The sequence below is a fragment of the Osmia bicornis genome, chromosome 15, assembly GCF_907164935.1.
Source record: "Osmia bicornis bicornis chromosome 15, iOsmBic2.1, whole genome shotgun sequence".
Classification (NCBI taxonomy): Eukaryota; Metazoa; Arthropoda; class Insecta; order Hymenoptera; family Megachilidae; genus Osmia; species Osmia bicornis.
In genome coordinates this window covers 2,940,317-3,001,264 of record NC_060230.1, presented here as the reverse complement: position 1 = coordinate 3,001,264, position 60,948 = coordinate 2,940,317, and the positions used below count along the sequence as shown (strand labels likewise).

At 35.2% G+C, this 60,948-nt stretch overlaps 6 protein-coding genes, 1 long non-coding RNA gene and 1 other non-coding gene across 13 annotated transcripts; 4 read left to right on the top strand and 4 right to left on the bottom strand.

Annotated features, from left to right (window-relative positions):
* Positions 1–6,583: 6,583 nt before the first annotated feature.
* Positions 6,584–9,613, top strand: LOC114882820 (zinc finger protein 512B). The gene is made up of 2 exons (XM_029199883.2): positions 6,584–6,651; positions 7,272–9,613. Exons 1-2 carry the CDS (start codon positions 6,640–6,642, stop codon positions 8,391–8,393), a joined length of 1,134 nt encoding a protein of 377 aa, XP_029055716.2. The 5' UTR covers positions 6,584–6,639; the 3' UTR covers positions 8,394–9,613.
* A 5,109-nt stretch (positions 9,614–14,722) lies between these two features.
* Positions 14,723–16,144, bottom strand: LOC114882868 (proteasome subunit alpha type-5). Its single transcript, XM_029199998.2, has 3 exons — positions 16,038–16,144; positions 15,107–15,667; positions 14,723–15,029 (listed from the first exon to the last, which is right to left on the bottom strand). The coding sequence occupies exons 2-3, from the start codon at positions 15,665–15,667 to the stop codon at positions 14,862–14,864; spliced, it is 729 nt and encodes a 242-aa protein (XP_029055831.1). The 5' UTR covers positions 16,038–16,144; the 3' UTR covers positions 14,723–14,861.
* A 19-nt stretch (positions 16,145–16,163) lies between these two features.
* On the top strand, positions 16,164–16,737 carry LOC114882869. Its single transcript, XR_003790490.2, has 2 exons — positions 16,164–16,274; positions 16,393–16,737. It is a non-coding gene; the product is annotated as an uncharacterized LOC114882869 (long non-coding RNA).
* An 85-nt stretch (positions 16,738–16,822) lies between these two features.
* On the bottom strand, positions 16,823–24,527 carry LOC114882866 (cyclin-dependent kinase-like 4). Of its 3 annotated transcripts, none has more exons than XM_029199993.2 (6): positions 24,289–24,527; positions 20,579–20,768; positions 18,117–18,464; positions 17,555–17,821; positions 17,320–17,478; positions 16,823–17,247 (listed from the first exon to the last, which is right to left on the bottom strand). In XM_029199993.2, the coding sequence occupies exons 1-6, from the start codon at positions 24,354–24,356 to the stop codon at positions 17,101–17,103; spliced, it is 1,179 nt and encodes a 392-aa protein (XP_029055826.2). In that variant the 5' UTR covers positions 24,357–24,527; the 3' UTR covers positions 16,823–17,100. The 3 variants fall into 3 exon arrangements, with proteins under 3 accessions (XP_029055826.2, XP_029055828.2, XP_029055827.2); XM_029199995.2 differs by lacking the exon at positions 24,289–24,527 and adding an exon at positions 23,420–23,518; XM_029199994.2 differs by lacking the exon at positions 24,289–24,527 and adding an exon at positions 21,355–21,432.
* Positions 24,528–24,874: 347 nt separating this feature from the next.
* LOC114882864 (ankycorbin) lies at positions 24,875–37,529 on the bottom strand. 3 transcript variants are annotated; one of them, XM_029199987.2, is made up of 15 exons: positions 37,394–37,529; positions 32,967–33,302; positions 32,347–32,681; positions 31,134–31,410; positions 30,669–30,917; positions 30,099–30,523; positions 29,631–29,889; positions 28,592–29,559; positions 27,445–28,272; positions 26,946–27,334; positions 26,518–26,856; positions 26,360–26,436; positions 26,017–26,171; positions 25,741–25,811; positions 24,875–25,654 (listed from the first exon to the last, which is right to left on the bottom strand). In XM_029199987.2, the coding sequence occupies exons 2-15, from the start codon at positions 33,170–33,172 to the stop codon at positions 25,493–25,495; spliced, it is 4,740 nt and encodes a 1,579-aa protein (XP_029055820.2). In that variant the 5' UTR covers positions 33,173–33,302; positions 37,394–37,529; the 3' UTR covers positions 24,875–25,492. The 3 variants fall into 3 exon arrangements, with proteins under 3 accessions (XP_029055820.2, XP_029055823.2, XP_029055822.2); XM_029199989.2 differs by having other exon boundaries at positions 25,526–25,654; positions 25,741–25,824; XM_029199990.2 differs by lacking the exon at positions 37,394–37,529 and having other exon boundaries at positions 32,347–32,698; positions 32,967–33,055.
* A 514-nt stretch (positions 37,530–38,043) lies between these two features.
* On the top strand, positions 38,044–38,115 carry Trnac-gca. Its single transcript has one exon. It is a non-coding gene; the product is annotated as a tRNA-Cys (tRNA).
* Positions 38,116–38,540: 425 nt separating this feature from the next.
* LOC114882867 (probable methyltransferase-like protein 15 homolog) lies at positions 38,541–40,588 on the top strand. The gene is made up of 2 exons (XM_029199996.2): positions 38,541–38,753; positions 39,047–40,588. The coding sequence occupies exon 2, from the start codon at positions 39,331–39,333 to the stop codon at positions 40,471–40,473; it is 1,143 nt and encodes a 380-aa protein (XP_029055829.1). The 5' UTR covers positions 38,541–38,753; positions 39,047–39,330; the 3' UTR covers positions 40,474–40,588.
* On the bottom strand, positions 40,512–46,826 carry LOC114882865 (C-1-tetrahydrofolate synthase, cytoplasmic). 2 transcript variants are annotated; one of them, XM_029199991.2, is made up of 13 exons: positions 46,793–46,826; positions 45,748–45,813; positions 44,961–45,296; positions 44,527–44,619; positions 43,636–43,777; positions 43,449–43,560; positions 42,655–43,220; positions 42,219–42,522; positions 41,940–42,157; positions 41,406–41,869; positions 41,095–41,347; positions 40,836–41,021; positions 40,512–40,757 (listed from the first exon to the last, which is right to left on the bottom strand). In XM_029199991.2, exons 1-13 carry the CDS (start codon positions 46,807–46,809, stop codon positions 40,668–40,670), a joined length of 2,847 nt encoding a protein of 948 aa, XP_029055824.2. In that variant the 5' UTR covers positions 46,810–46,826; the 3' UTR covers positions 40,512–40,667. The 2 variants fall into 2 exon arrangements, with proteins under 2 accessions (XP_029055824.2, XP_029055825.2); XM_029199992.2 differs by lacking the exon at positions 46,793–46,826 and adding an exon at positions 45,886–46,021.
* Between the last annotated feature and the right edge of the window lie 14,122 nt (positions 46,827–60,948).

Genomic DNA, 60,948 nt, shown 5'->3' with positions numbered 1-60,948 from the left:
TTTTCGTCCCTTTTTACCGCCTCTAAAATCTGGCCAGCTCTTCAAACTGGTTAATAAAATGTCCGCTTTGGCCCGAGCTTGTAATCAATTAACACATCGACACCTTTCGCGGCTCGATCAATCGATTCACGGGAGGTTAATTAATCATCGTTCAATGGATCTTGTCCTGTCACGTGTTTGTCTTTCTTGGACAGTTTTGATTACCATTTTGACAGTCAGGATGATGTGTTCGTAATTTTAATATTTAATTTTTTACACAATTATTATTCAAACCTGAAAATCGTCTGATACGATTTCATGACATAAAAGTATTGCAACAGATTTTGTATCTCCTGAATTTCTTGTTTCATATTCTTGTAACACAAGCTTAGCGTATAACTTGTACATCTGTGTAAGTCATAAATGCATAGACATCCGCAGTCTATTAATTAGTAACTTTGAAACGAACGGTTAATGAAAGTCTGAAACATAATCCTGTCAATGATTTCCCGTTAGATATAAAAAGGAATGTAAAATTGCAAGAGTCATAGATTCCAGGAAATGTGTGACCGTCAAAATGGCAAAAATTACTCGAGCTGTAGGTGGTATAACAGTTCCTGTTAATTATTTCTTGTATAGTCTCACGGATCGTTTCATTATGTTTTACTCCTCTTTTTGTGTTTATTACTTTATCGTATGTAATCAATAAACCAAGGATATTTATGCAAATATAGATTTCTGAAAAGCAATTATTTAAACTTCTTAACTTTCTTAATTAATAAGAGTTGCATATTTTACAAATATGTCATGTACAGGTAATGTCAAACTTAGATGTGATTTTTTTTATGTTCGATACACATACCGTTCCGAGCCGTACGTTTGATTTTTTTCGAATTAAGATCGAATGCGTATGTATCTCATTTTCATGAGTTCCCCTAATGATGCTGACCCAAACCGGATTACTTGATGGCGTTGTTTGCTACCGTTGCAAGCATCAGGGGCTTACGGGTTAATTACAAAATTACTCCCTTAGGATTTTAACTGGCCACGAGAAACGGGGCACGGAAATGATCCGATACAAGACTGGTTCGTTAACGTTAAATCACGTTGAATAATGCGAACTGCGGTGAAACAGACTGATAAAAATGACCATGTAATAAAAGTGTTTCATTAGGCTACGAATTTATAACCTGATACAAACGATCAATTATACACTGTGTCTGATTTAAACATTAATTACAGGCATTTGTAAGAAAGCATAACGCGACGAGGGAGCTGCCACGAAATATCTTGTTATTAGTTTTTTCGAAATTTCTGTTCAAAGATTATCTGGATAATGACGAATTCTGTCGCCAACGACAGTGAACGTGTTAAAGTCATGACGCGTTTCCACGAGCGGGCCACTAGCAAGATTGACGACCTGTTATTTGTTGAAGACACAATTATCGGATCCGCCGGCACATGTAATTTGACCGGTATTATGCACACGTCGACAACGTGTCGCGATTATGTTCGTACCTATACCTGGTATCCAGCTGCACCTACCAAACCTATCAAGAGGAGCACGTATGTATCGCATCGAACGATTCCTGCCAATGCAACAACGATCGCCACGTTCGATCCGATAACCAATTACGAAGAACACGAGGTTCAACGATGTTGTTGATACCTGCATAGTGGATACGGGACACGTGATCGGTTACCATGATCGTTGAAACGCCTACAAAATTATTGTCAAATCTTGTAAAATTATCTTTGCATTTAAACTTTAAACTTAAAATCGAAAAATTACGGCCCATAAGTTAAATTTTAAATCTTTCAATTTTTAAAATGACAAAGAGACATATTCGAAACGCTTCAAAAATGCAGCTGCTTTTGCAATCGTTTGAACTCGATCACGAACCTAATGCACTACTGATGGTCGATGATGCAACTTTAATCGCGTTCTAACTACCGTGCAATGCGCAGAGTTCGAAAAAAGCAGCAATTTCGGTGCTGCCTCATTAAGACATTTGCTTGGCCCGTGATGGCCGAGACGCGATCCTCCTTGACGACTTAAGGACGCAGATACATTTAAGATTTATGGAGTGCAAAATTAATTTTGCACTCAAAGATTATTGATCGTTTACGTGCTGTCGCGTCAGGTATATCGTATATCGCAACAGGTGTGATGTGATCAAAAATACCTACTTTAACTCAGAAAAATATTAGTTGAAAAAATAAAAATGATTGCATAAGCTTATATTAGATATTTGTAAAATAAGTAGAAAATTGTGTTACGCTATTTGATATTAATAAATATTTACTCGGTAAGTAAATACGTAATGAGAGTCACGGAGATTTCACTCGAATAAGTATATATGTATTCTACAATCACCTTTTGCTTCGATGATTATTTCTTCTTTTCCCCTTTCGATGAGTAAATGAAAGTAAAACTTGCTTCGATTCACGAAGATCATGTTAAACGTGTCGTGTATTTACTTCGCACAACTTTCATCGTAAGAAATGATGTAATTTTAAGTATTTATAAGTTCCAGATCCTTCATAATTTGTTGAATTATTTATTGAAAGAAAGAAAGGAGAATCTAAACCCTTTCAATGAAAAACAAAAAGCTTTTTTTATACAATGTATTTGTGCGTTACTTTCATTTATAATCGAAAGCGGAAAAGGAGTTGTTGCGCGTGAAAAAATTTCTACATAACAATCAGGCGAGAAACAGAACGTTGCTTCAAAAATGTTCGAATCGAACGATGAATTTGCGTAATACAGGAAATAAAATGTTCACTGGAAATTACCTTCAACGAAGGATAATGCAATAATAACGGTACAATCTAAACGTTTCATTTATTTTGAAATTATCACTAGGATTTTAACTTTTTGTAGCATGATTCGGTAAATTGAAAGGATATTGAAAGGAAATTAAAAGGAATAATGCATTAAATGCTTTAATAGTATTATGTCTTCTAGTATTAAATTTACAAATTAATTCAGTGCCTCTGGTATTACGCTTTCATAATTACTATTTTACATTTGAATATTTTTCCGCGCTTCTATGTATATAAAAAGTGACGGTAGAATACATCAACAATAAAGATTGAGTTTTGAAAATGAATCTTCAACTAAAAAAAAAAAATAGAAAAGACACAATTAAGTTGCACATCTAATAAGTATGTATAACATGTAGTACTAAAGAAAGAAGACACACGTTATTACTAATAAATTGAATTAATTTCTATTTCATAAAGTTCGTGTCGAACTATATTAAATTTCGGGGAAAGTATCTAGTTGAAATCCTTTCACTTTCGTCGAGAATACTCTCGAAGTAATGCGGTAATTCTCCACAGCTGGTGAACATGTTTTCCATTACTACTTCCATTTACATACTTTTACCAAAACTCTAATTCAATTCCCAACTACACTACTTAATTAATCCAATATATTTCAATCAAAAATATCTTTCCACAATTATTTTACGAAAAATTCAGAAATTAAATTGTAATTTTAACCCCCTTACGTAACTCTGTGAAAGTAGCGGAAAATTTCAAAGTATGATTAAAGGTGAATAAACGGAAGAAAAAAAGGACGTTTCAGACAATTACCCGACCATCGTGTAATTAATAAATTTTTTCGAAGGACACTGGAAAAATGACTGTTACTATCGTGACGAGTAGAAAACATGCGTTCCATGGATTCATGCTTCGCAACGCGACTTCACTTCGCAACCAATCTTCACTTCCACACGCGTGTAGTCGATTTTTAATTACGATGTACACATTTTAACGTTTCGTTTTGTTTTGTCTTCAATTAAGAACTACGAAAGTAGCCATACCCGTCAAATAATTTTCAGGCCAATGAAACGGTTTCCATGAAAGAAATGCGGGAGGGAGAATCAGTTTGAGCACATTCGTTGCACATGATGCATTAATGCATGATATCTTAAGCGTTCAGAGGATCTTTAAATTTAATTTAATCTAAATTTAATTTCTGATAATCGTTCAATTCTATACACTTTTTTCTCGTTCAATGTATTCATGCCCATTCATTGAACACTAGGGGTTATGAAAACACCACGTTGCAATAAATGCCAGATCATGTTCTTTCACCTGCAATTATCTTATAGTGACATTCACCTTTCTCACAATCAGTGTTAAATGTAATGTCATTAAAGTACCCAAGGTCGAGATACTATGTACTTGTGAACACTATTCAAAGCAATTGCATCAACCATAAATATTTTTAAATGACGAAATGATTGTTCATTGAACTGAGTAATTAATCAAGGGAAAGAAAATACAAATTTTGAATAGCAAGTGTAGAAATTATTAATCGTTCTGAATACTATACTTGCTATACACGCTAACAATGTAGGCATGTCTCTCAATTAGTGATTTATGAGGTGTGAAACGTACATTAATTATTTTCACTTGTAAGCTATATTTATTTAATTGTATTATTATAATAATACTTTTCCTAACTTAATAATTATGTAAAAATAAAGAAGAATTTAAAAAAAGGTACTCATTTTCATTAAAATAATCAGATCGTCATTGAATTCTAAAGTACCTTTTAAATAATTGAATAATTATCTACTTAATAATGAAATATAGAGCTTTTCTATTTCAATTTCGTTTACCTTGAAAATTTTACCAGTAGCTTAAAAAAATGTCGAACCTCAAAAAACGTAATACGGATTAAAATGAAACAAATCGGTTTCAACCAACAAGAAAGGAAGGAAAACTTTCTCGTTATATTGCACCAAGTAATTAACACGCGAACTACAAATGCGTATTTACAAGCTGCACCATAATCGCCGTGAATTATAAATCGTAGATAATCATCTTGGTAGGAATAACAGTTTGGAATTCAACAGATATACCGTGAAGAATTTCGAGGAATTTCATCAGGAAGCGTGTAAAGTGTTAACCAATACACATAATAGAAAAGAAATAATAATAAATTGGATAAATAATTGAAAGTATTACCTGTTTTGAAAAATATCTATAATTACAGCTATAAAATTCAATTTTAATGCTTTCCCTTTAAATCGAAGCTTAAAGAAAAATTATTTTCCCATAACTTTCTCCCTATTTTATTTCATCAAACACCTCATGATTCAATAAACAGGGTGTTAAAGTACCATACTTTGAACATTATTGAAAACACATAAACCTAACGTTAATCAACATGAGATTCGAAGTATCCTAAAGCAGATAAAAGAAACTTGGCCTGCCAGTATTTTTGTCATCACAAAAGACAAAATACACTTAACAGAATTCGTGATATTTATTGAAAATCAAAGAAATAAGAGTGTTGCATACAACAAGCATTCACGATGATACACGACTTTGACTGGATGGTCGCGTAGTATATTAATCGTTAAAAATTACCAGTCTATATCTCTTAGCAAAATCAAAATGGTGCTGGTGCATGCAACCCTATTAACATACAGCATTAAGTATTCTGCATGCGAAGCAGCCACCGAGCTTTACTCGGATTTCTGCGGCAATTACACGCGCCCCTAATGGCCGCCCTTTCGCGACTATTGATACGGTTTGCGCAAAACCTGCTTTCGAATTAACTCTATCAACAGATAAGCTGTCACGATGCTAATGTGGATTAACGAATGATCGCGTAACACATGAATAAAAGCAAGAGTTCTACATACTTAAAGTTGTCATTCTAATTTTTGGAGCAAAAGAACAGAGTAATTTGTAACTATAGAATTTGTAATAAAACTAAATTTAAATGCAAAATTTGAATGTGTTTTAGTTGGTGAAGTATTAATGAAAAATTGCCAAATTAAGAGAAATTGCAAAAATCTGAGAATTGAAAAAATAATTTTTAACAAAACCTCATTAGAATATGATAATGAGTACGTAAATTAGTAGACGTATGGCCACGCTCTCACTGTTGATTATGCATGCAAAGGTACCAGGATATACGACTTCTCGACGATGTTACACATTTCAATTCGATCAGTGATTTTCACGGTAAACAAAGACACGCAGAGGAAATCGCAATCATTTTGCCATCGTGCAAATTACGCTTGCGTGAACCATAATTTCATACGATTTGTCTGTGATGCGACAATAATGACACACTGCTCGATTTAATCGAAAACACATTAGACGCGCGTTTCTCAGGTATTCCTGGAAAAATGAGTCACGATACAATAGTTACTAAAAACAAAAATTACTACTCGTAATAATTGTTAAGAATTGTTATTATACATGTAAATTTTAATTACGACCCGAAATGCGTTGATTTGCTCACACTTGGAGAGTTTAAATATACTTCCATCATTTGCATCGTGTACCTATATCAGTTAATTGCTCGTCAATCGCGAAACAATCCCCAATCGTTATCATAAAAGCTATCTAATAGAACAATTTCCATGAATCGCGATCAAACTTGGTGTAGATGAACGCGATTAGAAGCGACTCGGTTCGTGCCAGTACAATTTCCCGTACGTTATCCCAGGATACCCGCGCGAGCACGTTTTTGCAAATGCAAAACGAGACGCACAAGTATAATACGGACGATGAGGTGCAGCGAAAGTACCGAGCTATTATGCCGTCGAGTATATAAGGCTCTGTGTAGAAAACGAAGCGGTTCAGTTAGTGGTTATACGCCACCTAAAAACATACGCGAACTCGACGATGAATATCAAGGTAAGCGATCTCTATTCCCGTCAAAATTCTATTCCGATTTGATCGATCGCGAGCAGTATCCTACAATTTTATTCTTGAAAATATTTGACAATATATTTTAATTTATACGATCTTTTCTATTGAATTTACTTCACGTTTTTGCCAGTATTAAAGAATATTCATCGTAGGATGATTGGAAAATAATGGTTTTATAGTGGTGTGAACGTAAAATTAAATGATTTAATTTATTAAATCTATGTATTAATTCATCCTAAAAAAGCTAAAATGCAAATTAGAAAACACATAGCACTGTCTGTTAGAACGTTCTCGATTCATCGGACTTTAAAAAATTCAAGATTGTCAAAAGAAAGTAATATACAATCAATGACCAATAGTTAATTGCACAATACTAAATTGTTTAAAAAAACCATACAAGTGACCATATCATAGCAAACAAATAAATTGAACACACTCTATCGCCATGATACTTAAATTTCCCTGAACATGTACCATGTTAACCATAAATCCTAATCTACAAATAACATCAACACTACCGTGCTCACTAATTCCGGAGAAAAGCAAACCGCACGTGTACCAATCGACTTGCAAATTCGTTCATCAGTCTCAACTTTCACTCGCAGCTAGCCGTCGTCCTGGTGGCACTGGCCACGCAAGCTAGCTTCGCGGAGGAGGCGAGCAAATCGACAGAAGAGGACACGTCGAAAGACTCGACAGCCGAGTCAACCGAGAAGAAAACCGAGAAACGAGGACTTCATGGAAGCTATGGTGACTTGGGTGGCGGAGGCGACATCGGTGGTGGTGGTGGTGGCGGCGGAGGCGGCGGTAGCTACGACCATCAGGAACACGTAAAAACGGTCACAGTGGTGAAAAAGGTACCAGTCCCTTACGAAGTAACGAAACACGTACCGTACTTGGTAGAGAAACACGTACCGTACGAGGTTAAGGTTGGCGTACCTCAACCGTACACCGTGGAGAAGCACGTACCGTATCCTGTGAAGGTGTTCGTCAAGGTGCCGGTACACGTGCCTCAACCCTACACAGTGGAAAAGCACGTGCCTTATGAAGTCAAGGTACCGGTAGATAAACCATACGAAGTAAAGGTACTGGTGCCACAGCCGTACACCGTCGAGAAACATGTACCAGTGCCGGTAAAGGTAGCGGTACCTCAACCGTACACCGTCGAGAAACACGTGCCGTTCCCAGTGAAGATTAAAGTTCCTTTGCCACAACCATATCCGGTGAAGAAACCGGTACCGTACGAAGTTAAGATACCGGTCGACAAACCATACCAGGTCACTGTGCCGAAACCGTACCCAGTTACCGTCGAAAAACCGTACCCAGTACCGATAGATAAGCCGGTACCTTACGAGGTCAAGGTACCCGTGGACAAACCATATCCCATACCTGTCGAAAAACCCTATCCAGTACCGGTGAAGGTACCGATACCGCAACCGTACCCGGTCCACAAGCCGGTACCAGTTACCGTCCACAAGCCTGTACCTTATCCAGTCAAGGTACCTGTTGATAAACCGTACCTGGTTGAGCACCAAGTACCTGTACCCGTGGAAAAGGAAGTACCGGTACCGGTAAAGGTACCTGTGCCTGTGCCGATACACGAAGAGTACGGTAGCAGCGGAGGTGGTTACGAAGGAAGCTCTGGAGGTGGTTATGAAGGAAGCTCAGGAGGTGGTTATGAAGGAAGCTCTGGATATGGAGGCGGTGGATACATCCATCATCGTTGATTCGTTTTTTTTTTTTAAATGATACGACGGTTTCTTCGAATTAGATTTGCGAAAAATTTTCGTTAGAGGATGAAGAATAGAAGTACCGTCGATGAAAGTATACGTTGAGGAATTATCTTTCTTTTTTCTTAAGAACCGATATAACCAATAGAACAGAACAAAGTACAGGGGCAAAATTCTTTTCTTCTCTTATTTGTGACTTCTAATAGTGGACAAAAATTGTTTATGCAATGTTATTTGAATTGTCAAATTCTAAAATTCATCAGTAAACTTTTTGGAATACCGAAAGATACTTCAAAAATTATTGTGATAATTTTAGACATACGGGATTTGAGAGTGGATTAATAAAAGTTATGATTTCACAAGATCTTTTTACCGAATGATGAAGCTTCAGTTTTGAGTTCTACTATGCTCAAAGGAGCTTGTTGCAGAGTTAATCTGAAAGACCAAAGTCAAGTTTTCTTCACTATTAGAAAACAGTCACACAATTTTGATGTTTTCGTCCCAGTCTAATAACCACGCGTATCTTCAGGGGAGAACCAGGTAAAAGATTCTTGATCGTAGGTAAATGCTTCTTTCTCAAGCGTAACATGTTTTTCAATTTATGCAATTCAATGAAGCTGCTCGAGTAATCTGAACAACATTAGCTATTTTTTGGTGACAGCGTACCATTTTTTTCACTAATGTAGTATAATTTAGATGTACCGTTGTCTTTCGATCGAACGACTTGGAATGGAAATTCTCTTTTTTTTGAAGTTTCCATTTTTTTTTAATTTTTAACACATTTGCTGCCAGCATTTTGTTTTATATTCTTTGAAACAGATGCAAATCAAATATAAAATTAATATAGAATACAAACGATTTGGTCTCTGCTAGACCAATTTTAAATTGAATGCTGACAGCAAATGTATTAATAACACTTTCGTTCGATTGTTCAAGCTCATTCCGTCGATTTTAATATTTAAAATCAATCATTTACGTTCTAATATTCTATTGAAATTTTTTCAAAATTTTTAAAAGATAAATGAAATGTTCTATGATAATAATAGAGGTAGAAGCTATGAGTTTATCTTGCTGTTCCAAAGAAAACACTAACACCGGCGTATAAACGAGCTTTATGAGCATAAGTTAGCCAATGTGAAGTAAACTTTGCTGCAAAATTATGTTTTTGCAACGAAGAGGCACTCTTGTACCTAATTTAAGTTAAGACACCCGAGCGATGTAGATGTCCTTTTTGTATTAAAGATTTTTAATAAATACTCGTCTGTCATTGTAACGTTGACTTTTATTTAATTCATCCTTTTAGTTGCAAAAAATTTTTCTCTATCATCTGCAGGTAATTATTCGAAAATTCCATAAAAACTACAAATTCTTGAAGCGAACACTTGAATAATTGCTAGAAGACGATGAAAAAGTAAAAACTTTATTTTTTAATCTTAATCTCATAAATCTAAGAATTCATTAGTTTTGTAAACTTTATTTCCTCATTGCACTTTAATATTTCCACCTTTTAATTTTCTTTTGATAATCTTGTACTGCCAGTAAAATACGTTAATAATTCATCAAAATGAAGATCAAAGATAACAACCCATCATCAAAGTATCGTTTTTCTCGCTCGAAGAATGTTTCAAGCTTTTTACAAGACTAACCGAAGGAAAAACGATCAAGATTCCACGGGAACGCGTTAACGAGCCTACACTTTCTCGATGAATCTACCGGAAATCTGGTCTTCGAGTTTCACTTTTGCAAAATTTCCCTTTTCGCGTCGACTGCTCAACCACGTAGATGAAAACATTTTGTCATTACGTCGACGCCTCTTTCACTCGAAACATCGCGAAAAGTATCGTACGATGAAAAGATATCAATATTTTCTGATTCAATAATTTCAACCCGAACACGAGAGGAACGTTTAAGGTGTTCAGGCTCGACTAAAAACGGAAAGAGCCTGGGAAGAGAAACACGAAGGTATCGAATGTACAGCAGACCGTTTCCGGGCCGCACTTTCGATCTCGAACGAATCTTAAATCAAGATTAGCAATTAAAGAGATCCTTGTATGCGTGTTCAAGAAAGCATTACTTTCTCCAAGACTGCTGTTACGCACACACTTTATAACCACCACTACCACCACCGCTAAATTCTTCTGTACTGATTTATAATCGACGTAACGTTTGATTTCAATTTGAAAGCAGGTTTCCACGGTATAAGAAAATTTTTTTACAAACATTAGACGTTACTAGAGCTCAATTGGAAATAATAATCCGCGTCCCTTTCATCAACGAGTAACAGTAAGACCAAGCATTGTTTCCTTTTCGGTTATGTAAAATGTTATGTTATACGGGAACTGGGAATTACAAGGATGCATAACCGCAGCCAAATATGAAAGTGTGTACACATGTGGTCTTATTAGACGACGTACGAGCGGCAAGTTTTGTGAAAGTGAAAAAAATCGCGACGATTCCACCATGCGTGAATTATAGCCGACCTCCTATCTTGCTATCCACTTCTTCCTGCATCGCGATCCCGTCTACTTCCGGTTTTCTATTGGCGCTTCGGTAATAAGAGGAAAGTTTCATCGTTCCTTTTTTTTTTCTTTCTTATTACTTTCGTTCATCGAACTTTACGTTTTCATGGCAATTAACGAAACCATATTTTCTATACTCATGATAATTACACACTAACAGCAAAATTGTCTACCATTAAAATGATTACTGTTTGCATTTTCCAAATCGTACACTATTCTTTTAAATATTATTGTCTACTGTATGAAGTCCTTTCGTTTCAAAATTGATACACCTAATTTTAGCCATAATTACTAAATATTCAATATTTTTCCCACCTCCCACCTTTTCTATTGAAGAGTTAAAAATATTAATTGATTAAAATGAAATGAAATGTATGTTGTGTTACGAGTGTGATTCGACACTATACGGGTTCATAATTACTAACTACCCTTAATTTTCGAATTCTTATTTTTGTCTAACAACCTGTGTTAGAGTTACGTTAATTTCTGTAGACTATTATGAAATTTCTTAACGCTTTCATTAGAGCAAGTAATAGAAGCAATTTAGAAAATGAGATCTTGAACAATGTAGAAGTTAAATGCTGCTGATGTAAGCGTTACAAAGTCAATAAAAGGATTATTATATTACAGTCCTGTTATTATCTTATTCTTATTTTCATTTTCAGTTTCATACTATTAAATTTATTGATCCCGTCATTTCAATCGATATCAAATATAATGTGCGCATAATTCCTACGAAACTTTAAAATAAATTTAAAATAAAAACACTGTTCTATTTCCTCATCGATCGCAAGCAAAGCGGTTCGCGTGTCATCGCGAATCCGTGCACGCGTTTCTGAACAGTTATTTACGATTCTCTATTTATTTCAGTAGAACGGAATACCATAGTAGCAGTTTTTCGACGAAACCACAGTGAAAGTACACTACTGACTTTCAGAAGAACGATTGTCGAAACCACCACGGTTGGATCATGTTTGTTTCGCCTTCGCAAGGACAACTAAAATCTCTGTCGTCTGTTTCAAAATTATCGATCAACATTTGTTTCGCGTGAATTTCGTTCCAGTGATTAAACTTTGCCGAAGAAAGTAAAGTAATGTAACAACGTTTCACGTTCACCGGAAGAATGTAATCGGGTAACGTAATGAGTCCTTGTTACCGGAAGGGATCATTTCAAAACCAGTTTACTCTCACTTCGACGAGATATAATTAAAATCTGTTTACACATTTCTTTAGTCTTTTCTTGGGAAAACGTGCACTGTTACGGTTCAATGCAAATTAATGGATCTTTAATGGAAACTTGGCTAAACTGGGATTAAAATTGATTCTATCGTCTGGATAGTAGAAAATTCGATAAACTTTGGAAGGATTTTTGAAACATTAATCACATTGATAATTGTGAAACATTCTTTGATATGGAAATTGTAAATTTTTGTTAAAAAATTGAATGAAATTTTTCTCAAAATAAACAAGAATAAACCATTTCAGCCTAGTTTTATCCTCCTAAAACATCCTCCATTGTCGTGGAAATTGAAACAGGATAGTGTTCTCTAAAACGTATAAGCGATAGTAGGTAGGAGAGAACCGATGAAAGGCGAGTATCCAGGAGTTTCCGTGACGAGGAGATTTGAATCGCGTTGAAATTCAGAGGCTGAAAGCCATTATCGAGTTTCCATCCCTTCATCCCCGTCCATAGATTCGCTCGTAGAACGGGTCTGCTGGTGGAGGTGGTTGGAGGTGGAGGCTTTTATCCAATGCCGCGGGTGTCGGGGCGCGACTGTGAAGCGAAGGCAATTATCGTACCGAAACTTGAACGTACTGGCTTCGAAGCTGGCCGAGGACGAAGACGATGACGACGACGACAACGAGGAGACTCAACGGTGTGAGAGTGGAGTGTTTGGCGTCTGATACGACGGGTCAGGTCCCGGGGGATTCTCAGCGACTCAAACGGGACTATCCCATCGCAGTTAATTACAGAGTCCTCCTCTCGTTCTCCTTCTAACTCCATTTTCCCCTTAGCTGATATGGCTCCTCCTTGAAACCGTATCACCATCGAGCTTTCCTTCGATTCCTTTCATGATCGTCTCTTTCTGACTTTATTGATATATATAATGAAAATCGATGTGTAGTAGTAGAGTTTATTACAGTAATAATTTATTAAACTCCTGGTGTTGGTTTAAAGTTGATGTATGGAGATTCATTGATGATTCGTGAAATTCGGTTGATATAGTGAAAATAGGGAACGACAAAATTGTCTCTTTCGTTTAATCAAATTTCCACTTTTTCAAAAGTATATTTCTCATTCTTCTTCGAATGATTTGTAAAAAATTTGTAATTTTAAAGAAATTTAAGAGTTATAGAACATATTAATGACCTTTGGATAATAAACTATTATATTCAACAAGGTACATTAACAAACTTTGAACAAAGTAACAATTCTACAAAAACAAAACAAAAATGAGTGATCGACTAGTGAAACAGAATGTTTCGAATGACGTTCAACTACAGGTGAACGGAAGTGCGTGTAAGTGAGGCCTTCGACAATCAGTGGACGACAGAGAATCCCCCGTGGGAATCCGAGCGAGCGAATCGTAGCGGGATTGAACGCTTGAAATGGAATAATATCCAATAATCTGGCAGCTGAGAGAACGGGATAAAAAGGGACGTTTTATCGGAACATCACAGTAACCGAGCGAGTATCCAACCATTTCCGCCCAGGCTCTCGCTTTCCTACCACGCACCACTTCTGGCAACCGGGCAAAATTAATTATTGATTTCGGATACGGGCATTCACAGGTCGAGAGCTTTTAATCAAAAACGAACCATCCGTCCCGTTCGTTTCCATTCGACGCGAATCGAACGAGATGCTCTAGAAGAGCCCGAATTATACATACCACCACTAGGTTTTTATTTTTTTTTTAAGTAAAGAATACTTATTTTCTTTTTTTGTTAGAAAAGCTATCAATGTTTAAAATTACTATAATTTTGGTAATTATGGAAGCAAAAATTAGGTGTAACAGCTAATAAACGATCGCTCATTTTATATTCTTTGCAAGTTGTAATAAATTAAAAAATAATGCGTGAAAATAAGCATTTCTATTTTGTTATGGCGTGAAAAATATAGCTCAAGAGATCCATATGCATGTACTTTATAATAATGATTACAGAAAACGGTAAAATGTTGTTGAACACTTAAATAAGTTTATGCGTTCCGTATAGGCTATTATATATTTAATTAAATAAAGCATACTTTTGTATGTATGTAATCCAAGTTTTTAACGCATAATGCAGTGTAAAATGTTCATATTATAAAAAGAAATATTTAAAGTTTGTTAAATAATGAATACTGATAAACTAAACACGAATATAAAGTACACACATAAATATTTTCACAGCAACAAACTGTATACAACTGGCTTTTATAAAAATGTTTTATGATGTGTTACCTTGAGAAGAATAATGAAACAATTGTAGGATAGGAAGTACAAACACTATTGCAGGTACCCACTGCTTCTCAGTTTTTCACCCATCATTGGATGAAATAGACGGGAGTAATGGATATGGACCAGAGGTATTGGATCTTGATTTTAAGGAATCTTCTTTTGACGATGGCAGAACATCAATCAACTAAATCAAGGAATGAGAAAGATCCTGATTATAAACGTGGTAAAAAAAAAATGGTTATACATAGATAATTTGAGTATGAATTGGGAAGTAGAATAAAGGATTTTTTGGAATGGATGTGACAACATAATCAGTAGTTTACTATCATTACTGCTTTTTTAAAACAATGAAAATGTAAAAAGATCATTATGTAAAAATCATGTTCTTTGAATGAAAAAGGTATATATAATTTGCACTTATACAATGCTCATGTAGCATAATTATGCTACTTATTATTTTATATATTTAGATTTATTAAACCAGTATATTTTAAATGATCTAAAAATTAAGCAATATCTTTAATCACCTCTTGTAATTCAGCTTTTGTAAACATATGAAACAGTTTCTCAGGTGTCATTGTCATTACTTCTATGTTATTATCACTCAATTTTTCTTCCATGACTTGCTTCAGTATAACCAAAGCAGATTTTATTGCTTCTTTAAGCGTCATTGACTGAAATAAAATAAAAAATAATTAATTTAACATTTACATATGTACAAAGATTATAAAATACATATTTTAGTACTCACCTTGTGATATACCTCTTGAAGGTTTTGTTGTGCACCTTCACTCCCAGAACCAATGGCTTTTGCATTAAACTGAACAAAAGTGCCTGAAGGATCCATATGATACAGCTGAGGCCCTTTTTCATCAATACCAGCAAATAACACTGCTACACCAAATGGTCGTGACATAGCACTACCATCATCATCACTATCTCCAAATTGTATAGCTAAATTGGAAACAGCTTGAGCCGTTGATTCCACAGACATTTTTTCATTGTAGACAAACCAATGATTTTGACATTCTACTCTAGCACGATCAATTATTGTTCTAGAATCAGCTATCAGACCTGATGCTGCACATCCAATGTGCTTATCAATTTCTACAATTTTTTCTAAGGTTGTAGGTTCCATTAAACCAGATGTGATACGCTTCTCAACAACTAACACTACACCTTCTGATGTTGCAATTCCAATGGCAGTGGAACCAAGTTTTATAGCTTCTATAGCATATTCAACTTGGAATAACCTTCCTTCAGGTGAAAAAGTATTAACACCATGATCGTATTCAGAACGTGTTAGAAACATCTGAAATCCAAAAAAATATACGTACATATCATCAAAACACTTTTCAAGTCTAATTAATTGTTACCTAACTTTCCTATTTGTATTCGCAATGAAATTTTTAGGTTATGATTCAATACACTACATATGCATTTATACTTTACTACTTCGATTTAAATGTAAAATAGCAAATAGTGTCAAATATATTTACTATAAATTCATTACATTCAAGTTAAATCATTAACAATAAAAACAATCGAAATAATCTTATACGGAATAATGTTACTTAAGAATGACATAGCAAAACTGTTATAAAACAAATATAAACATACAAACACACAAAATTAAGCAAATTTTTTAAATTAAGTATTCATTAGCAATTAAAGATACTTACTTTCAAACTAGATTTATTCTTCTAATAAAAATTGTTTAAAAATCAGTTCAAGCCGACTGTCACAAACGCCAGTCACGAAGATGCTTGAATCAATGGCGGCAACTGGCGGCAACGCGGTAACTTACAGAGTACAACGCGCTACAGTAGTCACTGCTATATTTACATGCATATAATTTAACCTATTGATTACCTTCCTATTCTATAACTTCTGAAGAAACAACTTTGGTGGTCTTATATGTAATTATGTATTGGTAGATAATTTTGTAAATAGTGTTAAGGCGTAATAAAATTGAGTTATACACTTAAATATATATTTGGGTGCACATTACTTAAAAGTTTTGTTTGTATATTTCAGAGATGACTGTTCTGCCAGTTTGAACCTGCTAGAGTTAGGATAACAATCAAGAAATAGTTTAAAAATGAGTGCTTTTTTGTGGGTATTTGGTGTAGGATTTGTTAGTATGCATGTTGGTTGGTATGTTATGCAAAAGCATTATGTACCAGATAATGAAAGACAGTACCATCCTTTTGTAAAATTGTATCATCGTTACATGAAATCTAAATCTATTGAGGATTAAAGCTTTACAGTTATTTACAATATACATTGTTCCCAATGAATTTATATTGAAAAGAATATGATTTGTAATGAAAGTAGTGTTATTTGTATTTCTATTTGTGGAATAAAATGTTGAGTGTTGTATGTGATGATTATTAATCATAGAATTTAGAAAAATTATATTATGATAATAGCGGATATAGTGTTGTAATTGATTCAGATGATAGTTGTCAGGTTTCATTACTTATATTTCATTAATACAACTGATCATTTTATACAAAACTTTATTTTAAGATGTACATACAATGTACGTATAATAAATATGTATATATGATATGGAAATCATGCTAATAGAACAAAATCTGTTCAGCTTCAAAGATAAATGTGCAAGGTAAAAATAAAAGATATCAACAATCATTGATTTATAATGAAGATTTACAAAGTTTAAATAAATAAATAAATATATATATATATATATATATAAATATATTACAATCACAGAGGAGCTTAATTGCAACCTTTAATAGTAGGCAGGTGATCAAAGTCCTGCTGATGATGCATGGAGGAGCTTTTCGGCCGATTTTCATTTTGACTATTTACTGAAGCACCAGCTTTAGGAAGTTGTGGTAATACCATTTGACTGTAATTACTATTCTAAAATATACCGAAAATATTAAAATTACCTGCATTTATAAACTTATTGCTACAATTTTCTTTTATATTTACCCGTGATCGATCTCGGTATTTTTTAAGTTTTTCAAATTCTTCCATTTCGGCTTCAGGCATTTTATAGTGAAAATTCTCAAAATATGGGTGTTGCAAAAGTTGTTCACAAGACCATCTTTTATCTGGATCTTTGTCAAAACATTTTTTGAGAAAGTCAAGCTGTTGAATTAAACGGTATAATTTAGATTTTTATGCGATTATTACAAAAAAGGCAACGAATCAAACAAGTATTTACTTGTAGAACGATATTCCCTCTGTTAGGCAGAGCGTCTTCAAGAGGAGTGAGAGTTTGAGGTGTTGGTAATGTGATACCAGTAAAAAATTCGTTCTGTTGGAAAACGGCTATATGCCTTGGTAACAAGTCTCCAATAGTCCTTCTAATTAAATACAATTGATCCACATCTGACTTTCCTGGCCACAGAGCTTCTCCTCGTATTAACTCTGCAAAAACGCAACCAATTGCCCATACGTCGACTGGTGTACCATATTGAGTATCTCCAACCTGTTAGAAAACCATTGATATAACTAGGATTTTTTTCTGGGGGGTGGGCCAGGTCACTTAAAAATTTTGGAAATCTGAAATTTTTTATTTTCAAAATTTTGAAGTTTTAAAATTTTTGAATTTTAGAATGATGGGATGGTGGCTAATCGACGTTTGAGGGGCGAGGCATTCTGGCTCCTATTTAATTACGCCAATGATTATAATATGAAAAATATGAAGCCTTTAAAATCTATAAAAATTAAATATTATAAATTTGTAATCAATTAATAAATATCATGAAAAATGAAAAAATTACCAGAAGTTCAGGAGCTCTATACCACCTCGTCGCGACATATTCTGTGTAGTTTTCACCGGGGCTAAGCATTCGTGCGAAACCAAAATCGCACAATTTCACTACACCATCGCCTGTGATCAGAATATTTTCAGGTTTCACGTCTCTATGAACGCAACCCAATCGATGACAATACGCGATACCCTGAAGAATTTGCCACGTGAGTTGTTTTATGGTAATTTCCGGGCATCCGTTCGGATATCTCTCCATCTCGTTCAACAGCGTGTATTCGCAATATTCGAAGACTAGATGCAATTTCCGTTTCCGTCTGAATACCTCTAGAAGATTGACCAGATTCGGATGCTTAAGATTCTGTAGAATATAAACCATCAAAATTAAATTAACGCTCGTAAAACTACATTTTAATTATACTCTCGAAATATAAGCAGGATAATAATATTGTTATTTAAAAGTAAATTCTTAAACATGTAATATTTTTTAAACTGGCAAAGGTAGTCTAACACTTTAAGGAAGTTTAAAAATTCTGTGACCTGAAAAAGTGGTGCAAAATCTGAGATCAAGAAGTCGTGACGAAAGGAAATCATTAACATCACGGATCAGATTTATTGTTATGCACGAAAGAAAATATCCTTGAGGCGAAATGTCAGAGCAGAATGGAGGCTCGTTTGAATGCGCATATGTTTCGGAGGGAACCCTCCGATTATTTCGATAAGGCTAGGTCGCCGGTAGCAGAACACGCTAAGATATTGACCGTCGCGGTATTGACCGTTGGCCACTTCTTGTAGTCAACGGTAGATTTATATGCCTACCTTGTCGTATAAGATTATGAGTTTTTATTCGACGGTCAGCTGATTTCCCTTAAAAAATCTGTAAACTGAATCTGAACTTTGAGAATTCAAAAATACCTATCATTGGACTTAAAAGATACTTTTGGAGAGATTTTCTTAATTCGACAACGGATAGTAAGAGGTTTAGTGTTTTCAGGGTACAAGAGGTCGTTCACCTCAGAGTATACACATAGATATAAGACTAGAACCATATTGGACAGCGAAGAAAGTAAAAATAGAAAACTTCCCCTGTGGCTGGGGGGTTTAGAATACAGCCACGGTATCCCCTGCCTGTCGTAAGAGGCGACTAAAAGGGGGTGCAAGCGAAAAAGACAGGAAAGAAGAAAAAGAATGGCAAAAATAGAGAGAAAATGTAAATGACAAAAATGTCAAAAGTAAGGCAAAAAGAGAGATGTAACGTAGTTTGAAAAAAGGCGCGCATGCGCGCGCGGACGATAGTTTTTGGTGCGTAGAAAGGGGCCGCTTGTCCCTGCTTGTCCCTAGATCACGCCGTTCTTTTTGAAAGGGAAGCCATCGATCAATCAATCAATAGAAAGCTTCTTTTTTACATAGATTATTTTATAAGCATTTTGTAACATGTGATTAACAAGTAGTGTAAACTGGAATAAGATCACGCAGTGGATAAGAGTACGCACTGAAGCTAAAAGTGAAATAGTCTGCATATTGACGCTAAGTTCAGTCATATATTAACCGGCGTACAGTGTAGGTGTTTGTGTCAAAAAAGAATTAAAAAGTGTTTAAAAATGGTAGAGTCAGGTGAGTTTGAAGTTTATCTTGCATTTTGTTGTTTATTTTTGACATTTGCAAAATATATGTACGTTATAATGCGATGTAATACTTTGAAAATAAGTATCGATTTTTATTGGTTATGAATCTTATTCCGTAACGTTCATTATGCTTCGAAACAATACTCTTGATATTCTTTCAAATAAAACAAGTTTTGATTAATGAAACGCATTACTTTGTTTTTTACAATATTTTAAAGCTTAAGTGCGTACTCCTATACTGTATATCATCTTATTTCGTTTGTTCAATTTCAGGACCACTGAATAGTGACCACTTCGATGAACATTGCCAACGCTGAAGACTACGACGATAAATTAAAAGGTTTGAAACTTAAAAGCTCATTTTATTACTTTGTATCTATAAACTTCTATGATGATCTAATGATAAAACTAGACAATAGCAATTGCGATAAAAATGCACTTATGACAATGCAATTATGACTTTGCAATTATGGTGCACAGTATCGGATTAATGGCGGTTTAAGGGGGGCTACAGCACCGAGCCCCAGTATTCTGGGGGACATAGAAATATTATTTCGGTGCATCATAAAAATATTTAACAGTATTTAAATTTTTATTTAAAAAACAAGTAGTAGAATTCTTATTATGTGAAATTTTAATTATAATTTTATTTTAGTAATAGTACCTTAATATGAATATCAATAACTAGTGTTAAGAATTTAATTTTGTCAAATTATAAAAAGAAAATGAAAAATGAGAGTATTAAGTAGTATTATTGAACCCAGTGCTGGTTTAATTGCAGTAAGTAATTAGCGTCTAATACACGCACGTCAGTTGGGAGGGTTAAAGGGTTAAGGACTAATATACTGACCTTAAGCAACCGTATTTCACGTAGCGCAATTTTTCGTATGAGGGGATCATCTTCGGTTTGTTGGAATTTTTTCACAGCTACTAATCTTCCAGTTTGCCGATCTCTGCACTGGAAGACAACACCGTAACTACCCTCTCCAAGCCGCGCTAATCGCTCGTACCGTTCCATCGCCTTGCTCGGCGCGCGTGACCTAAGAATAAAACAATTGTTTTTTATTAAAATTAAATTAATATTGCATCCAATTTAAGCAATACCGGGGAATAGTTCGAGAATAATATAAAATACAGAATTAAATTAAAATTGGGGCTCTCCACACGGTCCGCCATCTGAAGATTAATTTATAGAATATTGCAGTTACTTTATTTGTAATAAAAAAGAAAATGGTAATAAACTTATCACTACAGTCTAGTAAGAATTGTTATAGAGGACAAAATAAAAACACCTGGAACATTAATGTTTTTGCAAAAGAAAATTGACAGTTGTCTGTGACACAGTTATAAGTTCCATGCGGATTTTATCTTCGTACATAGTCACACGCGAAAGCACGCGTGTTCCCATTGAAGCATAATGACGATTGCGTTTCACAGAACGCATCGGTGGTTCAGTAAATAAAATAAACATAATTTTCACAAACACTTCATAGCTTTTGATAAAACATAAATAATAAATATTGCAAAGGTACTTAATGAGGGAAGAACGAATCCCAGTCACTGTTCACCAAATGAAAGGACGATTGAAAATGAAAATATGAAAGAATATATTGGCTTTGTACCCACTTTTTATACTTGGAGAGGCATGGTAAAGAGGTAAATTGCTGCGTAAAGAGCATGCTACTGTATCACTGTAAACGTTGCAAACCAGACTGTATCCTAGCCGGTGACCAAGGGTCAAGCTCCCCTGCGGCTTTTACTTTATTTGAATCGGAACTTGGCGCACGCGCCCTTACAACGAATAACACCGGTCGGCTTGTATAAAAATTTCATGTTTTCCAACCCTTGTGTCAAGTATAGAGGGTGGGTAAAATAATACAAATATTATTGAGCGACATCGGTCTATTTTGATAAGACATGATACTTGAAAAAATATTTGGTATAGTTTAGTTTATTCTTCTTGTTAAGGGTTAGATGTAAGCTAGCCAGAAATGGCGCTCTGGAAACGCAATCTCCCATTTTGCCTAATAAGAAATCTTGGAGTTCATTGAATATTTAGTATACATTTTTTAACAAGTGCCCTTAGTTATTCCCTTTATCAATATTTGAATAATAAATATTTAATGTTTGGTGATACATCATCAACTTACCATAGGGGCACGTGCTGCCGGTAATTCGCGAATCTTAAATCGTTCACCATACCGGATCAAATACGAGCAATTCAACATATTCGACTATTTTGAAATTCCTAAATTAAGATTATCCAGGGCCTTAACAATTTTCAATCGATTCCCAATAAATTACACTATCGCATTTAAAAAATTGGTTGTGTTCCACTTAGAATCGGCGGAAAATGCATCGCTACCATAAATAAAGGTTAAAGATGCTGAAGACACCTCTGTGGTCGTATTATTCACTGCCAGCTAATTTCAAGGGTCAAATTGAATATCAAAGTTCGAGTTCGATCGATGACCAATTCATTTCATCCCTTCAATCCCTGACAATTATTTTCTTTTTTAATACAAATTATCTATATAGTTTAATTTTATTCATTATTTAAATTTATTATAAGAAATTATATTAATGGGTTAGGTTATGCATGGTACTTAATTATCGCGTTTATTTATTATTTTTTTGCGCTTATCTCGTAGCAATTTTAACCTTCGAACAGCGGACCATGGAGAGAACCCCAATTTTAATTTAACTGTGTATTTTATATTATCCAGGATTAATAACAGTTTCTTGCATTTATTTATTTATTTTTTTTGCATATACTTTTAGGAAGGTTCCTTATATGTGTAGGATGAGTGGGTTGATTTGGATCAGCTTTGACTTAATCTCTACATCTAGTCTAAATAAAAACGGAACGCATTTAAAATTCAAACAGTTATAATTAATGAGAAAAATTTGTAGAATGTTTTTTTCTTGGTAACGTAACGAGAACACTTTTTCTGAACAGATTGTTCCTTCACGATAAGAGAATGACGTCATTTTATAGGTGAATCGTGAGGTCGGTGGAAAAATCATAAGGCTTATGCCGTCATTGTTAGCCTCCTTAAAGAATTCGCGTGTTACCCTCGAGCGAAAAGTAATGGAATTGATTTAAGGTGCTCAGAATACCTCGAAATTAGCTTCCGGCTAAAACTGTACGATTTTACTGACCTTTTTCATGTCCTTCTGAATTCATTAAATAATTCTATTATTTTTTCATTATCAATTTCATAGACGAGTGAATTTCGCCTTATTGTCATAAGGATGATATCTAATTCCATTGCCACAACCATATTGTTGTAAGCAAAATTAAATGACGTTAAATGGAGCTGGTAAGTTCCGGAAGTGGTGCTAATATCGGAACTAATCAATTTCCGACTTCAAGTATTTTCTTGTTGACATATAGAAAAGTATATAGTTCCATTAAATAAAAATTGACCTTGAAATCTCTGGAAATCTTCCGCAATCGACATATGCATCACGTGATGCTCCATTCGACGTCATTTAATTATTCCTAATAACATTTTTTTTTATCTTATATCATTTCAAAGTAATACTCTGTTCTGGTAATACTCTGTTACAATAAAATGGTAGTGATTTACAAGGGGAAAAAGATTTGCTTGTTTAAAGTGCTTTAATTTATGATAGACTTTTAGGAGTTTGATGGATTTCAAAATCCTTTCCAAAAAAATATACATACAAAAATCCTAGAATGGCGTTCATGGAATCCTGTTGTTGAAACACCTTGCACGTTGAACATACCGAGCGTTACTAAATTGTACTGAAACGTCAGCTTAAGTTGTTGTTGAAATCTTGATTATTGACAATCGATATCAAGCTACCGTACTGTCTATGCTTAAATAACGACCGTGAATAGGGTTATATTATTTTCAACTGGAAATAGACGGAACAGAAGCCGTGTAACATTTGTCTAACTTTTGATTGGTTATTTCGTCTATCGTTACCCCTTCAACGTGGAGGATGATCGATAAAAAACAACTTGTTAAAATTTCGTCAAAATCGACGTATGTCAAATATGTCAATTAATGTTCATTATAAATTTATCAAATTCGAACAACTCTTAAGATTGATTTATAGAAAATTAATATATAATGATAGTTAATTTTTCTTAGAGAAAACTTATTGTGCTATTCAAGAGTTAGTTTCAATTAGGTATAAGGTAGATTGAAGGGGGTAGATACGCCACGTGACTTTCCGATTTCGCAGGTTGGTATTGTAACAGGTTTTTCGTTAGATCAAGTGAAGCTACTTGAATGTTCTATTAGGGATGCGAAAGTACTATTCTCAGCTATCACGTTATATGCAATTTATTTTCCAAGCATTAGAATGGTGCTAGTCTGAGTTGTAGGAAATTCATAGTTTTCAAGATATTAAAATTGAATTTGTACACAAAAATGAAAAACTACTTTACCGAGCTGTGTATAGAACAGATATTTAAATAATTCTATGGAAAGGAAGGTCAGGAATTTAATTGCCAATACCGGGTCAAAATAATTCTGACTTCGTGGTGCTAAGGTTAATTAACTGGGAAAAAGCGTTAGTGTTTACCTCCTTGGTAGCAAGGGAAGTGTGCTACCGAAAAGCCAAAGCTTCCTATCTTGGAGCCATTTGTCCATGCGAAGGCTTCTTCACAGGAATCTCGTCTCGTTGATGGAATACTCAAAATGCATGATTAAAAACTTCACTCTGTTCCTTCTGATTTGTGTCTTAAGTGTCGGCATCATTGACAGACCACCCTGTGGTAGTCTTATTACTGACAGTAGCGACTTTCACCAGTGAATCCAGACGATCAGACGTTCAACCATTTGTTTAGCTACGTCACAACTAATCGATCGATAATTCCGTACAAGTCGGGAATAAATACACTTTTCGAATCATAATAAAACGTTCTGTTGTCAGCACTCTTGTGCAACATTTGTTATTCATCGAGCACCCCCTTGGGCGTATAATTATCTTATAACGTTTCCTCACATATGATACATAATAATTTGTTCGAATTCTAACTTTTATTCATTGTTTAGAATGTAACATGTAAACTGCCACTTGTATTAATGTTAATATATGGGAACTGAAAAATTTGGATCATGGTTAAATGAATTATAATTTTTATTTATTTTTATTTATTTTACACAGAGTTACACGTTACTTGCAGTGGTCTCATTTACACAAATATACAGAACATGTATACGTTAATTACCACATGGTCCCTGCTTCTGCAAGAACAAAATATTTACTATTGTACACGTATAATGAACTTGTCCATTTTTCTGGTTTACAAACATAACTTACACAGCATTAAAAAAACATTAAATAACTAAAGTAATTAAAATACATAAAACTGATCGATTGAAATTTAAACGATTATACAAAAAGATTTGTCTTCCTCCTACAATTTTTTATTGTTCTAAAAGCGAAACCTTAAAATGTTTTGGCGTAAGATTATTAACATTTTTACAACAAAGTCGATCAAATGTACATAGAATATATTATCTATTCGTATGAATTTTTTTCTTGTGGCAGTTATTAAATTCTTTGGTGGTCTTTTTATGATATAAAAAGTAACGATATTTCGTTAGGAAATCGGTGCCGAAATTCGTAGAAAAACCGATATAAAAGAATTGCAATTATGATGATGAGCTCTGAGTTTAATTATCGCGACTGTAACAAAGGATTAAAAAATTTGTGTAGAAAAGTATAGAAATACGCAGCTGATATCGTTGAAATGGGAAGTTGTAGTATGATTGAAGACAGTTTAAACACTTTTGGCATTTCTTTGGATACCATGCGACGATTTTGACTTTTCCTCAGAGGCTTCTCCTCTGACAGTGAATGTTACGTAGTATTTTTTCGTACGATCTAGTTTCTCAGTTGGAAGAGCTATTATTTGCTTTTCTTCCCCGTGCGTTACTTCCACCTGTAATGAAAATAGCATAATTAGAAATTTTTCACGTATATTTATTTTATATTTGCCCATTATCAATAAAAACGATTATTTCTTACCGTCATTTGTCCCTTTCCACGGCTCTCTATCTTCGGAAGAAGATCCGCTTGTTCTTGGCCTCCTCCACCTACTGCAATTATAATCTACAATCACAATAGGGAAACTGACTCTTTTTGAAAATCTTTTGAATTGAATTCTCGCGATCAGTATTCCATTTCAGAGTTGTTCAATATAAAAATGATAGCAATAATTTAAACAATTTAGAAATTAAAAGAGAAACGATTATGAAATGGAATTCTGAAATTCATTTTTCTTAACAAGCCACTAAAACGTACGATATGTATACGCAGGGAAAGAGGTGTAAGCACTTGTAGCGTGATGACAACGGTGAGTTTTTTGAGTACATTGCTTCGCTTCCGTGCAAAAGTCTGGGGTAGCTGGTCTTCTTTGAAGCTTCCTTAATTGATCATAAAGAAAGGCTTCAAAGTGTCTGATAAAAAGAAAATATTAAACATCGTTAGGTCATTAATATTTTATCAATTGCCTTTGTATTACTTTGTAGCCCAGTAATTAATTACTGTCTTCTGCTTACAAGACTTCTTGTAAGTCCTTTTATTACAAATTATAATTGTTATTACTATTTTCCAATTTTCTCTTTTATATTTGATAAATAATAACCTGAATGTTAGGGGTTGGTCGTATTTCGCTACTCCGAGGGTGGGTCCAGACATACCCGCCTTATGGAATGCATCCACCTATAAAAAATACATAACAATAATTAGCTAACATGAATATAATGTACTTAACTTTTAATTATTAGGTGTACAAATTAATACCTGTCTTTTAACCAAAACTTGTTCGTTCGCTCTTCCATGACGTATCTGTAGCCTCTTCAGTTCCATTAATTGAAAGAAAATCTTCCTCTCGAGATGATAACGGCGCAAGCTAATCTGTACATCTCTGGTTATAGTGTCCATATTAAGAGTCTGCTGTCTAGCACTGTTCGGGCAACACTTCATGATTCGTCTTCTTGGTATTCTTGATACTCTTGGACTGGGTTCTATTCCACTGTCCCTGCCACCGCTGTCACGACGTTGTCTTCCTTGTAGTCGGTTACTTCCACTTTCTTGGGGGCTTTGAACACGGATCATCCGAGTACGGGTACCAGATTGCACCTATGTGAAATAATTAAGAAAATAAATTAACCCTTTGAAAATTTTATAAATGAATATTTATTTCTTTGAATTTAAAAAGATTTATTTACTTGAGGTAACGAGTCGCCTGCTATAGTTCTACAGGTATCAGGACCTCGAGAGGTCTCCTCTTCGCTGGTACTCGGTAAAACTCTTACAACCCCGATTTCATTGTCCTCTTCCGGTTCCGTTTCGTGTTCAGCGTCCTCTCCAATGGCGTCTCTGATCTCCTTTTCAATCTGCTCATCCTCTTCGTCCCATTCTGGACTCTCAATTACTGCCACTATCGCGCTTCTATCCGGAGAACGTTCCTCTGAACTTTCGAACAAGCATTTCTTCGACGACGATTTAGATCGTCCGGTTTTCCTAATTTTCCCTGTGGAAGGTCTCGATCGTCTGGCCTGCGCCGATTTCGGGGAACTCGACGAACTTTCGTCGATGTACCGAAAATTTCCTGCTTCTAAAAATATGCAACATGATATGAATATTATAAACCCAAGAAAAAAAGTATAAAATTATTAATTTGTGCTTTTATACAAATTAAACTTCTTTTGAAAGTTTATTGATCACCTGTCGACAGTGCATCTTCTACAGGATGTTTCTTAGTCTTTTTAATCTCCTCTTCCTCCTCCTGATTTGTTTGCACCTGTGACGATCCTTGAACAGCTTCCTGCTCAGTAGACATCCTTCTCTTTGAGGCAGTCGGTGTATCAATACCCAATGACCCATCTTCTGCTTCTTCTTTCGATACTGATGAAAACTCAACCGATTTTCTACGAGCTGAACGAACCTGTTCCTTTTCATCTGAATCTTTGCCTGGTGTTTCTTTTGTAACGTTCTCGGTAACATCCTCTTCAACTTGTCGAGTTTCCGACGTTTCCTCTATGGACGATTTGCTCGTTTTATCCGTCGAAACTTTTATTGAGACATTCTTTGTACAAGATTCACGTCGTTTACCGTGTTCTCTTCGTTTACGACTGCTGTCACTCTTTTTAGGACTTTCATCCGATTGCCTCGAAGACGAGGATTTCGACTTTGTTTCATCGATCGATGGTTTCCTTCTAACTGTGCCTGATTTGTGCTTCGATTTACCTTTAGATTCTTCTGATGTAGATTTTCTATCTTCGTCTTCCGATGGCGGAACATCCTCCACAACTGTTCTTGGCGTAGTAGCTCCACTTTGGACATCCCTCTGACTCGATTTACTTGTTTCTTCTGATTCATCGTGATCTTCTCTGGAGGTACGTTCAGATAAGTCGGTTTTTTCACTGTGAGAATCTTGGTCGAGATTTTCGTCAGGTTTTGTTGATTTAGAAGAAGCTTCGTCTTGCTGACTCGGTTGTTGCTGAGAATCCGAGGGACTTTCTGATTCGGTTGTTCCGCGTGCGTCTAACCTGCCTGGAAAGAGGACTCTACAGAAAATTGACAGCATTTAAATGCTAGAATTTTATTATTTCGTTAGTCCACAGAGTGGACTACTTAAATACCTTCCTCACTATTCGAAGATTCTAAGGTTCTATGGTTTTAAAATGAAAGAACATCCAGGATTTTTTAATTCTAATAGTCTAAAGTTTTGAGATTTTAAAATTTTGAAATTTTGATGGAACCATAAATAATGAAGATATTTAAGTGTTCCTATTTAAATGTTCCTCTCTGTATAAAAATCTTGTATTTAGACTACTATAGTAGCTGACTATTGCCCGAAATGAAGTTTTACCCTTTTCTTTCTTATCTTCTTGCACCTCCTTTTCCTGCACCGAAGGCACATCTTTTTCACCCCTTTTACCATCATCATCCCCACCTCCTCTTACATCCCCCTTTTGGTCCCGTTTCGTATCTTCTCTCTGGGTCTTCTCCAATATAGCTTGCTGCCTCATTTCTTCCACGTCCTTCTTCAAGGTAGCAGCTTTCGTCACAAGATTGCTACGCGATTCATCGCTCTGCTCAACAATGTCATCCATTTTGCTGACACCTGCGTCTCTGGTCACTTGTTCCGTCTCAATTACTTCCGTTCTTAGTCTATCATCAAAAGTGACTTCCTTCGAGGTCTCTGTTATAGATTTCGGTGTATCTGGACCTTGATCCTTGTGCACCATGGCGGTTACCACAACGCGTTCAACAGTTTCTTGACTAGTGCTATCAGTCACATCCCTACGATACCGATTTTCAATTATTTTCCCTCCATTTGTTTTATCCTCCTCCATCGAGGTTCTTGGAGTATCTTGTGGCTGAGATTCGGACTCTTTTAACCCATGTTCTTTATCGAAAGATTGCATTCGATCGGTGGTGCTATCGCCATTGTCGGAGGTCTTCGATCTGCTCGATTTTAATTTTCTTCTGGTACTACGATGAGTTTTCGTCAATTTTATCTCTTTCGAACTTTCCCTCGGAGTTTTTGATCTTCTTCCAGACACCATTTTCTCGCACTTCTTTTCTAAGGATTTTCTTACTACCACTACTTCTAGGCTATCGTCGCTCACGCTTTCGTCATCTTCTTCGTCTCTTCTTAATTCTTCCCTCTCTTCTGTACCATTGCTTTTGCTCGATTTACTTTCGAATCTTTGCCTCGTGTCCTCCAAGTGGTCGTAGCTGTCTGATTCTATGGATGACTCGCTGGAATCGTGTCTGCTCTTTGTTGATCGTTTTCTACTTCTTTTTCTTCTTAACTTGTGGTCTTCATCGTATCTGGAATATTTAGTTCCTTATTTCACTTTAACTGTTAAAATTTCAGTTCAATTAATTTAAATAATTTTTACCTTGCCGATTCACTGCGAGCTCTTCTCTGATGATCTTTCTTCGAAGACGTTTTTGATAATCTAACTTCCTCCTCGCTGAAACTTCGACTATCCTGACGAGCTAATTTCCTACGATTTCCTCTTCGTCGTGTTCTCTTTTCTATCCATTGTTCCTCGTAATACAGTCCTGGCAGTTTGTGACTACAGCTTCGTCTACGAGGGCTGCTTTCGGTATCGCTACTACTGTCCATGTGTTTCATTCGCAGTTTCGCTGCAAATACTGAAATCAATAGAAGGAAAAAGAACATTAAAAAGATAATGTATTAAAATGGCTGTAAAATAAAAATTCAGTAGAGACATCTAATGTTTTCATTTTTTGTTAAATTCATAAAGATTTTTGTAATCACTGTATCGGACACCCGCCCGAGTCCACTCGATGTTTTCCGAACCGACCCGAATAGTCAGGACATAGTATGTACCTAACCTGACCTTTGTTCGGCACAGTCTTCTGCATCCTCAGCTGTTGCGCCGTGGTACCTCCGTGCATTTGAATTAATTTCGCACAGTCCCTGTGTCCCCTATAAAGTGCGGCATCCAAGGCAGTCATCAGATTGCCTTTGTTGGTTCGAAGAACCGCATTGATCCTCGCACCATTATCCAAGAGAACTTTGCACGCGTCTAAATGTCCATGAAGAGCCGCCACGTGTAAGGGTGTCTTCCCATCGTGTGTAGCGACGTCTAAGGTGCTTGGACGTTTTTTCGCCAGCCATTTTATTAATTCGATTCGACCCGATGCCACGGCTTCGTGGGCGACGCCGGTTCCTCGTACTGTCCTTGCATAAAGTGATCCACCGTGTTGCGCCAAGATCTTCAGGGTCTCTAGTTGACCTTTGGCTGCTGCGCAAAGTGCTGGTCTGGAATGTGTTCAATTTTCATCTTTAATTGAAATATTTTTCCATTTCGAATATAAGTTTAGAAATCCGATGCATTTGGATCTCAGTGTATCTTATTTGAAAATTCATGATTTTTCAACTGCTTCTAAATTTTGCTGACACTTACGTTCTACCCTTTCGATCCTGACGATTCGGATCGGCTCCTAATTTGAGAATCAAAGCCGTGGCATCGGCGTGACCAAGAGTGGCGGCGTAATGCAGAGCCGAGCACCCATTATCGTCTACATGATCGGGATGAGCACCGCAGAGGTTCACCAAAGCCTCGACGCATCTCGCGTGTCCTCTAGATGCGGCGCAGTGAAGAGCCGTCAGGCCATCCTTGTCTGCAGCTCCTGCGGCAGCTGAACCACCGGCTCTGTATTTCAATTATTGTTGAAATTAATTTTGTTTAACAATTCAGAGAAAGAAGAATTGTTGAAAATGTCGGAAACAAGATTAAAACTGTACAGCCTTCGACATAAGTACCTACTTTTCAACATCTGTTATTTTCACAGTCCACGTATATCCAAAGACTATAAATGATAAAGAAAAAGAAAAATTATTTATTTTCATCGAGGAAATGAAATTCTACCTCGCAAGAGCTAACACGGCTTCAACGCTGCCAGCACTTGCCGCCCATAGAATCGGCTGCCTTCCGTCTTCATCTTTCGCGTTCACATCGGCACCAAATTCTAAAAGGGTTTGAAGAACCTTCAAGCCGACCTTTTTGGGTACAGCAAGTTCGGCAGTAGCGGCTGCACCGCAACATTGGGCAGCGTAATGAAGAGGAGATCCACCGCGAAGATCAGGTGTTGATGGTCGAGCACCCGCTGCTAGTACCAATCGAACACACTCTGTTTCTCCACACACTAGACAAAAATTACAAAATTCACGTTTTTGTAAGTGTTAGAAATACATTATTCAATACTTTGTATCGATAAGAAAAATTAATTAACTAAGGGGACGATGTAGTTTCAAACTCAACGCTGTACATAGCAAATCTGATTGAGAATCTTTTAAATTAAATGTCGAGCATCTGCAATAATGAAGGATATGTTATCAGTTTGAATTTAGAACACGTTGAAGACACGCTGATATTAAGCAGTAAACCAGTGACCAAGTAGGTCGGAAATGTTATCTGACAAGAAGTTCCTTGCTTTCATCGCTCAAATTGCTTTCGCTCTCATAATTAAGACAATCGTGAGTTACACAGATGAAATCACTGATAAAAACTTTCTTTTCTATCAGTCGAGCGAACGCAAGAGCGAGGCGATTCCGGCGTGCAGTAATAAATCTTTGGTCATTTGTATACACCAAGGACGACTATGGTCAATCTCGTGGATTATCTCGGTAGGAGTGTTGCGTGTTCTTTGGCGAACCGGAATTACGTCACCTCCACTGACCCACTAACTTTAACTGACCAATACACCCCTTATTTTATCGGAGATTTATGGAAAAGATATGCACGATGGTTAATTCAGAGTTTCGGAAGAAATCGTGAGCTCAGCAGTTTATCAATTGACCTTTCATCGAATCTAATTCACGAATATTTTTTTCCATCAACTTGAATAATAATCTCAACCTACGACCGTAAAATAAGGAACTATAATAAAAGGCAGGCATGTAAAAAGAAAAATGAATTCTTAGAATTACTTAACACAAATGACCATAAATTCTAATGGTATGCCGACCTTGACACAGAACCAGCAAAATCAAATTGGCGTAATAACGCGAGGGATTAATTTACATTTAATTTCGAAACGCATATTTGCGTGACCTAGTAAGAATAATGGAAAATTAAGTACCGGTGGCCCAATGAAGGACACTGTGACCCTCCAAGTCCTTGGCGTTCACATCGGCACCGTTTGCTAATAAAACAGCTACCAGTTGGGTATCGCCTGCGATTACTGCTAGATGAAGCGGAGTGTGCCCCTCGGCGTCCGGCGCGTTCACCAGTTCCGGCGCCGCCGAGGCGACGGCACCTCCGGTTCCAGCATCCATGCAATAATGCAATGCGCTCCTCAGAGTGCGATCTCTGTAACCGATCGTTTCCTCTTGTTCCTTTAACAGTCTCAGCACTCTTGCCCTGTCGCCCTGTTGGCAAGCATGCATCAAGGGTGTCGCGCCGATTTGCAGAACTCTGGAAAAATGTTTCACCTTTTCATGGTTTTTAGCACGATCATGTATCAAAATTAGGGATAATTGTGATCAAATGAAACTCAGGTTTTCTTTAGGAAAATTTTAACCATTTTCTTTAAAAATAAGCAAAATTACAAAAAATGTACAGTTAGTTAAAGAAAAGCATGCACTTTAATGGTTCAACATCTTTCGACTTGATTTTTCCTTCGACTCGCGAAGGAAAATAAGAAAAGCTGTTCTAAACTAGCTACGAAGAAATGCATATCGATCGAGGGGGAAAGTGTACCTGTAAGGCCTTTTTCTCTGATGATCCTGATAACGTATAGCGCTGGGTATATCACGCGACCACTGAGTACCAGGAGTTTTCTGTTTCTGACGATGATTCCTGTATGGTGTCAGCGGGGGCAAGGACACGTCGGCCACACTTTCCTGGTGTCTCGGTTTTGTCTTCTCCTGGACCTTCAACGGGATCGGTGGAGTCTTAGTGTCCATGCCCGTCTCTGGCACCGGTTCACAACTGGTCTGACCTCGCGTGAAAGCATCTTTCGCCCTCTCGGCCGATCGAATTCATCGCGCCAAAGAGAATAATGTCCGGTTCCTTTACCCGTGAACTGGGTCAGTGCTTAGAAAAAGATTGAACAATGTAAACCTTCTTCGTTGACCTAATCATGTATGTGTATTTTTTACATTAACCTTTGAAAGGTTGAAGGATGGAGGGCTCGTTAAGTCAATCGGTTAAAAAAGTATTGAAATTATGTGATTTTTCTTAATTTCGGTATTTTCAAAAATTTATTTCTTTTCATTTATATCTTCAGGATAAAATCAGATCAGAATTCAAATCTCCGGTGAATGAAAATAAAAGCTTTCTGATTCCACATCAGTTTTACTATTCTACTACTGTCCATTACTACCGTCTGACTGAAAGCGCTTAATCTACTGGCGCGTCAGTAGTAAACACAGTCACTGCGTGACTGACAATGAACGCCTTGTAAACCGTCCCAATAATAATCCCTGCATACGGTTAGACACATCCGCAGTGATACAGCAATGCGATTCACCGGATATCTCTTGAATGACAAAGAAATGAACGCATACAAGTTTTTCAGTATTTCAGTAGTTGTGGGGGGTAGGTATCGATCGGCATGCCAGTTTTCCAAGGGATTTCATTCAGCAAGTAAAAATAGAGGATTGTGTAGTTAATGATGAGTTGATTGACGGCGAGGCCTCGTTCTTGCAAGAACCGCTGACACAATTGCAGATACCATCAGGGGTTTATCACTAAACTCGACCCGAATTTAAAGGCTCGGTTACTGACCACGTGGTGGACTGACCAGGTCACTCGCTACCATAGAAACCCAACGCCACAACACTTATCACTGCTAGAGAACTATTATTGCTAGATTTCGTGGCAAGGTCGACCGTGAGACCAATTTTCATTATTTCTCTTTCTCTCCCGTTTAAAATGATTGACGTTGAGTGATATTGGTTAGCTATATTTCGTAACCAAAGGATATCTATCTAAAATTTGACGAACATCCACGTGTATGTACATATGTACCTACGGAAAATAGGATGATACGAATCGATTGATTTTCAAGGAAAAAGAAGTTTGATAAGAAATTAAGCGGCAGACAAGTGTGCACGCTACTGGCACAGCAACACTAAACGAAATTACTTCCATCAGCTGTCGACGTATGCCCTTGGAAATCATAGTTAAATGGAATTGTTAGGACGGGTGACCTGTCGAGAGTGAGAATTCAGAAGACAGATAGAAGAAAATCCTAATCATTTCTTGTTTAAGATAAGAAAGATGAAGAATATTAAGATTTTTATTAGGGAGAGTAGGATTAAGATTTATTGAAATCTTAATTTTGGTATTAATATTAAAAATAATTTAGAAAAAATAACATGAATGTTTATACGCAAGTGGTGGGGAGCCACAGACCTATATACAGGGGGGCCTCCTCCCATACGTCGTCAGTCATCTCGGGACCGCTTTTGGGGACATACGGGAGTCCGGAGAAGGGAAAACCTCCGAGGACCGGAAGCCCTGGAAAGTGGGGTCTACGGCGAGATCCAGGGAAACCTATCACAGAGGGACGTCCGGAACATTGCCATTTTTTCTAGGGAAGGCTAACTGAGTTATACCAATACTTATTTAATTCATGGTATAAAGCAAACAGTTTCCTAATTTTTGGAAGAAAGCAGATATTATCGCAGCAATTTTCTCTGCACTTTGAACGATATTAGCATCGTTCTTAAACAGCAGTGTCTACGTTCTTAGGCTGTTTCCCGTCACGTGTCACGCTATCGCGGAACCAGACTTCTAGCCAACTCATAATGTGCGGAACGGTAGCAGGTGAGAATCGATAGTAGTTTCGGAGCTGTGATCTATCCTTTCAGAAGAATTCACCTTGATAAACGACGATAAATTGATCCAATAAATTTGCGGGAAATGCGTGCTTCAGAAAACGGAAAGCCACTAGGAATTTGTGATACGCGTGTTATAATATGTTCTTAACGGCGTGTTGAGCGTAAGAACCTGTGACGGAATAGTTACCGTCACGAATGTACTTCTTTGTCCGTCTGAATTGCAACATATCGATCTCGGAATAACTAAGAAAGTGCAAAGCGCAGAGACTAGAAAATTGAAGAGAAAAAAGTTGAATCGAATAAGAGTAATAGTACAAGTCGATTTCTATTGGAACCTGAATTTTCCATTAAAAAAGATTTTTTTTAAAATAAATTTTTCAATTTATGACAAATGTTATTTATCGTCTCATATTTCAAGTATGAATGCAATGGTTTATGTGAAACGACATTTACGAATTTTGGAAAAATATGATTCATAAGATTTTCAAGGGTAATAAAAGTTTCGATGAACTTGCAGGATCGAGAAGTCTTTGAATCGTTATAAAAGCAGCGTGACTTGAAGGAAAGTGCATCCTAAATTCCAGGAATGTTTCACCTGAAAGAGTGAATCGACTAACAAAGTGACGGGTGTTTAATGATAATGTACAGTATCGAGCATGGTAGTCATTCTTGTGAAAAATTATAATTAATATTAATAATATTATTCTAATAACAAAATAAATTTCTCTACATATGAAGATATTTCTAAAAACTTTCTTTAGAGACAATTACTACACTTGATGCTGTACATATGGTCGCGTTAGACTTTTCTTAGGATTTCCTAAGGTTTCTTCTAGGTTTTCTTTAGGTTTCTTTAGGATATCTCTAGGATCTCCTTAGGATCTTTCTAAGACCTCTAAGGTCTTAAGTCTTCTTAGCCTCTTTCTAGAGTCCCCTAGGATTTCTTTAAAATCTCTATAAGATCTCCTTAAGTTTTCCTTGTAATTTTTCTAACTCCTCTCAAAATCGAAGGCAAGTGGTACTAGGCTCTTTTATATTTACTCTTAACCAAAAGAAATCTACGTTGCACCTAAGTGTACGTACGACGAACCCACGTGTGCACGTGTTGCCGTAACACGGCGATGACTGAAAATCGTTATATCGTTGATTCACTGTGCTGCACGTCGATCGTTATTGCTCCGTTAATAATTCTCGGAGGCCTTCGGTCTTCGTGATGGCGCGTCGTTAATATTTAATGATAACATCTCCAGTTTCACGTGAGATTACGTGCGCCGTGCAGTAACAATGCTTGATTCGTCACGTTTATTGGTGACCGATCGATGATCCTCGATCGAAGTCGATCGGAAGCAAAACATGAATACAATTGTACTACTAGCCCCAAAGTATACGTATCGATTTTTTTCTACGTGCACCCTGTAAATTGATAATGTTATGGCAAATTTTGGAAATCAATGTTGACCAACTGACCCCAACTTGCACCTAAGCCATACATTGATAGTGGAAACAGACAGTATTTTTTTTTATGCGATTGTTTCTTTAATTGATTAAAGCATCGACGCAGAATTGAGCGCTTCATTTAAATATTGTGGCTATACGTTAGGTTTTATAACACGTGGAATTTCTACTCACGCTGAATTAAGGTCACAAAGGGAATTAAAAGATCGTATAAACGTGTATCTTATTTGATCTTACATCCGACTTATGATTGTTCCTTTATTAGGGGCACAAAAAGTCTTTATCGTTTTTAAAGCAATTTTCTTCATTAATTTTTCTTTTAAATCAAGATACTTTTCGTGCACATTATTCTTCAACTAGTATGAAAACTTGAAGCGATTTTTATCTTTTCTGATACATGTAAAATGAAAAACTATAGTAACGAGGTAAACAATGAACTATTGAGAAGAATAGAATGTTTTATGAAATTAGTGGAAATAAAAAATTAATTGTGCTAAATCGATTTTTTAACATACATATATGAAGATTTATATTTTACAGTAATCTTATAGTGCCCCAAAATTTATCAACTATATTTTATGTCATTGAAAACTTTAAAGTTATAAATATTTTCTATATCATTTGTTATAATAGCATAATAATTTACTTCATGTTCTTCTTTTCTCAATTGACAATTTTAAGCTGCAAGTGCATAAAGCAGTAAAATAAAAATCTTCAAAATGTGCTTTAAGATGCATTTATTTATTATATTATTACAATGATGTGTTTACTTAAAGGTAAAAAGGATCATTATTTACAAGCATTTACACGTGCGTTTATAGTTACAAATATAAATTGTTTGTATTAAATATTACATGGAAAAGCTATGTTAGGTTTAAATCTTACTTTGTGGAAAATTGCACTGCTATTTTTTGACCATTTTCCATCGCGTTGGACAATCTTGAAACACGTATAGGACACTGGTTAATGTTTCGTCCATGAGGTTCGTACGTTTCGAAAATTGTGTAGCGCACCACGCGAGGGTGGGACGCGCACTGACATCCCTTTGCTGCCGCGACCAGTTAATGTAAGGGTTGCTTAGCTACCACCGCTTCAGTAACGTATCAACAGAGACAGAAACATTTATTTTGTCATTCTTGGAAAATCTTATTCTTTATTGCCAGCTACTTATCTTTAATTAAAGTAATCTACACTTTTGGTTTATGGTTTATATTTGATGTATACTAGATAGTATAATAGCAATGGAAAAGAGACATTCATTTATTCAAGATTTTAAATAATTAATAATTATACATTGATGAACATAAATAATTTTATATTACTGTTTGATACTGGTTATAATGTACTCATTTCTGAGAATTTCTGATTTTGTTTATAAAGAAGTATAGTATATATTGTAATTTCTGTTTGTAATCAAAGTAACAGAACTTATAGTATATACGTCGCATGAACGAAAGGTATATAAAAAATGATTTTATATATATGTAAATATAGTTCAATAGTTAAATCAAAGTTCGTGAAACTACTTTACAACTGGGGGTATAGCTCAGTGGTAGAGCATTCGACTGCAGATCGAGAGGTCCCCGGTTCAAACCCGGGTGCCCCCTAAGATCTTTACTTTTGTCCTTATTCCATTTTTTAATTTCTTTTTCTGTTGTAATGAGAAAGAGTTACCAGCTAAATTTTAAAATCGATTGCTCTATCTCCGCTTAACTGAGCTGGGGAACTTTCATAGTTCTCTACTTCCCGGTGATCGATTTCCGTCCTTCAACGATTAAAGAATAAAAAATAGCATCTTAGCTTTCTTTTAGTATAGATTTTTTGAACTTCCTGTAATTATTCGTCAAAAAAAAGTTATTAATGATTTTTCCTTTCGTTGTCAATTTTTAAAAATTTGACAACGTCATCTAGTGGACAGCATTCTTTCGCATGATTTTAAAAGTATCGTAAAATGGCACTTATTTTGCCGAAAAAGGAATTTTCTATTTTGTTAATTGCTAAGTTCGCCTAATAATTCTATTATTAGCTGGCCAAAGCAAGCTAGAGTGGAAACGATTCTCTTTGGTTGCGACAAGTAAAATCCGAACTTTCTATTCATCACTGCTATCGTACTATGTTTTATACATATAATGGCCATCTTTTATCGTGTGGGTATCCTCCCATGATTAACTGTAATAATGGGTACATACAGAAATTATATGAAATTGTTAGAATCTTGGCCACTGGATAAATCAAAAGCTGCGAGGTAATTTGATGTAATTTAAGAAATTTCATTTTCCTCTATGCTCGCTCAAAATTTTATTCTGTATATGGTTGTCATCATAATAATGTTCTTAAGTTTTCGTTTAGGTTAGGACCTTTGTTTGAATCTTTTGTTGAGGTTAGAATCATCGGCTTAAATTTTATTTACATGCTTATTACCATTTAATATAAAGCATATATTTTACATTATGTTATAATAATGATATGGTATCTAAGTCTAAGCAGTTTACTATTGATTATTGTACGAAATTTAAATACGGTTTGTATTTATTTTAGCGATCTAGGTCAACATATTCGTGATCAATTAAAAATTGCATTTACAAGAGGTGAAGCAACCACTCATGTGGATCGTGAATTATGCGATCGTTATTATATGAGCTTGAAGAGAATTTGCTCTAATCATTATGGTCAAATGTATGCTCGAAGTCATTCAAGTACTGCTAGTGGGTTAACAAAAGACCAATGTAATCTGGCACTTAGACCAGAAATGCTAGAATATTTTGAAGAGAGAAGTAAAGGAATTTTTACACGTGCATGTTCAAAGATTGCAAAGTACTATAATGCTAAGAAAGCTGCTCAGTGATACATACTTCAGCTTTGCCCAAAGAAACATACACTTCTTACTTAAAAAACAGTATGAGACAATACATTGGAAAGATATTAAAAAATATAGCCAGAAGACAAATAAATGTGATGAAAATATAGAAAATGTACCACACATACCGGTTATGGTTGAAGAGGTATTACAATATTTAGAACCATCTTTGGGTAAAACATACGTTGATATGACATTTGGTTCTGGAGGGCACTCTACCAGAATACTGGAATCGTCGCCCGAGGTAAAAATATTTGCATTAGATAGAGATCCTGTTGCACACGAATTTGCACAAGAGTTATCTCAAAAATATCCTGGACAAGTAATACCTTTGTTGGGAAGATTCTCTGAATTGCCACAGTTGCTTTGCGAACATAAAGTAAAGACAAATAGCATAGATGGGTTTTTATTTGATTTTGGATGTTCATCCATGCAATTTGATGTTGCTGAAAGAGGATTTTCTTTGGCAAAAGATGGACCTTTGGATATGAGAATGGATGGTTTTAGGTGTCCTACAGAACCTACAGTAGCTGAAGTTTTAGAAAAAATAACAGAGAAAGATTTAGTCCAGATCTTGAGAACTTATGGTGAAGAGAAGCAGGCCAAAAAAATTGCAGCAGCTATTATTAACGCTCGATTTGCCTTTAGAAGTTTAAAAACTACTCATGAATTAGCTCAACTTATTGAGTCTGTTACATTTCAAGGAAGACACGACCAATTGGGTAGATTTGCTCATTGTGCTACAAAAACGTTTCAGGCACTTCGAATTTTTGTAAACAACGAATTAAATGAAATTAACTATGGTATTATTGTTGCTGGATCATATTTGAAAGTTAATGGTCGCTTGATAACAATTTCTTTTCATTCTTTGGAGGACACAATAATTAAAAGGCATATTACTGGAAACATACAGGAGAATGTAGCTAATAAATTACCATTACAATTTGTAAATTATGGTAAATCTTATGATTCATTAGAAATGGAGTCTCTTAATAAATCACCTTGGAAAATGTTGCATAAACATGTAATAACACCTACTCCAGAAGAAGTAGATATAAATCCAAGATCACGTTCCGCAAAATTTAGGGCAGCAACCAAAGTAGTGTAGAATCATTATGATTTTCAAAGTTAGAAATGTAAATAAAATCTTTGAATATCTAATGGTTTATTGTATGTAACATATATCATGTATAACAAAAATAAAATATTCCAATTAAACAAAACTGTATTAAATAGCATTGCATGTTTCAACTGAAAAGGATATATTGATACGGGAATGTTTGAAATGTTGGGAATATGTTTCTAAAATAATCCTTCTATTTCATCTGTTTCGCTATTCCAGTCCATGTCGTAAATACTTGGCCTTGTAGAAAGACCTGGCATCATCATTATCTGAGACAAAAAATATTGTTATTATAATTTTAAATTATATTAGTAAAAGTAAGAATTTTTATAATTTTATTTACTTACTTCTCCTACCATAGGTACTACAAAACCAGCTCCAACGGATACAAATATATCTGTAATATCGAGTGTGAAACCCGTAGGTGCGCCTTTAATCGACGGATCGCCTGTTAATGAGTTTGATGTTTTTGCCATACACAGTGGCAATTTATCGTATCCCAATTCATTATACTTTTTGATTTTTTGCTGAACCTATATTTATTACATATAGATAAAGAATGTTTTTGAAATTTTCTTTTTAATTAAACAATTATTTAACACTTACTTTATCCGCCAGAACAACTTTTCCAGCTCCGTATATTTCCTTAGCAATAATATTAATTTTTTCTTCAATACTAAGATCAAGATCGTATAATACTTTGAAATTACTAGGTTTTTTTGTTGCAGCTATAACTGCATCTGCAAGTTGCACAGCGCCAGCACCGCCTTCTGCCCAGTAATTGCATATAACTGCATCTGCTGCACCGCTATCTATTGCTGCTTGTTTAACTAATTCTAATTCTGCTTTTGTATCGGTACTGAAATTAAATTTCGTGTAATTAATTTTGCTTTAAATTTTTTTTCGGTGAAACTTACGCATGAACGTTAATGGCAACAATAACAGGCACGCCAAATTTAATTCCATTACTGATATGCTTCTGAAGGTTTGGAAGCCCTTTCTTAACTAAATCAAGATTCTCTTTCAGATACTCTTTTTTCAATGCAGCACCAGTCGTTACCGTAGGTCCACCACCATGCATTTTCAGTGCTCTAATTGTTGCAACCAGTACAACAGCATTCGGTACATGACCAGAAGTTCGGCATTTAATATCAAAGAATTTCTCCATACCGATGTCAGAACCAAATCCTGCTTCGGTTACTACGATACCTTCTTTTCCAACTAATTTTAACGCCATAGCATCTGCTATAATGGAAGAACAACCATGCGCTATATTTGCAAATGGTCCAGCGTGGACCATTACCGGTGTTCCTTCCAAGGTTTGCATAAGAGTTGGTTCAATGGCATCTTTCAATAATATTGCCATCGCTCCAGTCATACCCTATACATATACATATTTTAACAATTACATAAAATTTTTAATATTCTTTGTTATATATAAATATACTAACAAAGTCTTCGGCAGTTAAGGGTTCCCCATTTTTGTTGAAAGCAACTACTATGTTGCCCAATCTTTGCTTCATATCATCAACAGTGGTAGATAATGCAAGTACTGCCATTATTTCAGAACCGACAGAAATGCGGAATGATGTTTCCCTCGTTTTACCCTTCTCAGTCGGACTTTGACCGATGGTGATTTTACGTAGAAATCGATCGTTTATGTCGACCACTAAAACAAACATATTTTATATATTGCATGAAATTTGATATATAATTATAGTTTACTATACCTCGAGTCCATGTGATATTTTCAGGATCTATGTCTAATCTTGCGAATTTTCTTTTTTCCTCTTCTGTTAGGCTATTGGGGTCACTCTTTATGATATCAAGCTTTTGCAAGCGTCTCAATTGAATTTTCGAGAATTTCCTCTCGCCTTTAACAGTCGGTACAAGTCGGTCGTAAAGTGCTCCATCGGTCTGAGTAGATTCGTGGAAATATCTGGCATCGATTTGTGCTGCCAACAAGTTATTGGCTGCTGTTATGGCGTGGATATCACCTGTTAAGTGCAAATTGAATTCTTCCATAGGAATTACCTGAAAGTAATGTTTGGATTATACTTTTAGCGTCAGTAATTTACTTTTAATTTTAGGAGAGTTTAGGAAAAGCCTAACACGGAATTTTCTGTCTTCATAAATAAAAATCTTTAATTTTAAAAAAAAACGTACTTGGGAGTATCCTCCACCTGCAGCTCCTCCTTTGACCCCAAAAGTGGGTCCTTGACTGGGTTGTCTCAAAGTCACAACCGAGTTCTTTCCTTTATGTGCAGTTAACGCTTGTACTAAACCTACTGACGTGGTACTCTTGCCTTCACCGAAAGGTGTTGGAGTGATACCAGCAACAACCACGAGTTTTCCATTTGGCTGGTTTTTCAGTCGTTTTAGAACGTTCAAGCTGATCTTTCCCTTTTTACTTCCATAAGGACTGATCTCGTTAGGGAACAATCCAATTTCTTCTGCTAACGTTGTAATCGGTTTTGGTTCTTGGCTCCTTGAAATAGCTATATCACTGGGCACAGGCTTTTGCGGATTGATTTTTAAGACTCTGAGTTTCCATTCGACGTTCAACAATTTATTAGCTGCTCTTTGAGCTGATACTACTGTGTTCTTCATTAACATGGCCACGGTCATCGGACCAACGCCTCCAGGTACTGGAGTGATATAAGAAGCTACTTTCACAGCTTCTTTGTAGTCCACGTCGCCTACTAAATGTTGCCCACTTTTCTTCGTGGGATCTGAAAGAGTATTTAGATTGTAATATCACTATTTTTGTTATATTCATTTATTTAAAAAACCCACTATTCTTTTATAATCTCAATTGAATGAAAACAGCTAGCTTTGATAATTCGTTCATGTTTTTCTCTAATATCAGTTTCAATAGAAAGTGCAATAATTGTATTGCACAATGTTAGGTGTTAAAGGTCGCATTAATGAAGATATATCATGAAATTATATCCAAGTACCTGGTATGGAATTAATCCCACAATCGATTACGACTGCACCTGGTTTGATCCAACTTCCCTTGACCATCAAGGGCTGGCCAATGCCAACCACTAAGATGTCAGCTTGAGAAACCTTAATCAAAATAAACAGTTAACACAGAATATAGTTAAAAATCTTTAAGGAGTATAGTATTTAATATTTACGTACAATTTGTGGAAGGTTCTTTGTTTTTGAATGGCACACGGTTACTGTAGCATTGTACCACTTTAGTAGTTCAGATACAGGTGTGCCGACGATTTTGCTTCTACCTAGAACTACTGCTTGTGCACCGGCAATCGGTACTCCACTCCTGATAAATATTAATGTAATGTGATACTTCGTTATACGACTTTAATCAGTTCTTGATGTTTGGACTTATACCGAATAGGACGCATACCAAACGTATCTTGTTATATGATATCCTTACTTGTACGATCAGTCAGTTAATAATACATCAACTCCGAATATAATTGATTATTAATTTAATTTTTCTTCTGAGATAATTATTTTAGAATGATGCAAAAATCGCACAAAAAATTTATGTCGTATACCGAACAGAAGTAGTATACCGAGCAAAATTTGTCACGTCCAAACAGGACGTATTCCGAATTGGACGTATTCCAAAGCAGATGTATACTGAGGTACCACTGTATCTATTATAGTAGATCATGAAGATAACTAGGCAATTATTGTTGTTTGTTTTCTAAGCTGTTATTAAATAATATGCGTTGCATGCGTATTTATAAAATAATAGTGCAACTGAAGTAGAATGCTAGTCTCGAGAATGTATATACGTAAAATGAGAAAAAAATCCTTACAATTAAATACGTCGACTTATCGTAAGACATGTAATTAATGCTAAAGGCTGTCAAACTAACTAATCAAAAACTAACTCATGCGTTTGAATACTTTTGTGCTTCATCGCAAGATAGCCCTGTTTAGTAAACTTTCTATATAGCAACGTTTCAAATCTTTCAGTTTTAGTATTCCGAATTTTATGCATTTATTTTGAGGATTTTTTGAAAAAATTCGAAATAAGTAAAATGGCATTTAACATACCTTTTAATAAGTTCAATGCACCCATTTGGAGTGCATGGTAAAAATCCTGACATATCCCCGATGGCTACTCTCCCCTCATTGATAGTATTTAATCTGAAAGCATAAAATTCGATTAAAGAATTTAAAAAAATTTAATTATTTATTTGTCATTGAAGATTTTTAGTTTTCTAATAAAAATATACAAATATTTTTTAACGGGATGCAAGCAAGGAATTATTATCAAGAGTGCATATACTTAAAGACAACGATGGTGTTATCAACTAATTCATAATATTTTACGTCAAAGGTCAGCATATCAACACTTTAAACTTTCTTCTGTAACATATTGATGTTATGTGTGCTTGCGTAACATATTTTTGCAAAATGCTTTCGGTTGTAAACAATTTGAATTACTTCATTATCTTCAATAATATATTTACACATTTATTACTTACCCGTCTACATCTTTTTCAGGCAATACTAAATCGGTAATCAAATTAGAATCAATTTTGTTAACACTATCAAGAGGCATTTGTACAATAATTCCATGTACGTTTGGATCATTGTTCAAATTGTTTACTTTATTTATTAATTCGATTTCCGTAGTTGTGTTTGGTAATTTGACGTGTTCCGCAGCGATTCCTATATCGCTCGCCGCTTTTATCTTCATCCTTATATAAACATTTGAATCTTCTCTGCCGCCAACTTGGACGATTGCTAAGCCGGGTACGAAATTCGGTAATTTTTGTCGTAGAACTGCCACATCTTCTTTTAATCTTTCACGAATTTCCCTGAAAAAAATCGGAACAGATTCTATCTATATTCTTTCGAATATTTAAATTTGGCGGGCTATGGCGGCAATAAACAGTTCTTTCCGGTTACACAACTTACAGACTAAAATCATAACCTCACATAAAGGAATAGAGCCCGTTTTTCTAGATTAGGTTAAGGTTTCAAAGTATGTATCTAGAAACATACATGCATGTCTTTATGCAATTTTGAAATCGATGGCTAGTGCAATAAACACTATCGACCTCTATGCGACGTTCAATAATCGAAATATCAGTTTGAATTTTGACTTGCGTACAATTAACTATTTTCAAATGTGCAACATGTGGAGGTATTTAGTGAAATTATTAATTAAATGTTTAGGAACTGTATCTTAAGTAGTCTGAAAGATTTGATTTTAAACGATAACTGTGTCAAAGTGTTCTTGTTATAATTAAAAATAATTTGACTTACTTTGCCAGTTCGGTACCGGACAACACAACTCCTCGTACGTCCGTCGACATAACTCTATGGAGAAATCTATAAATACAAAAGAAATTACCGTCCTGTTCCCGTCGAACTCTTTCAAATAATCACCACTATGATACACACGAATTCAGAAGCGTAATTTATCGTAAGACCGATGATAGTCGAATGGATCGTTTTAGAGTAGGGGATCGGCTCAGTTCATCGGATCAGTTCAGAATATGTAGATGTGTGTTTACAGCGATAACGTGTTTAAGTCTTTCACACATTCGAACATCACTCCTTCATTTAAATGGCCACAGATTCCAGTAGAAGTGTATGAGAACTACCAAGCAAACGTTGCATGTATTCTTATTTTTATGAGTTTTTTGTTCATTTTACATTCAAGTATCTCAATGGTTCTCATACAGATTTCTATGCAATTAAGAATTAAAATGGTAAACGATAATGGCAAGTGCTAAAAAATAAGAAATTAATATGAATTTGATGGAAAATGTTATGTTATGGAATAATTTTTATTAAATTTATTTTGATTGTTAGGGCTACTATAAAATATAGCTAAAATGGTAAATGTCAAAATGGGTAATTATCAAGCGCTAATATAATATTCATATAGAAAAATCTCAGGGGGATATTGAAAGATTTACAAATAAATAAATTTATTTAATTTCATATCTGCAGACACGCACTTTTTTCTATCGAAAATTTTTTACCTTGTTTACCATTTCAATTCCTCAGTTAGAAAGTAGGATACATTATGCATAATATGTTGATCATAGCACTAGGAATAATCATATCTAGTATACTATTAGATTGAGAGCATCAGTGGAAATGACCATGTGCAGGACGGCACATTATAATAATTATTAACACTTTGATGGTCACCGTCCCATATTCGTGACTTTTATTTTATTATTATCTATGCTATCTAACACCAATTACACTTTGAAAATGAAAACAAACGTAGAATTGCAAATAGGTATGAAAAATAAATATTAAGAATATGAAAATTTTCATTGAACATTGTTCTTACTTAAAAGTTTGCAGCATCTGTACAATAAACCGATACGACGATTCTTTGAATACTAACAGTTTATTGACAGAGATAGTCTTCGTGGGGGTCCAGAAAATATTAGAAAACAAGGAGGGTGCTTATCAACTTTTTATGTGACGAAATTCTTGATAAACTTTAACATATTACGAGATGTATTATTTTTCTCACGAATTGTCTTGTGATGATTCTGGACAAAAACTATTTCTTTTTTAAAAAGGCTTTTAATTCTCCTAAAAATCATTCATCCTAATACTAATTCGAATAAAGTATTAATTATTTATTAATACATTCGTATTAATATAAAAATATATTCAATTTATATACAGGGTGTTCGACAACGGGGGACATCCTTTAAGAGGGTGGTAGTTGGGTTGATTCTGAACAACTTTTTCCTTTATCAAAATGCTTGTTAAGGTTTAGTTTTTGAATTATTAATGACAAATTACGCATAACGGACGGGCTCAGTCGCAGCAGTGTTGGCTATGAAGATCGTAAACATATGTTTATTATTTATGTTATCGCCACGATGCCGAGTAGTTTGATCGCGACCACAGTCGAGCGCGGTTCTCGTACCCAACACTTCCGCGGTTCAGTCCTCGTCCTATGCACGCTCTGATTGGTCGTTGTTTTTAATTAATAATTCTTAAACTAAGCCTTAACGAGCATTTTGATAAAGGAAAAAGTTGATCGGAATCATCCCAACTATCATTCTCTAGAAAGTCCATCCCTAATCGAACACCTTGTATCACTGCATTCGTGTACGGTAAATGATCGAGATATGTGCAAATCATTTATTATATTTAGAATATCGTAAATAAATTATTTGAAATAATTCAGAAATCCTCTGTTTTGATTAGATAAACAATATCTTCATAATCTCTCTTACGAAGTATTCTGATTAAATATTTAATACTTTAATACTTTATTAGTGATATCGAATTTGGTAAGCATTTATATGCTCTCATTCATAAGTCATAACCTATTTTGATAAATTACTTAAATAATATGCAGCTTTATTGGTTTATAATTTTGTTTAATAAAGATTGAAATGTAGAAATATTTAATTATGTAATACTAAAATTCGTAAGAGAGGATATATTATTGAGACGTATTTAAAAGGCTCAGGTTGGTGTTCCATTAAGGAAATTCGTGAAGGTTGAAAGTTGTTTATATTGAGCTTCGCGAATTGCTCGAACTGTAGTATTCTCGGGAAGTTTGCAGGGAACTCTACAAAAACAGCTTGCTTCCCTCATTCTGTTCCATGCTTCAGAACCCGCGAGTCGATAAACCCATTTAATTTACTGTAGACCAGGACGAAAACTAAGCAAAAACTAATTCTAAGCTCCTTGATGTCACGCCAATTAATTGTCCCACGGAAACATCCGTATGGTTAACGAATAAACATTCTCTTCGATACAAGGAGGTAAGAACATTAGATTCTGTTTTGCTTCTCTTAAAACTCCTACTCTTAATTATTGTTAATTAATTTTAAGTAATCCAAATTAACTGTCTCTGATTATTTTAATCCTTTGGGAACAGAGCATTCTTAAGCTTGCACAGAGTATTATTAATTTAAAGTAAAAAAAATAATAATTCTATTCTTCAAAGGATATATGTCCTTTGGCATTTGCAATATCGACTTGCTGAATCGAAGAAGGTCACGTGCAGTGTCTTAAGATTGCTATGAAAAAGAAAAACGTGAAAGTCTAAAAGGATTGTAGGTTATCTTGAAACAGCTCAATGAAATTAACCATAGCATGTTGTACGTCCTTTATTCGGCCGTCACGTTGATTGGGGATCTGTAATATCGTTAGGCCATGGTTTTCGACTAACCATTACGCCGTTTCACCGTTCGAGGCCGGAGCAAACGGCGAAGATTAGTAAGATTAACCAAGATCCTTCTTCAGGGTGGCTTTCTGAGTCCTCAGGAGGGCGTAAGTCCTACAAAGGAACGCTATTCATGGTCACGTGTTTGAGGTTCTGGTAAAGGATGTACAAAAAGCTATTAATCATAATAGATATGATTTTCCATACCCTATTAGATGGATATTTTCAAAAAATTCAACATTAGAATTAACTGGCACCCAATCATTTTGTATTAAGAATATTAATAAAGAATTTACGTCGTTATATTCGTTAAAATTTAAGATTTAAATTAATATAATATAAGTGTTATTTCATCACTTTATTCATAAAGTGATTCCGTACTTACAAGTTAGTAAAACTTGTTCACTTCATCGTTTGGTAGAACTTGAATGCCCGTAAACGTTCGGATCGCTAACTGTTTAAGTACACTTTCAATACACCTCCCGAAGGACTTGCGCTCGCACAAGTCTCAAATCTCGCGGGTCTTAGCCTAAGGTTAATTAATATTAGACCAACAGAAGCGGGTACGAAGATCACGTGGAAATTGGCGGTCTCCGTGAAATTGCTGGATCGACGTAGCAATTGGCATCCATAATTTTCCCATGATATAGATTTCTGCCAACCCTGTGAACCTCTCGATATATAAATATATTTATTAATTGATTTAAATTTTCTTGCAATATTTTTTCTTTAATATTTACCACAATTTCGATACTTTATTCATATTACATTACTTTTCAGATTATGTAATGCAGCGTAATTTTCAGCTTATTCAAAACTTCCATGAACCCATTAATGTTGACTGTCCCTTTCAGTTATCTAACTGATTTTTCTTTTCAGATTCTACCTCTTCGAATCCTGCCTGGACCATCCTCCTATCATCCTCCCCTTCTCGTAATAGTAATACAGCTGAAACCGGTATGGTGGAGCGTTCAAGTCCGAGCGAAGGGTGCTGCTCTGTTAGAGGGGTGAGTTTGTAGCTCCAGTCGTGGAATAGGTACGTACAGATTCCAACTTCTGCGGATAGTTAAGCTTAAGGGTTGTACCGAGGAACTAGCCTTGGGGTGACTGGGACCACGGATGATCAGGGCTGAAGTAAACGGGCATAGGGCGGGAGGGAGAGGCCGAAGGAAAGGGGCTGGATTGGGTGCTATAGGGTGGAAGATTTCTCCATCTCGGATAGCAAAGCAACTTGGACCGCAAATTCCTTTACGCGGTTCAGCTAGGAGTGCATCCACGACTACAGTCAGGGAACCGACTCGATTTCGTTAATAGGTCGCGTTTAACATCTGGATTTTATTTGCTAAACGTCTTTGACGATCGTCTATCTTGTTTTCTAACAAATTCTACCTTCAATTTTTTAAATATTAGTCAAGAAAATTATAAGGCACCCCATCCAGTCTTTATGGACTCTTATGCACTGTTCGGGTCAATTTGAGCCGGACAAAGATTTTGTTTATTTTTTAGATAGATATATTTATTTATTATATATCGTTAAGAAAATTTCTATTAGTTATTTATAATCCAAGTGTATATTATCCAGTACCGAATCAAGGGGTAAGTATACAAAAATTTATAGAAAGGAAATATCGAAAAATATCTGATTACCATTCGAGATGCAGAAAATGATAATTCTGTCCGAATAAATCACAACTAAGATAGCGTTTAGACTTCACTTAAAATGCAAAGCGTGAAAGACATAAATTACCCGATGAATCAAGTGACTTCGCGAGCCACTTGTAAACTACCGCGGTCGTAAACCTACCATTACTGCACTCTACATTTAGTGCACCCTTACCCTCCACCTCTATAAACATTTACATTTACATTTATATTGCGCTATCCGACTGAACATGACGAAATTTCGGTTCCCGTAACAAGCCACGTAATTGTACTTTTCTATCGACGTTCCATAATCCAGTGTCCACTAAAAATTCAGTTTATCTCGACTCTATTTTCATTTCTAACAACAAGTTTTGCGAATCTTATTTTATTGATATAAATTTGCAAATCTTTATTCTAAAAATTTTATTTTTATATGTATTAAATTTATAATTTTTAAACATAGCAATATTATATTATTAAATATAATATTTTCAAAATTTAATTTACTATAAATTTGCAATTTTATTCGATACTTTCATCATGTCAGGATAGAGGTGTAGATGATAGCGCTGTTTCCAATCAAGGGTCCTTAGAAGAGACTAATCAAAATTAATAGCCAGTTGCCACTCCTTCGTATCTAGGCGATACCACGTGGAGACGGCTCCGAGATTGGATATGTTGGCAATAAATAGACGATTGAACGTGTAGCCTTGGTGTTAGACGACGGAAGGGATATGAAATTAATACAACTCCATCCTGCAGGCCTGTCATGGAAGGCGTCTCTGCCTTCACATTGGTATTTCTGGCATCCTTAGGTTTCTCGACCGTAAGGACCCTTCGATGGGAATATCAAGGAAATTAGAGACGCTAGTAGATAGGCCTGAATTATCGACGGTCCGACGAATCACCGTTCCTTGGTCATCAAGATTTACTCTTGAAAATGATTACACGTTCTGTCTATGTTTGTCACAATTTCATCTCCCTAATTTTAATAGGAAACTGATTTCTATTAGATACATTTAATACACATAAAGTTTTAGATAGATGGAAAACTTTATTTTGTACGACAGAAAAGGAAGCTTTAAACTTTAACGAGATTAATAAAATGCATTTGATACATCCAGGTGAGAAGTATCGGAAGTTTATACGAGATAACTTTGCATTCGACTTCTGAAACGAGTTTAGCATTAGCGTATCCGAGTTTACCTACTCTTGCTGATTAGCTGGAGAGATTCTATAGTTTGGCAATCGAAAGCATTCCGTTAAAATTGCTCGAAATGGAAAGTAATTGAAGAGTATTGGAAAGTAGTATTCCTTTTATAGCATTGTGAATTTTATAGATTACGTTCTTTCGTATCAATTATCAGTTTCTCTATATTCGTCCATATTCCGATGGTTAAAACTGATTTCATCGAAATATGAAATTTGTGTTGTGTCTTTCTTAGCAACACAAGTGCCGATTGATCGTAGCAATGGTTTGGAGTGGTTCGGTCAATAGTTGGGAATTTCGAGGGTGCTGTAACTCTGTTCAGGGCAGGGACAAGAAAGATAACTTTGTAGAGAGGGTAAGACGTGGCTTGCTGGGGGTTGATTGGGTGACCCCTCACCATTTCTGCTCGCTAGTCGAGCATCACCCTTCGTCCAGCATCTTGTTTCCTCTGCGATCAAAACGATTTCACCCCCTCCCCGTTTGCTATGATTCGTAAAAATATGGCCGCCCAGAGATATTCAAGGGGGTACTAATCCATCGTCCTGAAGCCTTGATGGTTTGTTGGAAGGGTGGTTGGTTCGTCTTAGAGAAGTCTAGCAGAAAATTCAATGGTATTTGTGTTATTAATTTCTTATGAAATGAATAAGGATTTATTATTTTTAAAAATTATTGTGATAACATAAATTTTAAGTTCACCCTTGATCGTCCAAATTGCGTTAATTTATGTGTATAACAATTTCAATTCAAATCTCTTCCGATCATTCATTTTCATGAAATGTCATAAAAATTGATGCAGTTGATGTGTAATGAAGTATTATTCCTGGAAACATTTCTTAAAAGTAAATTGCATGTTTTCTCCGGTAATTGGCTTTGCGGTAAATAACTAAATTTAGATTTAATACGAGTGTAGAGAAAGTACGTGCAATTTGTATGATTTTATTTTTCTCTTTTTACCTACAATCTCCACATCGAAATTACAGTGAAAGCAGTGGATTCTGTAGAACATTGATTACCTCAGAAAAAAGGGAAAAGATTGGCTACTTATTAAGAATTAAGAATTATAAAAGAGACTTGACGAGGTTTAACGAAGCATAAGTGGAGGATTCGTTGATTGATATACACGTCATGAAAATTTGTTTTGAAGAGTATATCAAGTTGTATGCAATTGCTTTTCCATAAGCAATTTTCTTCTTCATTTCTTTTTTCACAATCAGCTTTTCTAGCTGCAAATTTAATTTTTCATTTGTGTTTCTCGAATATTATTTTTCAATATATGATCATCTTTCATTTGAAAAATTTAAATATCGAATCATGTTAGTATACTGTTGTAAATACATATTTCATAGGTCTGGGTCACAAATAACCCAACCATGGTCGTTCAAGGATAAATGGAATTTAACATTCCATTGCATTTATTACTTTCACAGAAGCGTTAATTGCGAGCAATTGAAAAGGATCGATGGTCCAATACGTAGTTACATATATTTCATTGTAGCAAGGATTTGGTGGTGAGGCAAAGTTTGTCCAAAGTTTAAGGAGTATCGGTGCAACGGGGCTGAAGCATCGAGATTTCTCTACACAGAACAATGGTACACCCTAGATTCTCTTCTTAGATAGCATCTGTATCGAGGATGCAGAAGAGAACGAGTAGGAAGGTCTTGCCACCCCCATTCCCTACCTCGTGGAACTCCTCTACCCAGACCGTCTCGAAGTGCCTACCATCTTAACAGCCATATTGAATTATGGTTATTACGACGTCCTGTCCTTACGATATTTCCTACCCTTTGAAGTCCAGGGAAATTGGACCCACGAGAGTTACGTGTCTTTTTCGTTTGCGGTCAACGGGGACCGTTTAACACGAACCTGGTTAATATTATACTTGATATAGTAGTTATACTGCTCCTTTGGTGAAATTTTATTGAAATAATCTTAGTGTTCGAAATAACAAAGGAAATTATGTTTGGTGGAAAGTTTAGCTGAACTTTAATTAAATGTTTAATTTAATTTTAGTAATTTTGTGCATTTGCCCATTTATCGTTCTAGAGTTTAAAAATTTTTTAATTTTATCATTCTAAGATTTTGGGATTCTAACAGTTTAAGGTTCTCAAATTTTTAAATTTTAAAATTTTAAATTCCAAATTCCAAATGCCAAATACTTGGAATTTTTAATTAAAAACATAAAAATTTGAAACATTGAAGCACCAAGGTCTAAAGGTACGATCGGGGCCGTCTAATCAGGAATCTCGTGGGTACGATCGTTCAACTGAGAATATCTTGATGCAGACGCTCACGGTATCGACAGTGCATCCCTTAGGCCCACCCCGGAACTTTCCTTATCCACCTTCCTGCGTATCTCCGAATAACCTTAGTTACTTTGCTCGACTGTTAGGTTGCTGAAGGCAGCATACGGCCGAAGTACGAAACTCTCGGTTCCTAGGAGAGTCCTAGGTAATCACCGAACTTCGCCGCTCCCTCAGGAACGGGCCACGGCGTTCCACCCTCCCCCACCCTCTTTTCATCCCATGCTAGTAGGAGCCGATATAACTTTGTTCCTAGGGGTGCAGTACCGCTACACCAGCTAAGGCTGCCTTGTAGCTATCGTATGGCGCTTGCTTTTCTCACTTTGAACGGTTTGCGCTTATGCGATAGCCATCTTCCTGGCCACTGATTAAATATTCCTTTTTCTTTATTGTAATGGAAATACTATCTTCAGGATGATATATTTTTAACTTTAGGAATTAACCCTCGTATGGCGGACCATGGAGAGAGTTCCAGTTCTTTAATCGAGACTCTGCTGTTCAGGGGTTAATCGGTTAATAGTTTTTATTTTTATCTATTGTGAATTGGTAGAGGGAATCTCTATGGAATATCCTACTTTGCTACCAAAATTCCTGTCTGTATCGTTAGACATTTACAAGATTTAACGAGATCTCCTCGACGCGAGCTGATGCACGTTTAGTGCTTAATGTACACCACACAAATCCGCGTGGTCCTGAAAATCCTAAACAAGCCGCTCTCTGTCCGGCTTAATTGGCTTCCTAGAAAATCCTATAATTGTACCGTCAGTGTTTGTGGAAATCTATTATTTGTCTTCATCAATGATGCAAATTGCAGATGAATGATTATGTCCTAATCCATAATTAGGTATTGATGTAGTTGTATTCCAAACGTATAAACCTACCGTATAAAATTACAGTTTAATTTTTCTTTTCTACAGGAAGAAATATATAAATTTTAGAAGCTCTTTTCTTGAAAATTAATATGAATAACATTTTTTCTGTGACATTTGGGTACAAAATACTATTGCCACATTCGCTCATTCTGCAGCTCTTAAGGATGTGCCGTAACTGGTTCTTCAAAACATTGAGAATTATTTTGTCTATAGCATCCATCTTTGTATAAAGATGAAGAGGCTAGAAATCAGTGGTCAGATCGATGCGTGCGGGTTTCGTTGGTTCACAACTCGACGAGAATTTCACTCTTATCGCGAAATTCGAAACAAAGCGGGTCGATGGACAATAAGGTCGTTGAACAGATCCACCTATCTCAACAGTGGTGGCTTATTATCTTGAACAAAAGCAGAGTTCTAGCAGCCTTAAGGGGGTGGTACTGGCTACCCTAGGAAAGATGCCGACGCCATAAGCCTACTAATGGATTCCTTCAGCAGCAGCTGTCGCCTTAAGATTGACCGACTTCAACTAAATTAATCTCGACGTCTATGCCATGCCACTTTCCTTGAATTACGGGTCGAAGAAAATTTTATGCCAGACCTTTAAAATGAAGATCTTCAGTTTTTATATTGAATCAATATTATATTAATCAAAGATTGATCAAAGTTTTCTCGTTCAAAGTGATCAAATTAATATAAAGATACCTTTAGATTAGTATTGATATAAATTGGAAACTGAATGTACACGTTGGTGAATTTAAAGCTGGTTTACGATGAATTGATTCATGACTGAATAGCTTATTGAGATTAAATTTGATGAAATATGAATAGAATGAATTTGTTGCATTTTCCAGGAAATTAAAATACTTCTTCTTTATGTAACAGGTTCATTAGTATATAATTGTCTATTGATTGTTTCGTTTTCTATTATTTTGAAGAAATAAATGGTATAGAATTCAAAGAGTGAGAATGAAAAATAATCTAAAATAAAATTTAAACTTTGTTCAATCAGCAGACTCGATTTTCGTGTCCAAGGGTTAATCATTTCCAAAAAGCAAATATTTATTGCAATTTTGAAAAAGAAGAAATTGCAGTTGTTGATTAAACTACAGTAACAGAGGATACTGTCCAACAGTTTTCTACGAGATGGCGTACGCTGCCATTTTGCGAGCAAAATTGCACACGGACTGAGAGAATTATTGATCAAATCAACCCTCTGATTTACCAGAGCCACCTACGCGAGAAGGGAGTAAGTTTCTACCATTATTGCTTCTCAATGGGCAAAAGTCATTCAAGGGTTAATTAAACGCTGATAATGAACGTATTATTTTCTAAATGATGCTTATAAAAAGTAGGAAAAAATAGTTAATAATCTCCCAAATAACCATCACATACCAATTAACTAACGAAGCAAAATCTCTCAAGCTGTCAGATAAAGATTCAGAATGACGATGTAAAGAAGAGTTCACTTACCTCTGTGGATAATATTCATCAGACCGTTTCCTTTCACTAGCACAATGCAAACTGTTCTGAATTTCGTGTCTGGTGCAAAGACGTAAAACTGAAAGATGCTTTTGAAAACCAGTCTTCTCCCTCCGTCGAGGGGTGGCTGGACACGAACTGGACGAACTGGTCGCGAGAACGCGAAGGGATTCTTCCAGCATCCTGGTGGACCAGTCGTGGACGACGAACGGACCAGTCGGTGAATAAAAAACGAAAAATTCCGTTGAGGACAAACTGGACATCGCGAGATGACCAACCGGTTCAGCAGATGTTGCTGGTCCAGCTGCCGTTTGCTTTTAGAGTATGACCGTCGAAGCTGGATGAGAATGAGAGTAACTGGGGGTTGAATCATCTATCCTCTTTGTGTTAGTCAGTTTAGATGATTTTTATGTAGATTTTGCTTGGAATTTGCCATGGTGAAGTTGGGGATGATATTTTTGAAGAATAATAGGACATTGAACATTGAAAATTAAATAAATATTATTATTTTTTAAGCAAAAGATTATGGAAAATGTTGGGCATTAAGTTTATTCAAAATTAGAATTATTATTTAGTTGAAGTTTTATTAGGAGTGTAAAACGTTGAACTTTCATTGGATTTAGGAAGGTAAACCTTTGCTGCAGAATGGGAATTGAACAAATATTTTAGAAAAATAAATAGCTTTGTGGGAATGTTGGAAACTAAATTAGAATTAGTTGAAAACTAATTTAAATTAAAATTTGGATTTTTATTTAGTTGGACTTCTACTAACTTTACATAGATACTTACAAAAAGTTCAATTTTTATTTTTATTAATTTAATCCAATTTTATTATACAAATAAAAATGATGGAATTATTGGTAATATTGGTGGTACGAAAGGAAAACTGAGGTTTCAAATAAAACGAAATGTTTACGGTATAAATAATTTATTAAGCACGTAGTCGGAGATAAACATTAATTTTTGATGAAATAATTTCAACAGAATAATATCGATTGAACGTGTACACCGCAAAATTGTACGTTTATTCGCAGCCACGAAATATTTTACCTTTCATCGAGGAGAGAACGACACGCTGATTAACGCTATTGAATTTGTTTGATTCGAACGCGATATTCGCGCTTCATAAAATTATTAAAACCGTCCGGTACCATCAATTAAAGCATTAATTTCACTTTCATTCACACGATCACTTTTAATTATTTCCACTTTCATTCAATCGGATACGTATCGAATTATTGAAAATAACAGTTTTCCAGATAATTTACATTCTTATGTTCAATTTTCCGATAACTTCACACACGTTATTAATAACGCTTCATTATATTCATTTCCATACGAATGAATCATTTAATAAACTAACGATTAACAGTATTTAAACTTTTCCTTTCTGATTACTGTTCTTTTCACCGTTAAATATTTCCATTAAACATATTCTTATTTAATAAAATTACCTCTTCTTACCGAAGTTATTGTAATAAAAAATTGGTGGCTCTAATTGATGGGTGTTTATATCGATTTTTCAAATACTTTTGAACGATTGTTTCTACAATTTCAGTGGGAGATCGCATAGCTTCTAATAGAAATTAAATTTAGAAAAAGATTAGTTTGATAAGCGGAACCCATGGCTTACGAATGAAATTGATTTTCAAAATTTTATTGAAGTTTTTGTAGAATGAAATATACCTGGTTCAAATGATTTTCAACATATTTTTGGAGAGGATAGCAAAACATGAATTTGTGAGAAACGTTCGGTGAAAAGTTCACAAATCGCAGAATATTAACCCTTGAACAGCGGAACCTGGGTCAATCGTGACCCAAATTTATAACAAGGATATTAACGTAAAGTTAAATATATGATTCTTTAACGAAAAAGTTTTATGTATCAGAAGAATAATTTTCAGAGGAACAGTATAAAATTCAAAACATGAAATCAATATGAAATATAAGATTAAATTAAATTTAGGGCTCTCTGCAGGATTAATACAATTTCTTGATTTTGATTAGTAGTATCTGTTGAAGTTTATACATTTCTTGAAACTTACGAAATTACTAAAAATACAGTTTTGTTATATTGATTTTAAAGACGTGTTGTAATAATTATTTTTGCAAGTTTAGTAACGGATTGCTTATTCTTTAATAAAAATTAAACATGATTTACGGATTGAAAAATAATGATGCCCGGAAAGGAAATAGACTTTTTGAATTTTGATTCGTATTAAAAATTTTTAACTTACTTAAAACTTATTGCTAAAGATATATTTTGTTCACGCACAATGTCAAACACATTTTTCAGCAATTATTTCTATAATTTTAATAAGAGACTGTATAGAGTACTTAACGCTTCATTGCATTGCAGTTTATTTAGAAATATATTTTTTTTTGTTCAAAATTGAAGAAATCATGCAACGAAGGATTAATAAAACTTAAATTCATAAGAAAATGAAATGAAAGCACGCAAATTTCTTTCAAAATTGTTAAGATTCTTCAAAATTATTCTTAAAAAAATACACTTTAACCCTGCTGTCCTCCTCATTTATTACCATTTTTAAATAATTTATTCCCCAAAAATGTAAAAAATTAAAAAAATAACGCACAACGTTGAATGCCACAATTAAATAGATTTTAACTTTCCTTTTGATATACTGTGTAAAACACAATATCAATATGATTCCAAATTAAAATTCTATCTATTGAATTCGTGGTGTCAGCTACCGATGTCCCAAAGCTACTTTATAGTTATAATTGCTCAGAGTAGAATTGTTCGATTTTTCAGTGTTAATTTTTCTATTGACACCTTGCATAAAATTAAAAAAATTTGTTTTCTTTGAATTTTCCAGTTATATTCAATTTATGTATCAATCACTGATGGCTCGAAGGTAAATTATAGTTATAACTTTTCAGAACACAATTGTTCCATTTTTGAATTTTAGTTTCCTTCTTCATACCTTGCATGAAATTCAAAAAACTTGTTTTCCTTGAATTTTCCAACTATGTTGAATTTATTATGGTTTCTATGGCATTCAACGTGTTAAATTAACAAAAAAATATTTGAAACTCTAAGATTCGTAGAAACGTAAGGAGAACAAACAATTTAAAGCAATGCTCGAATTTCGACTTTTTCCATCATTGAGTGATAACAAAGAGATTGGTGTGGTAGTTTACAGAAATGTGGTAAATAGTGTACGGATGAATAAAAGTAGAAGCTTGTTCACGGTGTCATTTCGAACTCGCCGGAAGTTGTTTAAACCGTGGGTCCGCTGATTAGCAGGAAAGGTCGGGAAGCAAAGGGCCGCTTAGTAAAGAATTAGTCGGCCAGGTATAGGTGCGCATGCTAATAGGGCCGCGATTAAGAATGAAACTTGCTGCGGGTATAATCCCGGCTATATGAAACTCGGTAAATAAATAATTAAATAATTAGCGGGGGTGGCAGAATTGTTGGTGCATTTTCTCGGTTTGTTGGCCGCTCGAAAGAGTCGTCGGGGCGCGAAAGAAAAGGGAAGAAAAACGAATTGGCTACGGGGGTTGCTGGGGAAAATTTTCACCCTGCCATGCTCCTTCTTCAGACCGTGAACCTAGACACTGCTTTCTTGACGTCTGCACCGCGTGAATTTCTCGCGAAGGGTTAAAAACAACCCGGCATTCGTTCCACCGTGATTCTCAACCCTCGCTTTTCGCGATTATATAATTTGTTTTTCAATTATAACAGAATTATTTTTTATCTGGATTTTCGATGAAGAGATTGAAGTACATGTTGATTGAGCTATTGATCATATTTTTGAATTTTTTTTTGGGTCCTGAATTTAAAGGTGTGTTTGATGAGGATCTTTTGGCTGGTCTTAGTTGGAGGATTTTAGAATATTTTTGTTCCGATACATTGTAATCTATTTATTTGAAAAAATTTTATATTCCTTTAAGTGTTTCCTGAATTGGTTTTTTTCGGAGGAAAAATGAAAAATTTTTGTATTATCTCTTCCATGTAGAAATATTTTAGAATTTATCAAAATTAATGATAAATCAGTGGTAGATTAGTGATACATTTGCGATGAATTAGTGAAAAATTAGTATAAATTACTGATATATTTGTGACTGTAGTTTCGATACCAGAATATTAGTTCATTTAATTTTTCAAATGTAATTTTTGCCTATGATCAAATTTTCATTTTTTATTTACAAAACACTAGCCATTCGTTATTTCCAGCCTTATTCTTCACATTGACGAGACTCTAACAGCCTTGTCAATTTTCCATTTCTTTTAATTAAATTATTTGGAACGTTCATTCTAAAAACAAATATGTACTTTTTATCAAAATCACTTGTTTGTTTATGTTGTACATGGGTTAACAGAATTTGAAACTGTTCGGAAGAAAATGAAGTTGTGAAGGAGAAAGAATTTTGAGAACCACCCTTCAGTTGGTCGACGAAGTGGCAGAGCACGAGGAGAGCATTATAAACTCTTCTTGGCCGTGTTTCTGCCGTTTCTACTTTACCGCTTTCTACCGGGTCCGCGCGCGAAGTTAAAATGAAAAAGAAGCGGTTCCGTGTTGGTGATATACACGTGCCAGCAGCGTTTTATCGCGCGGTTTATGTTGCACACTCGCCACCCCCGTAAAGCCGACATTTGCCTGCAGCGGCAAGAGTAAGAATGCTAATTGGAAAGCCGGGGCCATTTCTTTCTTTCGTCTTGGAAACGAAGAGATATTTCCTTTTGTCGTGACTTTTATATTGAAAATTTTTAACGCATGTTTTTTCACATTATTATCATAATAAATTCCAATTTTCTATTTGTTTTATTTTTAATGT

What these genes read in the sequence shown, in the direction of transcription:
- LOC114882868 (XM_029199998.2), bottom strand. Translation starts at nt 15,667, where the DNA reads ATGTTTCTAACACGTTCTGAATACGATCATGGTGTTAATACTTTTTCA. An exon ending in TTCAAGAGGTATATCACAAG is followed by an intron (nt 15,030 to 15,106) that starts GTGAGTACTAAA and finishes ATTTTATTTCAG; the next exon opens with TCAATGACGCTTAAAGAAGC.
- LOC114882866 (XM_029199993.2), bottom strand. Translation starts at nt 24,356, where the DNA reads ATGGACAAATGGCTCCAAGATAGGAAGCTTTGGCTTTTCGGTAGCACA. An exon ending in CTTCCCTTGCTACCAAGGAG is followed by an intron (nt 20,769 to 24,288) that starts GTAAACACTAAC and finishes TTTTATTCTTAG; the next exon opens with GTCACGCGCGCCGAGCAAGG. An exon ending in ATAGAGCTCCTGAACTTCTG is followed by an intron (nt 17,822 to 18,116) that starts GTAATTTTTTCA and finishes GTTTTCTAACAG; the next exon opens with GTTGGAGATACTCAATATGG.
- LOC114882864 (XM_029199987.2), bottom strand. Translation starts at nt 33,172, where the DNA reads ATGGACACTAAGACTCCACCGATCCCGTTGAAGGTCCAGGAGAAGACA. An exon ending in GAAGACTGTGCCGAACAAAG is followed by an intron (nt 29,890 to 30,098) that starts GTCAGGTTAGGT and finishes TATTGATTTCAG; the next exon opens with TATTTGCAGCGAAACTGCGA. An exon ending in CAGGCGACTCGTTACCTCAA is followed by an intron (nt 26,857 to 26,945) that starts GTAAATAAATCT and finishes TATTTCACATAG; the next exon opens with GTGCAATCTGGTACCCGTAC.
- LOC114882867 (XM_029199996.2), top strand. Translation starts at nt 39,331, where the DNA reads ATGCTAAGAAAGCTGCTCAGTGATACATACTTCAGCTTTGCCCAAAGA.
- LOC114882865 (XM_029199991.2), bottom strand. An exon ending in CAGGTGGAGGATACTCCCAA is followed by an intron (nt 42,523 to 42,654) that starts GTACGTTTTTTT and finishes CATTACTTTCAG; the next exon opens with GTAATTCCTATGGAAGAATT. An exon ending in AAATATCACATGGACTCGAG is followed by an intron (nt 42,158 to 42,218) that starts GTATAGTAAACT and finishes TGTTTGTTTTAG; the next exon opens with TGGTCGACATAAACGATCGA.